The following is a 72089-nucleotide window of genomic DNA, read 5'->3' on the forward strand; positions in this document are numbered from 1 at the left end:
AAATCCAGTCATTTGTCATCAGCATTACCCTAGTAGAAGTACTGACTTGACTTTTACTTCAGTAAGTGTTACTAGTTGGGGTAGTGTTGTTGGCCACTGAACTGCCGAAGCTTCCCTGTTTTTTTCTTCTTTAAAAATCAAACTTGTGGATTCTTCTACTGTGTATCAGGCTCACAATTATTACTCTTTTCTAGAGACCACTGTAGAAATGTTCCCCTAAGTCATTAATATTACCCTAACTTTAGCATTGACTTTTTTATTTCACTGAGTAAGTGCTTCTTGTTGGGGTAGTTTGAAATGACGGACACATCTGGTTTAATTGTAATATTTAGAATGTATTTGAATCAATCTCAGATCACCTCAAATCGAAGCACTGATGACTGTTTTGTCCACAAGTGCTTCTCTTTGGGGTTGTCTTGGATGTGAGTTTTCATCACAAACAAGTACAACAGTTGGATTTACTGTATGTGTGTGTGACTTCACTGAATAGTCATGTTTGTGTAGTAATTCATCTGACACATGCTCCTGGTTGTTGTGGAAGACATACATGTGGGAGAAATCATTCCCAGATCACTTCAAATCGAAGCACTGATGATTCTTTCCTACATAAGTGCTTCTCTTTGGAGTTGTCTTGGATGTGAGTTTTCATCAAAAACAAGTACAACAATTGTATATATGTGTGTGATTTCTCACTTGAGGGGGAAGGACCATTTTCCAAATCCAGTCATTTGTCATCAGCATTACCCTAGTAGAAGTACTGACTTGACTTTTACTGCAGTAAGTGCTACTAGTTGGGGTAGTGTTGTTGGGCACCGATTTGCCAAACTTTTGAGAGCTTTTTATAACTTCTGGAATAGTCATGTTTGTTTAATAATTCATCTGAAAAACGCTCCTGGTTGTATTGGAAGACGTGCATGTGACTGAAATCATTCATGCATTGGAATCAATCTCAGATCACCTCAAATCGAAGCACTGATGACTGTTTCCTACACAAGTGCTTCTCTTTGGGGTTGTCTTGAACGTGAGTTTTCATCAAAAACAAGTACAACAGTTATATATATATGTGTGTGTGATTTTTCACTTGAGGAGGAAGGGCCATTTCCCAAATCCATTCATTTGTCATCAGCATTACCCTAGTAGAAGTACGGACTTGACTTTTACTGCAGTAAGTGCTACTAGTTGGGGTAGTGTTGTTGGCCACTGAACTGCCTAAGTTTCCCTGTTTTTTTCTTCTGTAAAAATCAAACTTGTGGATTCTTCTACTGTGTATCAGGCGCACGATTATCACTCTTTTCTAGAGACCACTGTAGAAATTTCCCCTAAGTCATTAATATTACCCTAACTTGAGCATTGACTTTTTTATTTCACTGAGTAAGTGCTTCTTGTTGGGGTAGTTTGAAATGATGGACACATCTGGTTTAATCGCAGTATTTAGAATGTATTTGAATCAATCTCAGATCACCTTAAATCGAAGCACTGATGACTGTTTCTACCATAAGTGCTTTTCTTTGGGGTTGTCTTGGATGTGAGTTTTCATCACACAAAACAAGTACCGCAGTTGTATATACTGTATGTGTGTGTGACTTCACTTGAGGAGGAAGGGTGGGTCATCATTCCCAGATCACCTCAAATCGAAGCACTGATGACTGTTTCCTACATAAGTGCTTGTCTTTGGGGTTGTTTTGGTCGTGAACTTTTCACCATGTCATGCTACAAGAGGTTAAAGAGTCATAAACTGGTGTGTGATTTTTGAACTTCAGTAATCTGGGCTATGTTTCGATTGAAATACAGGAATTTCTCATGAACCCTACCCTAGCAGAAGTATTAAGTTGGTAAGTGCGAGTGTTTGGGTAAATGTTGCTGGTGACTGAATGCCTAAAACCTCCCTATTTTCATCCTCTGGAAAAATCAAACTTGTGGATTCTTCTGTGTATCAGACGCACAACTATTACTCTTGTAGACTAACTGTAACACTGTAGATATATCCCCTAAGTCATTATTGTTACCCTAACCTGAGCATTGACTTTTTTTATTTCACTGAGTAAGTGCTTCTTGTTGGGGTAGTTTGAAATGACGGACACATCTGGTTTAATCACAATATTTAGAATGTATTTGAATCAATCTCAGATCACCTCAAATTGAAGCACTGATGACTGTTTCCTACACAAGTGCTTCCTTTTGGGGTTGTCTTGGATGTGAGTTTTCTTTTCAAACAGGTACAACAGTTGTATATATTTGTGATTTTTCACTTGAGAAAGAAGAGCCAAATCCAGTCATTTGTCATCAGCATTACCCTAGTAGAAGTACTGACTTTTCTTTTACTGCAGTAAGTGTTACTAGTTGGGGTAGTGTTGTTGGCCACTGAATTCCCAAACTTTTGAGAGCTTTTTATAACTTCTGGAATAGTCATGTTTGTTTAATAATTCATCTGAAAAACGCTCCTGGTTGTATTGGAAGACGTGCATGTGACTGAAATCATTCATGCATTGGAATCAATCTCAGATCACCTCAAATCGAAGCACTGATGACTTTTTCCTACATAAGTGCTTTCCTTCTGGGTTGTCTTGGATGTGAGTTTTAATCACACAGACAAGTACAACAATTGTATACATGTGTGTGACTTTATCACTTGAGGAGGAAGGGCCATTTTCCAAATCCCGACATTTGCTTTCAGTATTACCCTAGTAGAAGTACTGACTTGACTTTTACTGCAGTAAGTGCTACTAGTTGGGGTAGTGTTTTTGGCCACTGAACTTCCAAAGCTTCCTTTTTTTGGTCTCACGTAAAAATCAAACTTGTGGATTTTTCTTCTGTGTATGACATGCACAATTATTACTCTTTTATCGAGAACACTGTAGAAATATACCTGAAGTCATTAATATTACCCTAACCTGAGCATTGACTTGTTTATTTCACTGAGTAAGTGCTTCCTGTTGGGGTAGTTTGAAATGACGGACACATCTGATTTAATCGTAATATTTAGAATGTATTTGAATCAATCTCAGATCACCTTAAACCAAAGCACTGATGACTGTTCCCTATACAAGTGCTTCTCTTTGGGGTTGTTTTGGATGTGAACTTCTCACCATATCATGCTACAAGAGGTTAAAGAGTCATAAACTGGTGTGTGATTTTGAACTTCAGTAATTTGGGCTATGTTTCTATTAAAATACAGGAATTGCTCATGAACATTACCCTAGCAGAAGCATTACATTGAGTTTTACTGCAGTAAGTGCTAGTAGTTTGGGTAGTGATGTTGGTCACTGAAGTCCCAACCTTTTACACCTTTTTATATCCTCTGGAATAGTCATTTTTGTGTAATAATTCATCTGACAGATGCTACTGGTTTTACTGGAAGATGTACATGTGACTGAAATCATTCATGTATTGGAATCAATCTAAGATCACTTCAAATCGAAGCACTGATTATTCTTTTCTACATAAGTGCTTCTCTTTGGGGTTATCTTTGTCTTTAAAATTCCTCAACAGTTGGGGTGATTTCTCTCATCTATGCATGGTGTCCTGTGAGTCCTATGTCATGTAGAAACATTCACATCAGACAAAAAAGAGTACAACAGTTGTCTATACATTATGTTTGAGGAGGAAGGGCTATTTTCCAAATCCAGTCATTTGTCATCAGCATTACCCCAGTAGAAGTACTGACTTGACTTTTACTGTAGTAAGTGCTACTAGTTGGGGTAGTGTTGTTGGCCACTGAATTCCCAAACTTTTGAGATCTTTTTATATTTTCCTATAATAGTCATGTTTGTGTAGTAATTAATCTGACAGATGCTACGGTTTGTATTGGAAGATGTACATGTGACTGAAATCATTCATGTATTGGAATCAATCTAAGATCACTTCAAATCAAAGCACTGATGATTCTTTTCTACATAAGTGCTTCTCTTTGGGGTTTTTTTTTTTTTTTAATTTTTCAACGGTTAGGGTGATTTCTCTGACCTATGCATGGTGTCCTGTGTGTCCTATGTCATGTAGAAACATTCACATCAGACGGTCATTACATGGAATAGAGGTGAAAATATATTTTGTGACATAAATGTATTGCCCAACTTTTTTTACTGGCCTTATTTACAAAGAAATTAATTACAACTTGCTGAAGGAGTTACTCACAATGAAGAAATATTTCTGAGTCACATTCTGATGACCTCAAATAGATACTATAACAGCAATAGTTTTTCGTGTTATAACGCAAAACTATTGTGTTACAACACTATACTTTACCGTTAAAATGCAATAGTTGTTTTTTTTTTCTTCATGTCCCTTCCGTGGCTCCATACAATATGCTTCTATACTATCTTAACATGTTGTTTCTATGCAGTGTAGCCTATTTCAGTTTTTTTAATAAAATGAGTTATTTTGTGTCAATTCTATTGTCATATCAGTACTTGGACTCTTGTATGTTTTGTCTGTCTTGTGTGTCATTTCCTTTTTTATTTTGTTAATCCTCCTCTTGTGTCATGTCTGGTGTCTTTGCTTCCTCTCCCTGATTGTTTCACCTGTGTTGATTACCTGTCTCCGCCCTGATTTGTTCCACCTGTGTCTCATTGTCTTCCCTCCCTTCTGTGTATATAAGCCCTGTGTTTTCCCCTGTCCTGTGCCAGTTCGTATTCCTTCCTTGTGTTGTGTACACTTACCAGCGATTCTCTGAACCTGTTCGTCTGCCTGCCTGTCTGTTCGTTCCTGACCCGGTTTGTTCCTCGTCTTCTGAGCCTGCCTGATCCCTGTCTGTACCTCTGCCTGATTCTGCCTCACTGGTTTTCGACTTTTGCCTGGACTCACGGTTAGTGCTTTGCTTTATCCCCATGTACTGTTGCCTGTTTTCTGGATCCTCTGTGTATGACCTGGTCTGTCCCCTGACTCTCCTGTTTCCTCCTAGTCGGGTTACCCTCGTGTGCTCCCGACCCGGGCAGAGAGTTTCCCTTGCTGGTCTCGGACGCCGTGACGAATTCACACAGTCTGACCTGCGAAGACTCCTTAACGAAACCTTTTTGTGAACTGTTAATTTTGTCCGTGTTTAATAAACACTCTTTAACTTTATTCCTGTCTGTTGGTTGTGCATTTGGGCCCAAGTCTTGTGTCACTGGTTCTAACATCTATCTCAGGGACGAAGGCCTCATATAAATTACTGACCAGCGATAGTGCAAACAATGTGCACTTTTGTGTATATCAGGCTTTTTTTCTCATGAAAAGTGCATTTTTAACAAATTTTTCATTCAGTCACCAGCAAAAATCTAATTTTCCCTTATTAGTAAGTGAAGAAGTACGAAAGAAAAAACATTACTTAACATATTATCAAATTTATCATAGTAAATGACAAAAACCTGCACATTGCCTCAAGCAACACTGTATTATAATGGAATCACATAAGATCATATCATGCAAACTAGAGAGGAGTGCAAGTGTATTTTATTTGTAAGAAAAGTCATTAGAATTATCTAAATAATGTTTTCCATAACAAGCGTTTGAATAAGAATTTATAGGCCATTTAAAAGAATAATTCACAAATGTACGTATCTATGTCCACACGATATGATTCAGTGAAGATGAAACCTGATGTTATATAGTTGTGATCCAGCAGGGGGAGGGTGAGAGTGGACTTGAAGATGAGGATGACAGAAGTACCTCAGTGACAGAAAATCAGATTGTCAGTGCAGTACTTAAAATGTGATGCCTGCCTGTGTTTTTCTGTTGAAAGTAATTGAACTTCCTTGACTCATAATCAGTGAGGTGCATTCATGTGTGAAAGCCATTTTTTTAAGTGTTTCTGTACAAGCAAGTCCTTATGTGTATATGTACACACTTGGAAGAATCAGGAGCAGAGCTGGATGAGGTTATGGTGGTTTTTTAATGTTTTACCTTGAAATATAATTGTTTATGTTTTTTTATGATCACTTAATGATTTGGTTATATTTGTCTTCCATGACGGCACAATTTTGCTTAAGAGCAACATATGAAATTTTGTTTTTATAATTAAATATTAAATATGCCATACATCAAATTGTTTAAAATTTTGGTCAAACAAATGAACCTTTTAGATAAATGTGCTTCCTTTTTTTGCATGAAAATGTCAAATGTTTAAATATCTCTGTTAATAAATAAATATAAATATGGTTTCGGTATTTACATTGTTCGCAACATACCCGGACATGAACCCAGACAACATGTGGACCTGGGCATAATATAGACAAACATTCGACTAGAGACAAGGACAGCAATGGGTTGAGAAATACAGTGGATTTATAAAGTAATATGTACATAGTGCAAATTGGAGTTTTTATACAGTGAGTAGATGTGTGGATCCGGTCTATTTAAAGATATATGTTTATGTATATATTATTTACAGTGGGTTTTACATTGTGATATGTACAGAAAGTGCAAATTGAAGTGTCCGACTAAGTAGGAAAAACATCACAAATTTTTTTTCCTCATTAATATAACAATGCATATTATGGAGGGTTAATGTTTTACTGGTTTATAAACTGTACCTTTATATTATATCCTTGTACCAAATATATAGAATTTAAGAAAGAAAATAGTAATCTGAGGAATTGTGGCTATAATCTGTAGTGATGTAATTATCTATTGATAAATCTAATACTAATTATCATTTGCTGGGATAGGTATTTTTAGGCCTTAAACTTTGTTGTATCTGCTCCTCATACAGAAATACTGTGCGTAAGTAGCTCTCTCCTCCTCATATCTTTCTCTTACTTGCTTATCTTGGTCAAAACTTTCATTTCTCATTATAATTCTTTTTTTTTTTTTTTTTTTAATTCTTGGTTATTTAAGTATTTAACCTCCTAAGACTGAGGAAATGTTGGCAAAGTAAAAGCTTTTTTGTTTTTCTTAAATACGTGCCTATATTGGAAACATCATGATGCAACAGTTTTTTCAGATGCAGTTTTTAAATGTTTATGGAATGTCCTTTGTGGTGGACAGTTGTTTTTTTTTTTGTTTTTTTTTTGTATAAAGTTGTGACAGTGGGTCTTAGGAGGTTAATAAAAATAAATGCCTGCGCCTTGTGTTTACTGGTTCCTCCGGTTCAGCAGGTGGCGCTCTTCCGACAGCTCAATGCAGTTAAATAAGGGAAGGGTCTCTTTCCTATTTATTTCATTTCAGTATTATGAATGAAAGTGTGTTCTTAGATTTTAGCCCAGAGATTGATATTATTCAGCACTGTTAATAGTAGTTGCTAGGACGAGCTTTCCTAAGCTCGTATACATTAGTTCAAGATGTCAGCAAGTGCTGTTTATGTCTTGGATTTAAAAGGAAAGGTAAGATAACGGTACTGCTGCTGTGCTGCTAAGCTAACGTTAGCCTAGCTAGTAGCCTAGCTAGCGCATTCTTCATTGACAGATTATGATGTGGCTCGGCCCTCAGGAAGGTATTAACAGTAGCCTATCGAGGTTAATGTGTAGCATTGAGTTTTTGGCTCCAAATATACCCCGGTAACTCATCCTTAGTCGGGCCAAAAGTGGGTAAAATGATTAGAATGTTAGCAAACGCAACATTAAGAAAGAAATACGGGTTAACAGCTGTTTGTTCCCAGATCAGCAGGGATTAGAACCAACACCTGCTCAAATCACCGCTATTCTACGTGTCCTTTCTGACTGGCAAGAACTTTTACAGCTGAGATCAAACATCTATAACTTGTTTGAGTTGTATCTCCCGTGATACACTCGGCCCAAATATAATAGATTTAAGAAGGACTACTTCAACAGATGTTTTTGGGGTTTTTTTCCCCCATCTATCAGATATTAGATGATGGTGTCTGACACTACAGCATCAGTGACAAAGCACCTGTTATGCTTCATAGTACTATTAAAATATTTGTCAGCTATTGCAATAATTGGAAACGAAATAGATGGATACGTTAGATATGTTAACTCACATTCTAAACATACATGCATAACAGCTAAAATTTGCTTAGAAGTCGTATTTATGTCTTTGTGCATAAGAAATCAATATAAGTGAATCCCCAAAGGAACTTTGTGTTGGTAAATGCGAGTTATGCAAATTTACAGGATTTCAGTTCTGTTGCACAGTGTTGATGGTCACATGAACTGTGTCAAAAATGTCCAACTTCATCACAATTAATGCTAAATTTTCATATCACAAATGGCCAAGTTATATTTGAACTGGATTTACCTGAAAAACAAATATTCTATTCTTTTAGATTCCCCAGTTTTTCTTACAAGATTAAATACTACATATCACATGTTTTATTTTTACAGGTGGCAATATGGAGTATGGTGCTGATCCATCCTGTTTATGTTACGCCAGTACATACGTTAAGAATGTCACACGTCACTTTTTAAATCAACAGTTTTCTAATAATAAGCATTTTAATAAAGAAATAACAATTCTATAGTGTTATTTACTCTTTAGTATGATGATAAACTATACAATAAATAATTATGATCCTAGTTTTTGCACAGGCATCATTTGTGGAAACTGTGACATGGCTGCCGAGCATCAGTATGATGGGATCTGTAACAACCATGTCACATCCGTCCACTGCCACATTTAGTGTTTTTGTGTCAGCTGTTATTGTTTTAGATCCACAATACTAACATTTATGAATAAGATGCTAATTAGCAATAGTAAGTATATAAGTTTATTACTAATAAAGTACTGGTACTGACCAGATCATCATGGGTAATGTCACGTCCGTCCACCAGTTATTTATGCTCTTTCTAATGCTGTTTTAAGAGTTCTATTCTAATTTATTTTCTTCTATTCTGTGTTATTATTTTATACTCTATGCTATATTCTGTTCTATACTGAATTTATTAATTTCAATGCCCCCCCGCACCAGGGGTTAGGGTTATTATACCATGTTAACCCTAACCCTATTATACCATATTCAAAATCCAATATTTCTGAAAATATAGTTTCCACTGACAAATAATATCAGTAGTCTGTGCACAAATTTATTAGCATTATTTCAACACAGTTCTATGCATTTCTTACACCTTTTTTTTTTTTTTTTTTGACAAAAATGGCCACTCATTTGACCCCCTAACTAAATTCTAGCCGATAACATATTGGTGATCAAAACAAAATATATAATGTAATATGTAGAGAACTGGACAGTAAAATAGTAATGATAACATAATAAATATTTGATTTTACTCTATTGTTTTTGACAAATATAATAATAATTTAGAATATTCTACTTTAGATTTGTGACACGTTCCAATGTTTTGGTGAGTGTTTGATAAATCTGACCATGAAGAATAGCCTAAAACCACCATTTAGTCATCTGTTGGTTTTTTGTTTGTTTGTTTTTTGCATTTTATTCAGGATAGGAAAAACTTCCTTTTTTTTCACCATGTCACCCAGCCCTAACTAAAACCATAATTAAACCCATTTGTAAAGCGTTATTGCTCAATATCCAGTCCAATTTTGATGAACTCAACTGTGAAGTTAAAACAGATTTTATTTCTATTGGTTACTTGTTGACATAGCCATCATCACTTGAAAATGGTAGTAGTATTATTTATCCTCAAGGGTCTTCAGTGTTGCAGCACAACTGCAGTGATTAATAAAATGAAGTGGCACAGATCCAGCTGGCTGTTCATATTCACCAATTGTTTCTTTCAGGTGCTGGTGTGCCGAAATTACCGTGGAGATGTGGACATGTCAGAGATTGAGCATTTCATGACCCTTTTGATGGACAAGGAGGAGGAAGGGACACTGTCACCAATCCTTGCCCATGGGGGAGTTCGTTTTATGTGGATCAAACACAATAACCTTTACTGTATCCTTATTTGTCTTTGCTCAATATTCTTTTTCATAAGCAGGTCTAACAATTTGCTGTTATAGTTTTTTCTTGTTCTTTTTCACTTTGTGCATGTTTTTCTTAACATTTATCTGCCTCAGTGGTTGCAACATCTAAGAAAAATGCAAGCGTTTCTCTGGTCTTCTCCTTTTTGTACAAAATTGTTCAGGTAGGATTTTACTGTCACAAAGTCAATGCTGACAGATGTAGTTCCTAAGTCTGAAATTCTGTTTGTTAATTTTTCTTCCTAATTTTTCAGGTTTTCTCAGAGTATTTCAAAGAATTGGAGGAGGAGAGCATCAGGGACAACTTTGTCATCATATACGAGCTGATGGATGAGCTCATGGATTTTGGCTACCCCCAAACCACTGACAGCAAGATTTTGCAAGAGTGCGTAGTCACAGTCAGTCTCTAATTAAAGTAGTGAGGCCTTTACAGTTATTATTGACTCAGCTCAGATTGTTTGTCACTGCTGTCTCTTAGATATCACAAAAAAATGATGTAACAAACATTGCTAATCTGTTTTCTGGAAGCTCAGATTGGCACGCTGGGCCTCATGCGTAAATGGAAAATAAGAGTCTTGTGTAGGACACATGAATCATGCAGACCGCATAGTCTGGTTCTTACCCACATGAGTGTGTTTATGAATTTCGTTTGATTTTTAATTGAACACACATATTTGGCATTTATTAATGGATATAAAGAAATTCCTCAAAAACCAATACAAGGGCAAAAGCATTGCGTTAAAATATTAAAAGTCTGATTCAGTTGAAAGGTTTAGTTAGGGTTCTTACACCCAAGTGCTCTTAAACTTACCAGAGTTCCCTGATAGAAAATACACTTCTTTTCTTCACTTCTGCAGTTTTTTGCCAACTGACAAATGAACCTATTGAGGCAGTGATATTTATGATGTGTAATCGCCATCTTTAGGCTCAGAAATATTTTGAACAAGAAGGAGCAAGTTGAGCTGTTTTCACTCACAAAATGCAGACTTTTCGTATTAGATTATGTTTATACGCAGGATTACTAGCATTGATTTCATTACATTTCACTCATATGATTGTGTTTACAGCTCAAAAAACAGGTTTAGAGTTTAGTAACATTTCAATATCAATAGAATATTATAAAAACCTTTTTTTTTCATTTGAATTTTTATGAAGTAGCCTTTGTATGCACTGGCTTAAGCTTTGTAAGTAGAGTTAGTGGATATTGGACTTTTCACAGAGCAGGGTCATGAAGTTTTTTACAAGACAAGTTTGTTAATAACAGTTAAAAAAAATAGATTGTGAAAAATATGACTATGAGACAAAACAATGACAACAAAAATAGGCAAGTTGTTGATGTTAAATAGCAGGAGGCTTGTTTTAATTCTGATCTCGTTTGATGTCTAACAACAAACGGGAAGAACAAAAGCACTGATGAATGCCCTCAGTGGTAAAATGTTTCATGCACCAATTTAATTTATTTGGTGTACCATTTCTGAATTAAGCTATTTTTTGTTTGTCCAACAAAAAACAACAAAACATCTGTGTAGTGCACAGTGATGCTGTTGTAACATTTGTGTTATTTGTATCAAAACCTGATAAACTACAAAAAAAGGTAAAAATCATTATTTTTTCAGATAAGATTAAAGACTTTATTGTCATTGTATTTCTATACAATGAAATTTGGATACACCTCCAAAAAGACTCTTAAAAAGCCTACATATATACATACATACATATATACACACACAACATTTAACACAAAGCACAATTGATTTGAGAGTTATGTTAAAAAAAACTTGCATTTTTAAGTTAATGACTTAAAAGAAAACAGATAAATAAATATTATTGCACATTGTTGTAATTTCACCTTTTGGGCTTTCAGGGCAGAGTTCAGTGTGACTATAACTCTAGAAAAGAAACTGTTCAGTAGTTTTGTGATGTACAGGGTGATATAAGTCTTTTATGAAGATTTATGATTCACTTGAATGAATGAATAACTATTTGTTTCAGTGCTAAAACATTATCAGAGGAATCAGTGAATCAAACCTCACTGAAGCAGCTCCTTCCACATGTACAGGAATTGTTATGACTAACTAAATCAGTCTCTTCTGTTGTCTTATTTTCACACCTTTGTGCTATTGGCGTTTCATTTCCATATATCCGAGGTGTCAAAAACAGATTACTGTCCTCACCATCAACAACTGTAAGTGACCGTTTAACCTTACAGTGCTGTGGTTACAGCTAGACGTGTAGTAATCAAACTGTGGATTTCCCCTTGTGCTTCTTCGAGTACAGTAATAAGTCACACTACCCTCCTTTCAGTAATCATCAATCTGTGTTCTTCTGTCATGATTTTCTGGAAACTCTGAATTACAGACGGGTAATTTCCCCTTTCTCTTCCACTGTGTTTATGTTTTCATCACAGATACATCACCCAGGAGGGACACAAGCTCGACACCGGCGCCCCCCGTCCCCCTGCCACAGTCACCAACGCCGTCTCCTGGAGGTCAGAGGGCATCAAGTACAGGAAGAATGAGGTCTTCCTGGACGTCATTGAATCAGTCAACCTTTTGGTAGGAACTGCTTGTTTTAGATGTGTTTCTTAAGAAGCAGCAGTAAACTTCCTCCCTGCCTGCGTCACAACACACTCAGAGAGTAGCGCTAACTCATGCTGTGTTTGCTTTTAAAGGCTAACTTTCTCTGATGACTCTGTCGGTCCCTGTGTTTTTTTTTCCAGGTTAGTGCCAATGGTAATGTTCTTCGCAGTGAGATTGTTGGGTCCATTAAGATGCGTGTCTTCCTGTCTGGTATGCCCGAGTTACGACTGGGCCTCAACGACAAGGTTCTGTTTGAAAATACTGGACGTGAGTTTTTCTCCACGAACACACAACTGCACAAAGTCACAGGACAACCCTCTTGAGTTGGTCAATTTTTTTGTCATTTACGGCTATACTCTGAAGCTGGATTAAAGGGTTTGTGGTCACACTGGAAAAAAATCAAAATCTTAACAAGTGTATATTTCTCATTTCTAGTCAAAATATCTCATCACACTTAAAATAAGACATAATCACCTAAAGTGTAACTTTTCAGTGAGATATAAGAACTTATTTTTAGACAATAGATCTTGAAAATCTTATTTAAAGAAATCTTATCAGTGATTTTTGCAGTGCACATTTTCAGTGTCACAATGGTGGTTCAGTTTTTCAGAATCAAAATACTTTATTAATCCCAGGGGAAATTATTGTGTGTTACAGTTGCTCCAAGCAAGTAAAGTAGCAGGAAAATTATACATCGGCTAAAATTTATTAGAGATCTTCTTTATGTCTTTGTGCATAAGAAATCAATATAAGTGAATCCCTAAAGGAACTTTGTGTTGGTAAATGCAAGTTATGCAAATTGACAGGATTTCAGTTCTGTTGCAACATGTTGATGGTCATATGAACTATGTTTTCAGGTCAAAAATGTCCAATTTCATCACAATTAATTCTATATTTTCATGTCACAAATGGCCAAGTTATATTTTGACTGAATTTACCTGAAAAACAAATATTCTATTCTTTTAGATTCCCCAGTTTTTCTTACAAGACTATATACTACATATCACATGTTTTATTTTGTCAGGTTGCAATATGGAATATGGTGCTGATCCATCCTGCTTATGTTACGCCAATACATACATTAAGAATGTCACACGCCACTTCTCAAATCAGCAGTTTCCTAATAATAAGCATTTTTATGAAAGAATAGCATTTCTATATTGTTATTTACTCTTTAGTATGATGATAAACTGTCCAGTAAATAATTATACTAGTTTTTGCACAGGGATCATTTGTGGAAACGGTGACATGGCTGCCGAGCATCAGTATGATGGGATCCGTAACAACCATGTCACATCCGTCCACTGACACATTTAGTGTTTTTGTGAAGATGTTATTGTTTTAGATCCACAATACTAACATTTATGAATAAGAGGAGAATTAGCAATAGTAAGTATGTAAGTTTATTACTAATAAAGTACTGGTACTGACCAGATCATCATGGGTAATGTCACGTCCGTCCACCAGCAAAAGTTTTCACATACACGTGCTATTCAAAATCCAATATTTCTGAAAATATAGCTTCCACTGTCAAATAATATCAGTAGTCTGTGCACAAATGTATTAGCATTATTTCAACACAGTTCACAGTTCTATCCATTTGTTACAACTTTTTTTTTTTTTTACAAAAATGTCCACTCATTTGACCCCCTAAGTAAATTTTAACTGACATACATATATAGCTCTCTCTCTCTCTCTCTCTCTCTCTGTATTAAACACAGAGCAGTAATTTGTACAATATGTACTAGACAGATATTATATTATCTTATATCAATATGATATCAATATGATAATTAAAATATATGTAGATAAATAAGTGTGCAAAAATATTGTTGTGTGTAATTATAATTATGAGGTTTTAATGAGGAATTAAACAGTCTGATGGCCACAGGCAGGAATGATTTCCTGTGTGCTTCAGTGGTGCATTTGGGTGGCATCAGTCTGTCTCTGAACATGCTCCTGTGACTGACCAGTATGTCATGGAGTGGATGAGTGGAGTTGTCCAGTATTGTCCTGATCTTGGACAACACCCCCATCAGAGAGTCCAGCTCCATCCCCATAATGCTACTGGTGTTACAGATCAGCTTGTTGAGTCTTTTGGCATCGGCAAACCACAGCCTCCTTACGATGGTTGCCATGTCAACTTATGATGCACACATAACCTCCTCCAGAACAGGTCATGTTCAAGATAACTAATCAAAACCAGGAATTGACAGTGTCTCTTTTTATTTTAAGGACTAGTACCATCCTGACTTCCTGTTTTGTTCTTAGTGGCGCCTGGTAGCAGGAGTTGTCAGACATACCGGGGCCACAGCTCCCAATGGCTCAGTGTGAGCGGCATTCAGTGTACACATGAGAGGGTGCTACGTACAACATCCAGGACTGAACTCACTGACCAGTCACAACCAATTCAGTTAATACTTTAAAACTCTAATATGTATATATTAATACTTGAGTATTTGGTAGCAATTTTAAGTCAAAGAGACATGAAATAAACAGTTTGCAAGGAATGATCAAGTTCATCAATAATCATCAATATTAAGATCTAACTAGACGTCTACAGTGAGATGTCTGCCTCCGTGTTTAGAATCACTTGGAATGCATTTATTGATCATGAGAGTGGGAAGATCTCTCAGAGGTTTTGTAGAGCATCTAAACCAGGGGTGTCAAACTCATTTTAGTTCAGTGTCCACATACAGCCCAATTTAATCTGAAACAGGCCAGACCATTAAAATAATATCATAATAACCTATAAATAATAACTAAATATTTTTGTTTTTGTGGAAAAAGTCAAAGTGCACTTTTAACAATATGTCTCAGCTTCTCATTTACACATGTGCATTACAACTTTGTAGATCATTTCGGATCTACAAATGCACAAAACTATTAGTACCAGTCATAGTATTGTTAAAAATTCACTTATTTTTTAAGGAAATTTAAGGTTGTTCATGGTTGTGTAGATTATTTGCATTTTTTTTAAAAGATTCATCCCATGGGCCATCCCATGATTGGACCCTTTACGGGCTGGCTTTGGTCCACATCCCGCATGTTTGACACCCTTGATCTAAGCTGTTTTTCATCCATATGAGAAATCTCAGCTGAGGGAACTATCTCTCACCTCATCATAATCCTAAAAAATAGACTGATAAAAGCATTAAAACCTTGGCTCGTGTTATGTGTTTGTTCTCTTGCTTCCAGGCTTTTTGTCAGTGTTGAAGTTTCAGGTTATTAAAATAGCTTTGTACTTCATAAGAATACGTCAATGCAAACCATTAATTGAATCAGAGTAAACAATAATAATCAAAGTCAGATGTATTACTACACATTCACACAGTCTGCAGTTGGTTTTCCGTCTTGGTTCAGTAGCGGTGTTGCTTTTGGCCTGTGTTATAGTCTTAAATTCCTCACATACGTTTAGGATTACAGTTTGTTCTTATGGTGAGAAATGTGTGGCTCTAGTCCAGTCCATGGTTGTGATCAGTAATACCTACTCATAACTGGAGTCTGATCACTTTGACAAAAGGAGGTGACGGCTACAGTCGTGACACCTCTTATGCACAGTTGTGGTTGTCAGTCTCATTAAACCTGTTGACAGAACCATATATTGGCTGTGTCGACTTTGACTCATAGTATTGGCAACTGTCTGCATCTCACACACTGTCTGGAAATGTGTTTCACAGTATTCTTTTTCATGTCATGCATTTGATCTAAACGTTCTCTATTGTGTGTTTTTATGCAGGTGGAAAGAGTAAATCTGTAGAGCTGGAGGATGTCAAGTTTCACCAGTGTGTGCGTTTATCTCGCTTCGAGAACGATCGCACAATCTCCTTCATCCCTCCTGATGGAGAGTTTGAACTCATGTCATACCGCCTCAACACTCATGTGAGTACTGTGCACAGGAACCACCAGAACTGCACAACCTCCCTAATGGGACTGACCCCCGATCAGAGGCTTAGCCTGGATGTGCACTCAGTCTCTTCTGATATCTCATATTCTTTTACTCAATTACAGATACTCAAACAAGTCAGTCAGCAATAAATTAGTCAGTAAAAACCAATAGCCAGTTATTTGGCACTTAGAGAGAAGGAAAAATAAACAAAACGCTGCACTTGACTTGTAGTTTGCGCAGTAGCAAGAAGAACCTGTATGCTCAGGAGCGCCCTCTGCCATGAGGCAGGAGTACTGGCTGCCTCCCCCAGTGCCTCTTTTATGTGATTTTATAATTGATCTGCGAGACTGAACAAGTTACACATACATATACATTATCCAGACTATGGAAAGTCAGGGCATACAATCAAAGTATTTGAAACCATTTTATTGGAGAGATACAGAGAGACAGAAATACAGGGGTTGGACAAAATAATGGAAACACCTTAAAAAATCAACAAAATATAATTTAATATGGTGTAGGTCCGCCTTTTGCGGCAATTACAGCCTCACTTCTCTGAGGTATTGATTCATACAACTTGTGAATTGTTTCCAAAGGAATTTTAAGCCATTCTTCAGTTAGAATACCCTCCAACTCTTTTAGAGACGATGGCGGTGGAAATTGACGTCTTACTTGAATCTCTAAAACTGACCATAAATGCTCAATAATGTTGAGGTCTGGGGACTGTGTCGGCCATACCAGATGCTCAACTTCATTAGAATGTTCCTCATGCCATTCTTTAACAATTCTAGCTGTATGGATTGGGGCATTATCATCTTGAGGTGAAGGTGTTTCCATTATTTTGTCCAACCCCTGTACACTATAATTGCATGGGATGGAGCACAGTTTGTGAAGAATAACACGATCCAAGGTGAGGCTCAGCTCGCTGCTGCCGCACCATATTTGAACGGGTAATGCAGAAATTCTGCAATTTTAAATAATTTAAATCATCATATTATTGGAATCACATGGAAAATAAGTTTATAGTACAGATCAGCAGACAAATATCAACATTTATTTTATTTGATCATTATTTGTTTTGTTTTTCTTTACATGATGACAGTTAGGCTCCACCTCCTCTGACCGCACGTCACTAGAGCGTAGGTGTGGACAGATGACAAAGTGGAGTTACTGTTTAACACCAACATGTTGGGCTCAACACGTATGAGTTAGTGAAAAACAGCAGTGGTTTCACACTCTTTTTTACACAACCACATATATGCATATAACATAGTTTTTAAAAATGCTGTGTTTGAGACACGTGAAATACATTTCCAATGTGGATGAAAGGACATATTTTTTACAAAATATCTGTATTAATGTGGACCACGGCTTAAAAATGGAAAAATCACCCACTGCATGATTTTTGAAAAGTGCTACACAGTGGGGAAGAGGATAGAGGGGGTCTAAAGGGGAGGTGGGGATGTGTGAGACAGGAGTAGTTCAGGGACAGAGGACCACAACCACCTGAGGATTCTGCACCGTTTGGGTTGTTTTGCTGCTGCACTGCCAAAATGCTCTTATACATAAATCATTGTCACTAAGTGTGGACTCTGTTGAGAATGTTTTCCCTGCTTTACTTCGTCATCATACAGTCATTTCCCACAGGGAAATGGAGCACTGAAGCTCTTCAAACCGGCCAGACTTGACAGACAGACAGTGATTCTGTAGCTGCCTCCGTTAATTTGTTACTGTGTTATGTGTTTGTTGCCTTTTATACATTAGTTCAGTTACAAAGAATCAAACAGCAAACTGAGGCAGTGGTAAAAGGTGTGAATTGCATTGTCAGTGGTTCAGGAAAGGATAGAGCAACATATAGGCTTTAGTTTCCTATTGGAAAATTACCATAGTTTTACAGATTGAAGTGCGAGTGAACACCTGTGATTACGCTAATAACTGTTTGTTTTATAATCTGATAATGTAGAGTTGATTTCATGTCAGAATGGGTCGGCTCAGAAGGACTTTAAAACAGGAAATGGTTGGTTGAGCCATTTTCACCTCTAAAATTCTAAAATCCTTTTTTTCCCCCTATATGAAGGTGTGTTCAGTAGCCTTGCTGAGTTTCATCATGTACTTCAGTTTGCAACTCAAAAAAACTCTTAGTGTTTAGTACTTCTTTAAACCCCAAACACCTCCATTACTGCTGATTCCAGTTACGTTTTCTGACGTAGTTCACCAGATAAACAACTGGACAATCACTTTCCCTAGAGAGACCTTATATACTGCCCTTTTCAAAAGGTTACATTTAACAACAACATTAATAATGACAGCTTTACAAGGCACTGTTGGTATCGTTTATCCATAATTATACACAAATATTAAAATATTTCGGTGCTTATGTTCTATGAACCCATAAATTCAGGCTGAGAAACAGCTTATAGTAACACCAGGAAGTCCATCCATCCGAGATTTTTGTCCATCCCATTCCTAGCACACTATTCACCTGACTTTTCAAATTGGACACACATGTTCTTCACCACTAGGAGAGGTGCAGTGCACAGTTTGATGGCTGAATTTCAATTTTGGCTTTTTTCAAATTACTTTTTAAAAAATTTCCGCTCAGTCAATTTGTCCAACCAATTTTTTTGGACAATCATTCACTCAGTTTTTTTTTCTAATTTCACACATGTTTTTTTTACATGTCCCCTTCTTGAAATTTTAATTTTTTTTTTTTACACATTTTTGAAAAGTTTTTAAAAAGATTGAAAGTTAAGACTCAAAATTAATCCCTGGGTAGGAGGGTATTGGTAAACAGGAGGGGCAAAGTGTTGTTCGACCAGGAGGGGGTATGTTTATTCACTTGTCCCATAAAGTGTTTAAGTAAACTCTTCAGTGTGCCTGGTGTATAATACCTATGCACAGAATGTCACTATTATTCTTTTGTTTTGTTGTCTTCATAAGATTGAACTGGGAACACTTGCCCTGCTTTGGCACAGTCCAATTTTTTGTACACTTTTTTGCTATTTTAATCAAAACTGTTAGTTTTTAGTTTAGTTTTTAAATGCTGATTAAAGATTTGGATAGTTTGGAGTGGGGAAAAAGATGAGAAACTATTTTGTCAGGGAAAAAAAAGTGACGCTGCCAGGAAAGGAAAGGACTATTTTTATTAGCTGTTAAATTAAACATCTGAATCAAAGTAATGAATATGTAAATAAACTGACTTGCATTGTTGAACATCCAAGTCAAAGCAGTTAAACAATAAATCTGAGACAGAGCATCAATCATCAGGTGACAGTTTATGAAATTCCCATCTGTGGCTTCTGCCTCTACTATGCACTAATATGATGATAGTTTGTTCATGTCTCAACAAGGACTGTTAAGATACCAAAAACATAATGAAACAATGTGGAAAATCTGGAGGAATGAGTAATTTGGGGAGCTTCAAAGCAAAGATAAAAAAAAAATACAAAAATCTTACACACCAGCAAACTGTAGGAAACTAGCAGCAAGTACATTAGGTTAAGAAAGTTTAAACTTGGATTAAATTCCCAATAGCTGTTGCACAACAAGGTTGCCAGTAAGTCTAAGAGAAAGGAAGTGTGTAGTACTACCCTAAAATTCACTCACTACATTCACATGTCCTCCTACTTGAAGTTATGAGCAACCAGTACACAAATGTTTATTGAGAAAAGTCTCTTTTCAATTTAATTGTGACAGTTGCCTTATTTTTAAGCTTAAAAACTAGAAAATTGGAGAATTAAGTTTTAAATGGGAAAACACCAAGGTAATAAATGTAAATATTGTAGATTATGGCTAAATTAGGCTAAATGACATGGTTGCGGCTGGTGCATTTTCTGTATCTTTGTTGGAAAGTCCCTCTGAAACTCTCAGGATCTGTTTAACTGCATGTTGTAGGCACTCTTCAGATCTGGCATTAACATGTACAGTGTGATTCCAGTAAGACAGCTGTAATACAAGGTTTGGAGATGGACTTGGCTGCATCTGATCCCATTCTTTAAACCAGTGTTTTTCAACCTTGGGGTCAGGACCTCACTTGGGGTCACCTGAAATTTCTAGTAATTGATAAAAATGTAGAAAAAAAAAGAATAATAAACATATGGTGAGTTGAGAAAGACAATCCCAATATATTAAAGACATGACAAACTCTGAAGCTGAAACTGCAGCACTGTGGTTCCGTTTATCTTTCAAATGTTCATTGTAGTTGGTTTCAGATGCTGCAGCTCTTTCACAATTCATAGTTTGAGTTCTTGTTTGTTCAGTATTAATTGTCAGCCTTGTAAATCCAAGCTGGACTGACTGTACATATCCTGACCAAGGAAAATAAAAATTCTCCCTTTGTGCAGTAATCTACACCTAGCTTTTCTGCCTCCGTCCACAATAATATACATTATATAGACTAAATGTGTCTAAAATTAATATTTATTTGCAACATAGTACAGCAAACTATTACATGATCAAAAACTAATTAATTTTTGCCAAAAAATTGTCTCCGTTTTGAATGTCTGGGTTCGCCAGAAATTTGCTTTGTTAAAATGGGGTCGCAAGCCAAAAAAGGTTGGAAACCACTGCTTTAAACAGTATGAATACAAACATTTAAAGGAGAATATCAAATGGAACTCAGATGAAATTAAAAATGAGTCAAATTAACAACATACCAACATCAGACACACATCTGTTAATACAGGACATAGTGCACCATAAATGATGATGCCAGGATGTGGTGACCTGCATCTCCAACTGGAGTGGAAAACAAAACTACCCAGAATAAATGTGCATAACAGGGGAAAAACATGTACCTTGGTATAGACTTTGAGGTGTGAAAATACCTATAGGCTATAGGTGAAGTCATTTTAGATGAAGATATGTTTTATTTTCCCAATTGGGGTATTTGTCTTAGGTGATCGTACTGAACAGCCGCGACTGTAAATGCAAGTTGTTAGCCTCATAGCATAATTGCCTAAGTTACACACTATATGGACAAAAGTATTAGGACGTGTTGAATTCAGGTATTTCTTTTCTAACAGGGGTCTGGGATATAAAACAATAATTTATAAATGTCATAATATAGTTTTTATTGTGATAAATATCATATTTATTATTAATATTGCTGTTTATATGTCAAATCAGCATGAACAGGACATCTGACTGCTGTAGCCACGATGTGTTCCAATATTTTTGTCCATATAGTTTATAAACATCAATATTTCCTTTTTAGATTTAATAGGAGATTTTTTTCTTCCTCAGTGAGATGTGAAGAAAATAGATGGCTAGTTGTGGTAGAAAATTATTATTTATACTCGGAGCACAAAAAATATGTTTAGAAATTTAGAGGTAGGACATTTAAAATGATAGTCATGGATAAAAATGTTGTCGAATTAATATTGAGAGGAATTGAGTAAAAATCATCTCTGAGGCATTTTGGAAGCAAAGATAACAATTTAAACCAAACTAACCAATGCAATGATATTTATCACAATATAAAACTATTTTGTGACATTTGTCATTATTGTTTTGTATCCCAGACCCCTGTTAGAAAAGAAACACCTAAATTTAACGTGTCAATATAGTTATGAGACTAACGATATGTAATTATGATACACCACTGGAATCTAATCTCAGTGTCAACGGAGAGTAAACACAGATGACACCGATGTAAGTGGGGAAAAAGTAAAAGCTAAACCAATTGTTTTTGGATTTACTTGCTCTGAAACACTTCCCTGAGAATGAAAGTTTATATTCACGGTGTAAGACGTGTGAAAGGACCTTTAGGACTCTTAGCCTATAGAGCAGAAGAATGACATCAGACCTTCAGTTTTCACATGTGGAGGCTCTTTCTAATACCAGGTATGAATGTCTGCTCTTACAGCTGTCGTATCAGATTAGATCACAAAAACACATGTAAATGCCAGGTCTGAACAGCATGGAAACCCATCCCTTACTCATCAACTCCCATTATGATGATGTTGTTGTAGTAACATGTACTGTCCACTAGGTGGTGACTGTCTCATGTCTAATACAAACTTGTGCGTAATACAGTTTTGTTTCTGTTTCAGGTAAAGCCCTTGATCTGGATTGAATCAGTCATTGAGAAACATTCCCACAGCCGCATTGAGTACATGATCAAGGTTGGTCACTCCTCCGTTTGGTGCATCACTGTTATTGTCATAACTGCGCACATAGTTGTTTTATGAGGTACATTAACAAAGAGAGTACGGTATGTTCATGATGGTAACTCTGTAATAGTTTTAGTAACGTTCTTATTCAGTTATAAAACCGCACCCTACACCCCGCTTATTTGACACATGTACTAAGCTTTATTTGTTTTTTATATTCTTGTTTTGGCTGAATATCACGCTAAACTTGACATACTTGTTTCCCGTCTCAGGCGAAGAGTCAGTTCAAAAGGCGTTCTACAGCCAACAACGTGGAGATTCACATTCCTGTGCCAACGGATGCTGACTCACCCAAATTCAAGACCACAGTGGGCAGCGTGAAGTGGGTGCCTGAGAACAGTGAGATCGTCTGGTCAATCAAGTCTTTCCCCGTGAGCACAATTCATCACTCATGAGGATGTATAGGCTGTTTTTTTAAGTAATATCTTAGGATTATTCAGGCCAACAGTGTGGATTGCGCTGCTCTTTGACATTGCACAGACATAGTTTTGCATTTTTGTTTGTTATTAATGGGTGAAAACGCATCAAAATCACACATATTTACTCCTAAGATGCATCTATAGAATGTTAAACCTGCTATTAGGAAATTATGTAATTAAAATAGAGGTGATATATTTTTTTGATGCGCATTTTACACAAACTGAAAGTGATTGTTTAAGGCAATGTCAACAAAAACTGAAGTTAGAATGACTGAGCAGTTGTGGCTGTACATTTCATCAGAATACTGTGTACAATGAATCAGCACTATGAACATAAATATCTAAGAACTTTAAGAAAAGCTAGTGGAAAAAGACATTAGAAATGTTCAATGAATAGAGAGAATTCATTTTAGATTGAAAACTATTATGTAATGTATTCTGAAATAAGTGAAATTAGAAATATATGTGTTAAAAGATGAAAGGTTCCCTTTGCAGTTGAGGTAAATAGGATGTACTATTTGAAAACTAGCAGTAAACACTACTACATGTTGTGTTTTCAGCTTCATGTCAGTGTCCTGTATGTTCTCATTGAGATTTGTTTTATCGTAATAACTCACAACATGTACATTATCCCATTTAATACATCAAAAAAATCAAATGTGTTTAAGCTGAAATTAAATTAAAACAAATAACTGGTAACAAGTATAATGTAGAACTACACGGTGTAAATTAAAAGTTACAGCACTGTTTAGTCTGTTGTGGAATATATCGGATTAACCACTAGATGTTTTTAACTCTTTAAGTGCCAGACAGTTAAGGGGATAATAAGCCTTAAAAGTGCCACAGAATTTGGCCGTTTTTCAGTATTTCGCGTCGTTTTCATAATATTTGAAGAATCCTGCAGGAAACCGCTCGGTAACATCCGACCGATTGCTGATTAGATCCAAAACGCACCGGACGCAGCCGATTCATTATTGATCGTAATTTGCATAATTTATAATAATAATAATAATAATAATAATATAATAATAATAATAATAATAATAATCTTTATTTATATAGCACTTTTCATACATTAAAAACTGTAGCACAAAGTGCTTTACATATCAGTTTAAAAATCAGTACCGCCCCCCACCCACACCCACCCACTCACCCGCACACACATATACATGCAAACCCACATATACATGCAAACCCACAAGCTCACACATACTTAAGAAGACTGACTGAGCACGGGTAGACCAGAACAAAAATGTACAAGTAAAAGTAAAACATCAATTTAGGAGGCGCTGTCTCTGGGAGCCATCCGCACCAGGATGCAGCCGCCGACCCCGGCGACCAGGCACCAGCAACACAGCCCCGCATCCCAACTAGTGGGAGAGGGCCAACTGGGACCCCCACCCACCAGAAAGGAGCGGACCCCAGTGAGAGAGGCGCCGCCACAGCCCCCGGAGTCCACAGCCGCCCCCCGGCATGGAGGGCTCCCTCTGATGAAACACCGGAGAATAAGAAACATTAAAAAGATATAAAAATATTATTCGGTCGCGTGACCTCAAATTCCCGTCTGCTTGGTCTCAAAAGGGGGACACAGAAAGAACGTCATCGAAATGTGAGAAAGAAATGGGGGTGGATTGTTTGTTTGTACACAAATGTGGCGTGTTCTCCAAAGCCGATCTGATCGGCCCGTGGCACTTTACAGGTTGTTTTCGTAGAGCCGATTTAATCGGCCCATGGCACTGAAAGTGTTAAATCATGTTTCTGAATAAGACAAATACAAGCTCTTCAATCATCTCTGCTCAGCAAAATACACATTGAAAATACTTAAAACCAATTAAAGGGGTCATGTTTTGCTAAACCCACTTTTATTGGTCTTTGGTTCATTTATTTGTGTATTTGGACCCTAATAGTTCATATAGTTTGAATTTGAACCCTCCAGGTGCTGCAAAAGCTATCTTTATATTTATTTTGGTGAAAATCAAGTGGATTTCTACAACCCTTTTGTTAATTTGTTACGTCTATAACTAGTTACGTCACGACATTTGCACTTATAAGGTCAAGACTTCCGACGAACATTTCTCAGAGTACGACATAATTGTTTGTCAGCAGCAGCGGTTGCAGTCCATACTGAAAATATGTCCAGACTTTGAGCCAGTTACCTAAAATGTTCAGCTGTTGGTTGAATGGGACAGAGCAGCACAGCCAACAACCTGGAGGGGGTGGGGCAAGAAGTGGATCATTTGCATTTAAAGGGTCAGTGCTCAAAATGACCTTTCTGGTGTCATTACTCAGAAATAGGGTTGAAGATGGACCTGTGGAGTTGAATTAATGAAGTATTCAGACCCAAACATAGCATTGGATCACAGGGGAATATTTTAAAATGCATAATTCCATTTATAAAAGCAAAATATCACTCATTTAAAAAGTTTTTAAAATATATTTAATACAAATACAGTTGATTTCTGTTACGGCCATTTAAAAATTTGCAGTTTTTTTTTTTCTCTGAAGCCACTAACTTCTTAGAATATCAGAGATTTGTTACTATAGCTGATGAAGTTCTGCTTTCAAACTCATGTTTTTCATTGTGTCCTGACTCGTTACAGGGGGGTAAAGAGTATTTGATGCGAGCTCACTTTGGCCTGCCCAGCGTAGAAGCCGAAGACAAGGAGGGGAAGCCGCCAATCAGTGTCAAGTTTGAAATCCCGTACTTTACCACCTCAGGCATTCAGGTACATCCCACACACTTCCACACACAACCTGCATGTGTACATAATGTGTTTGTTACTTGCAGGAGCAAAGGAAAAATGAGATAAAACTCAAGTGCAGCTGTGGGGAGAAGAGTCAAGCTGGGGTTGTCTGAATAGTCTAAATAGTTTGTGGTGTTTAGTTATTTCCCTGCCATCCTGGATTTAGTGCAGTGTTTATGGTGCAGGGTTGCTCATCTGTCCGCTCTCCACAGCAGGAATTTAAACAATTCATAGTCATACGGTTTTGGCCGGAGGGGGCAGTAAGGCAGCAGCGTTTACTGTAAAAACGATCAGAGGGAAAACAGGATTATTGAGCGTCCTTTTGCGGTGCAGAAAATTCCTACTGTTTGAACAAACAAGTAAGCAACTGCTCATCAGACTGCCCTTGGCGCTCTGCCTCCAAGTTAATCACAGTAATTCTTAGTTGCAGGTATCGTAAGTATACTACTGCTGGGAGATTCACTGGCTTTAATTCCTATGACAGCGAGAGACAAGCTAATGTTTTTCCCCCCATGTGACTGAATGAAACTTGCTGACCACAAACTTACACAGATGTGTAGCGCGCGCTGTATAATCACAGTTGTCCTGTGATTATATGTGCACCACCAGCGCACCACAGCAACATGAAATGAAGTTTTCCCATGTCTTAATGTGAGGAAACAATGGCAAGTTGACAAACCGGTTAGAAAATATCCTATTTTTGGTGAAAACACAGTGTTTCACACAGGTACAGTTACATAATTACATCTCAGTCTTACATTAACCAGAGCGCCTTTGACAGTGTGTGGCTCAGCTGTCTTACGTGAGGAAAGAACTTATAAATGAGCATTTTCTTTGAGGATGTGTCATTACACCACAGCTTGTAAAATACAGGCCCTTCCATTTAAGTTCTAGTGAAGAGGAGATTAAGATGAAGATTGAACAAACACCACCTATTGCACTGTTTGTTCATCATTGAAGAAGGAGCAGTGGCTCTTCCTGAGGTTTCCACTCTGTTTTATGTTTTTTTCCTCGCTAAAACAGGGGTATCAAACATGCAGCCCGGGGGCCAAAACCGGTCTGCCAAAGAGTCCAGTCTGGCCCATGGGATGAATTTGTGAAATGTGCAAATTACCGTAATTTCCGGACTATTGAGCGCACCTGAATATAAGCCGCACCCACTGAATTTAAAAAGAAAATACATTTTGTACACATATAGGCCACACTTGTCTATAAGCCGCAGGTGTCCACATTGTAACATAAGATATTTATACAGAAAGATGTTACACAGAAAGATTTTTTTAAACTTTTAATTAAATAAATGCTTTTATCCAAACAGTGCCTGTAACACGGCTGGTTAAGAAAATAAAAAATACAGTAGCCTACCAGAAAAGTCATTGATTGCTATCTTCATCTTCCTCCTGTGCACCAAAACCTCTCAAGTCATCTTCTTCAGTGTCTAGAGTCGGAATTGAACAGCCTCAGAATTACTTCGTCACACAGTTTTAACAAATTCGGAGCTTGTGCTGTCCTCTTCATCATGCAGCAATCCATCCTTTCGAAACCCAATGATGATAGTCCCATACGGAGGCATAAACATGAATTAGCTGCATCATCGTTTAAGCCGCAGGGTTCAAAGAGTGAAAAAAGTAGCAGCTTATAGTCCGAAAATTACGGTACACTGAAAATATGAACAATCAGTCATTTTCGTTTAGGGGCCACATAATGCTCTACTTTTGTATTAAGTGGGTTGGACTAGTAACAGATGATCATACTAACCTCCTAATAATTATAACCCCAAATCTTTCCTCTTTGTTTTAGTGTAAAGGTATAATATTGGAGGCATAATGATGTTAAAATTGCACCTGTTTTTCTCAAGAACTTTGAGGATGTTTATGTTATTCACATTTTTTAAAGGATAGTTTGTAGATGCACACATTTTCATCATGTAGTTTTACTTTTTTCACTGTTATTTTATTGGTCTGACCCGCATGAGATTGTATTGGACTGTATGTAGCCCCTGAATTAAAATGACTTTGACTGCTCTAAAAGATTTGTTTTATGGGGTTTTAAGGACAGCTGATGGTGTATATTTGTACAGATTGTAAAACCCTTTGAGATGAATCTGTTTTTTTGTGATATTGTGCTGTAGAAATTTGATTGAATTGAAAGTCTAAGAAAACAGTCTTCTGAATTAGTCAGCCTGGTATTGAGAAAGTCGAAGTGAAATCCACACATTCAGTACTCCAGCAGAAGTCCAGACTGATCAATGTGAATACTTGTTTTTTATGTGTGTACAATAAGAATATAAAGTACATAAAAGGCAGTTTCTTTACCCTAATTGCCCTACTTTGGACTTTGCATCTAATCTTACTTTAAATCTCTCACTGAAAGAGCTTTTTTACTTTTGTTTTTCAGCAGGCATGTCTGTAAATACAGTAATAACAAAGTGAACTGTTGCACATGATAAGTTTAGGAAAATAGCAGCAAAATATAAGGGTTATTCACAGTAGATTCGCCTCATCTTTAAGGCTGAAGTTAAAACCCAACTGTAATGACGGATGACATGGTTTAACAGCAGGCTGTTGGATTCAGACTGTATGACTTTAAGAGTTGCAGTCATATTTTCCAGCATTTCCACATTTCCTTTGATAGTCAATAAAGCATCATTAAGTCGTATGGACATTACGCTGCCCACTCGGAAACAACAAGCTCAAACCCAAGTTAATTGAAATATATGATACATATAATTGGGGCGGTTTTGGGAGTGTAAGAATGCTTGCCATTTTCGAAGGTTAATTTGGCAGCTGAATCATATAATCTTTTCCTTCCTTCCTTTTGTGTTTTTGCCATAAATGAACAGATGCTCAAATTAGAGCGAGGGCATTAAGTCATAGTCAAAGACAAAGGCAGGTGTGGAGTCACTTTGCATAGTGAGGTCATACGCTAAAAGATAAAAATATGTACAAACTGTCAGGTTTTGTAACCTCTGAAGGACATTTGGAACTGAATATTCACGCACTTTTGTGAAGTTTAACATAATGGAAATAAAGTTTTGCAAGTCAGGAAGAAGTCACTACAGTTTAGTATGAAATTTAAGTATCTACCTGAAAATGCAGTTGTCAACAAGAGAAAGTACTGATTACCTATTGATTGTACTTATTAGTTTGATCCTTAATTGATTCTCTTTGGGATCAGTTTTTATTGATATGATGAAATAACAGAGGATAGATGCCCTTGAATAGAAACCCTGCTCCTGGAATTCAAACCCATGTCGTGTAGAAAGATATTTTCACTCCCATGATAATTTTCCAGACAGTCTATGCATCTCTACATGGTTTTTCACTTGATCTGTTCATTAGTCAGTTGGTTTATGTATTCACAGTGGATGTACATGGTTCAAGGCTTAATGGAACAGAGTTTTTTGGCCAAAGAACAAAGGTTAAGGTTGCTGTGACTTCACGAATTCCGATTTTGCCTTTTTTTGCTGATTGAACTTGCAGTTTGTGTTTTTTAGTTAGTCGATGTAACAGGAAAAAATTGAGATAATGTCACAAAATACACAGATATATCTTAAGGAGTTCCACATGTTATTCAGGTTGAGATTAAAGGGTGTCTGCAGATTCTTAAAAAGTCTTAAATTAAGGCCTTAATCATCCTTAAAATTGATGATTAGTCCTTAAATCTGACACAATGGTCTTAAAAATCCCACAGACATAATAGATGATATTACTATATTATCCTTAGAAAATGTGTAATTAGTGTTTAGCATTTAAACATAACAGAGACAGGAATGAGTGGAGCCTCCAACGGTCATTCATGGGTGGAGGAGTTCAGGTACGAGCTTTAGCAGCTTGAACGTCAGTAGCAGAAACATGAGTCACGGAGAAATGGGCACAGCGTTATCTGGATTGAATGTGGTTAAGACCGGTTCAATAACTGAGACCCGTTGTATTGGTATTTTCGTAAATGTAGGGTCTTAAATTTGACCAAACACGCCTTGAAAAATACCTTTAAAACTCATAAATTTGGTTTCCTCAAACCCATAGATACCCGGGTTACCTGATGTTTCGTACAGAACCAGCAAAACTTAAAATTACAAAATTCTGAGTCCAGGAAAGCCCTAGTAACAAACAGGTTGTTGCTAGTGTTTCCATTCCTACATGAAAATGATCATTTTATACCAATTTAAATCAGCACTGTCATTTTTTTGTATACTTTGTCATACTTTGGATTTTCATTATATCATGGCTCCATTTTTGCAAATTTCCTGTGGCACAGATCGATGATTTTAAACTCATTGTTTTGCAGTGAACACAGTATACCCAGTCCCAGCATACATCAGTGCTGTCTTAGATGTGTGGGCATTTTAGTTAAAACTATGTCAAACTTCATCTGCTGTTTCAAAACAACAGTAAACGTGGGAGCAGGCGGATGTTTTTTGGTGGGGTCATGTCATAACTGTTAAGACAACCTGAAAAAGACGAGAAAGGATTTAAATAATAGGATTAGCTCTATATTGTTAGCCTTATAGCATAATTACCTAAGTGATATTTTTGGCCAAATTGTGATATATTTGTGCATAACTTTACTTTTTTAACACGGCTGATTCATTTTACGCATTTTATCACAGTTTGGCCAAAAATATGACTTAGGCGATTATGCAATGAGGCTAACGATATGTAACTTTTATCTGTTGTTGTCCACTAATCCGCTTATTATTGTAGCCTTTCATTTGAACATATGTATTGAAGCACTCAGAAACACACATTTGCTGTTGGCCTGTGGTGCAACTATCCCTCCACCCTGTGAGAGGCATTCTAAAGAACGATGTTCCCATTAAAAATATTGCGTCAGAACAGTAACCTTTCCTCTTATTACAGGACATGAGCAGACTGGGTCTCATACTCTTAATGCAGTCAGTAACACCCTCTGAATGTGTGAGAAGAGGCCATGAAGTTTAATTAGACACATGTAAATATCAAAGCATGAGAAAGTTCCTCTTTACTCCACCACTAAGTGTAGGGGTGCATGCATGTGAAGCGTGCATGATGCAAGTAACTACACCTTTTAGATTTAACTAGAGACGGAGGAACCCCACACTTTGGCCCAGTCGCAGTCAGAGCTTCACTTCCTATCGCTTTTATTTAATTTTCTTTTCTTTTTAGGTTTAGATAAATGAAATAAAGGGTGAAGTTGAAGGATCCTGGACTAAGTTGGCAGATGTAGCCAGAGTCTGATAAACCCAGACCACACATGAAGTCTGTACTTACCAAAAAAGATACAACAAACATCCTCCTTTCCCCTTCTCATCTTACAAGCCATAATGATATTTTGCGGAGACTCGCTATTGATGGCGTTTTGCTGACTGCGTACCCACGGTCAGGCCGACTGCATGTTTAGCCGCTGGGTTCAAGGAGAAGTGCTGCGCCGGCAGACTTCGGTGATCCCGCGTCTGTGCGTTTGTCGTCATGTGTCTGGTGGCCACGGCGCTCTGACCTCACTGTGTAGAGGAAGGTAATAACAAGGCTGACATGTCTTAGGCCGTACTCAAAAACCCGCCGCCACTTCTGCCCACAAAAATCCTTCCCCCCCCTTGAGACTGGCCTGCTTTCAGCTGGGAACCAGGACGACGGAGAGACATGGCACGGTGTCCTCGGTCAGAAAGAGGGGTCACGTCAGCCTTAAAACGGCTCCGCTTTCATCCTCACTAATTGCGAGCACACATTATAGTTCACTTTTTTTTTCTTTTTACCTACAGGGTGTGAAAGTTATTACAGGTTTCACTTCACTTTCACACATTTCAATACCATGTCTACTTGAAAAAGACATATCACACCATGTGCATGTGCAACCACAATGTAAATACTTAAATAGTATTTCATTTTTAGTTCTAATTCTATATTTATATAAATACCAAATTTCTTATTTTTTTCTCTGTACTTCATATTTCACTTGTTTGTGGTTTTTCTACCTGTCTTTTTTTCTGCACTTTCTTGCTGTATGTTGCAGCTGTTTACCGTCAAATTTCTCCACAGTGGGATAAATAAAGTCATATCTTATCTTATATATTATCGCTGTTGGGCAGAAGTCCATTTTTGTTTTTTGTCATAATACGATTCTATTGGTGAATCTTCACATTGGCCTGACAGTTTTAGAAATATTTAACCAATGAAAAGTGTTGAAAACAGCTTGTGACTACATTTCTTATCTCCATTCATTTATTTACAATATACATCATTTTTCCAGTTTCCGGAAAAATAACGGTTTTGGACGCAAGAGGTTTTCACCTGACAGTGACAATGTTCAGGACATCAATAGACTGTGTGAACTATAAGCTGTTTACATGATGTAAAATCCAATTAGCACAAATGCCTCCGTCACAGTTTAGCACCAGGAGAAATCTGTACAATTAGAGCAAACGCACTCTCACACAACGTACAGCTCAAAGACATGGATCACTGGATCTGCTGCAGAGGATTCAGATTTTAGCTTCAAGCTTATGCTGGTTTTCAGCCTTGATACCATCTATTCACAAGTGGTAATTTGTAAAAGTGCAAATATATACAGTAGGTAAAACACACTTGTAGTTGATGGTATTTTACTGACAGGAAAGACAGCACATCCTAAGATAAGATAAGATAAGGTAGTTTTGTTTACCATTTGTACACATTCAAGTACATAGGAATTATTATGCAGAGGTCTCTCAGAGTACAAGTATAAAAAATACAATCAGAATAAAAGTCATGAGATGTAAGCAGTTTAAAAGCAGTGTAAAACAATTAAAGACAATATCACAGTGACTTGTAATAAATAAAGATTCTTTAGATGTTTGGTTTAAAATGTGCATGTTTGAAAGGGTGTAAAACTCACTAAAGATGAATGGATAACAAAGGAGAATTCCTATTAATATTGTCCAAAATGCTGTGGATAGGATGGATCATTTGTTGTTTTCTCAGTCAACGAAGCTAAAAATGACACTTCTGTTGTTGTTGTAAACCACATACCATGTAGTCCTAGAGTAGAACATCCGATTTACTGCATGTTTATCATTAGAGTATGTATCCCACTATGAGAGCGTTACAGTCCACGCACCTAATACAGACATTTTATTGACCTCACAAACATGTACATGAACAGATTATGACTCAGGATAATGGATGCAGCGAACTGAATTTACGGTTATTTATTTACAACTGTTTTCACACTTCTCTCAATATTACATCCACTTTTCGGAAAGTCTTCACAAATGTACTGCAACCATCAAAACACGCTCTCTGCTATAAGACTGTATAATGAACTATGATATGTAGGGGTGTAACGGTGGACTCGTTTGTACTGTACGAATACATGTAGCCTATTTGAAGAACACAAACACTCGCTTTAAGTTTCCACATGAACCATGAACTGGAATGCACACAGTATGAGCATGGTGGCCGCAAGCAGAATCCATGTGCAGGGTTTTATTCTGCAGCGGCGCCACCAAAAAAAAAGAAAAAAAAAACACTTTATTCTGAAGCTGGGGTGCCAATAAGGGGGGTAAACATGACAATGGAGAGTATAAGACACAGACGCCAGGTCAGACGTTTGAAGTGTGTTAAGTTTAACTTTTGGTTTTCAGTAGTTACGGAGCGCACCCCCCCTTCACTGGTCTCCGTCACTGTATCAAAAATGTACCGAAAATAATAACTAGAAAAGCACTCAGAGAGCGCAGATGTCCACCAAGGCAGATCAGCCCCCCCCCCAATCACCACCAAAATTTAATCATTTGTTCCTTGTGTCAGTATCAACATTTCTTGAAAATTTCATGAAAATCCATCTATAACTTTTTGAGTTATCTTGCTAACAGACAAACAAACAAACAAACAGGCAAACCCTGATGAAAACATAACCTCCTTGGTGGAAGTAATAATAACTTTATTTATATAGCACTTTTAAAAATTGAGTTTACAAAGTGCTTTGACAGACAAAGCAGAAGGGCACAACAGCAGAATACAACTGAAAAAAAAAAGAAAGATGCAAGCAAAGATAATAAAACATAAAAAACAACACACAGGGCTCAAAATTAACTTTTTGACCTAGGAGCACTGTGCTCCTAACCCTAAAAAGTTAGGAGCACAGGCTAAAATCTAGGCGCACCACTATTATATAAAAAATTTGGAGAACAAGCAAAACTCTTGGCCATACCAAGTAATATTCCTATATGTATTTAAGCAATGTTAACAACCTAGAATAAAGTATTTGAATAGAGTATGAAAGAAAAAGCTTACATTGACACAGGTGCAAAACAATTGTCAATGTGTGGTATATACTTTAGTTGGTTCTTGGAGAAGAAAGACGAATCACACCATTATTTGCAACAACCAACTTTTTTATTTCATGGCCTAAAGGCCCTTAGTCACTGTGGTCTACACCACGCCTGAAGTCAAGTCTCCTTGACCTGGTGCCAGAGTGTAGGTACTTCCTGACCGCTGGCAGTGCATCGAAGTCATGCAGTGTTGGACCATCCGCAGAGATGCGCACGCGAGGGGGCGGGGACTAGATTTTCCGCTTCAGTCAGCGGGGCGTGGAGCTTGTTTATTTTCAGCTGACGAGTTACTTCTGCAGCCATTATTCTAGGCGCACGTATTAATTTTCGCTCATTTTTTTATTGGCGCACCGTGTGATCGTAATCTCAAAAACAGTCGCACAACCGAAATTCTCAGGCACATGCGACCGTAATTCAGTCGCAGTCACGAGCCCTGACACAATAAAAGAGATATGTACAACAAACACAAAAACGTGACACTCTAAATAAATTTTAATATATCGTTGTAGAGAGGGCAGAAATAACATAACATGATGCTGTCAAATCAATGCAAAAATGACGGAAAATGTATCGAACCGAAGACCCCTGTATCAAAAACGTACCGAACCGAAATTTTTGCTGTACCGTAACCCCCCTAATGATATATAATACATATATAATGAACACCCACAATTTGAAGCAAAAACCTCAGATCTGTTGTTCAGCCCGTTACAGTAAATACTTTCAGTGCTACTATAGAATGTGACAAATATCACTTACAGCCCGCACACACTGCACATATTTTCCTAGATCTATATGTGTATTTGCATTTTTGTGCAAATATGATCAGTTTTATACAGATCAATTAACTTTCTGCTAATGTGAGAATATGCATCTTCATATTTCTATGGCTTTTGTCCAGTTGTGTGGCATATCTACAGTCATCTGCATTTTGTTTAGAAGGAATAAATTGTTGTTTTTTATTGTGAAAGAAAAATCATTCGTGATCGAATGCATTTGTGTGTTTATTTTTGATTTTGAATTTAAAGCCAGAAACAACAAAGTAAACTAAGAAAAAAAAACATATTTTAAAAGGAGCGGGATGAAGTACAACTTGTATACTCCCATCCTCTTACTACATCTTTTTCTACTGGCCATGAAGTCCCATGGTAGCTCCACAAAAAAATATCACACATATCAGAAATAAACTCAAAAATTAACTAAACAAATTTTGTATCTTGTAGAAAACATGTTTCTTTTTAATAGTAAAAATGACTAATTAATTCGATCCGCACTGACAGTTCCTCTACCTCTCACATGAGCAGAAATAAGGTTGTGTGAATTTCGCCTTGGTCTGCTTCACTGCCTGGCATTGGCAGGTATTTTAGAGCAGTTTCTCAAAATTCAGCTGTGTGTTAACACGGTTCTGGCGAAATATCAGTTAATGGCTTGTGAAAGTTGTATCTTGATTATGCTGATGTGCAATTTTTTTTTGGGCTCTCACAAGCCTCGAAAAACACAGTTATGTAAATTAATTTAATGCCTTGAAAGATGTTCTGTAGCTGCTTCCTCTTTCTCAGTGTGACTCATACTACTGTGTCCTCGTAAACACCGCTGCTCCACTACCAACTTAAAGGAGAATTGCATTGAAGAATCTCTTTTTAAACTTGGAGAATTCAGCACCTGCAGGTTCAAAAAGTTGCTCTAAAAACTTACAAAGTCAGTCAGCTGGGATTCACAGAAGTTACAGTGGATTCCAGAAGTGGGAAAAAACGACATCAAGAATTTCGTAGAAACTTCTCAGACTCAACTGTGGTCGGCTGCACACACACACAAAGGCAAAATAAAAACCGCACAAAAAATGCACAGCAGTACTGTAAAAAATAGATGTAATTTAGTATACTGTGATGAAACAGTGAATGTTGGGTAGTCCGACACATCCTGTACCTCAGTGCAACGTGCATAATTTACCAGCATCACCATCATTTACCATCAGCTAATGCAAATGAAGACACACACTTATGCTACAACATTTACTGCTCGGGAAAAAAAGGAAAACCTGCGCAGTTCTCATTTTTCAAGAGATTTCTGCGTGATAGAACATGATTTACTCAGATTTTAAAAGGTACACAGAGTTTGTTGACTCAGCATTCACATCAAAGCTCCAATCGCAAGTCGTCAACGAGTAAAAGGATAAAAACTCAGAAGAGGGGGATGAGGATCTAAAGCTGGTTCTTTGTTGCCTTACAGTTAAACAAAGCCTAAACACAGGACAACATGACCAATGCGTCTGAATCCAACTTAGAAAACAGTTTTAATTGCCTTGGCTTGTGTTACAGCTAGAGCTTCAACAATCTGATTATTTGTTGACTGTTAAATTAATTGACAACTATATTGACAATCAACTGAGCCTTAAATACGAATATTTTCTTTCAAATGCAGCTATTAAATTAATAAATTGTATTTAAATAATTGCAATGTAATTTTCTTGGTCATTATCATACAGCCCTGATAGGTGAGATGGATAAGTGATAGTATTTAATATTCAAAGATCTTTATTTTGTCAATTCACTAGATGCACCAGACATACAGAGAAGTGAGATATCGTTTCTCCCTCACCTGGTAAATAAAAAAGCCATGCAGATTAAAAAAAAAAAAAAGAGGTAAAAATAGAATAAGAATAAATAGGTGATATAAAGAATAAGCTATAATAGAATATGAAGTGTATATGTAAGTCTATTTACAATAGCAGCGGTAGTGCCCCCACCCCCGTCTAATGGACAGTGCAAAACTAGCTCTCCCTCAGTGCAATAACCACAACACATGCACCATGTTTTCCTTAATCTTACCTGTATATATCCTGTATTGTCTGTATATATCCTTATTTGTTGTACATATTTCTAATCTGTGGTATAGAGTTTGCTTTTGTATATTTCAGTAGTTTTAGTAGTATTTTAGTACCATATGTATATTTAATATTTTATTCTGTAGCTTTTTACACATGCCTACTAGAGGTAGACGATATATCGGACCAATATGTAGATTTTTTTCAATATCGCCCATTGGTCTTAATTTTTTTTTTTTTTTAAAGCCAATGTTTGATCAGTAGTAAAAATATCAAAAGGTATTTGATCAGACCCCTGTGTAGGCAGCACTTGGCTGTAGATAAAATCGGCTGTAGATATCGGCCATCAGCTGACCAAATTTTTAAAAATCGGCATCAGCCTTAGAAAAACCCATATCAGTCGACCTCTAATGTCTACATTTTTGTCTTTTTTCCACTAAGTGTTTTTGCTGCTAAACCGAACAGAGCTGCTTAACTTACTTTCATTGTTCCTGTGACAGGGACAATATTCTATTCTATTCTATTCTATTCTATTCTATTCTATTCTATTCTATTCTATTCTATTCTATTCTATTCTATTCTATTTTTGTAATTAAGACTAAGGTTCTGTTGTTATTCCATCAGTTTAGTAAACTGCATATTCAGCCCATTAAAAATGTACAATCATTATGTACAAATGTAAGTGACTGAGTCAGGTTTCATTTCTGCTTATGGTTTTCTTTCTCAGTGATTGTGAGTCGACTCATGTCTTTGTGTTCCTCTCCTCCTGGGCAGGTGCGTTACCTGAAGATCATCGAGAAGAGCGGCTATCAGGCCTTGCCGTGGGTGCGCTACATCACTCAAAATGGAGGTAGGTTGCAGAGTTCACAGATGACTTGCATACGTGCAGAGTATGCCCATATGTGCAGGCATTAGGCAACAGTTGGGCAATGAGGTGCAATGTGGTGGGAACTAACCCTTTACAGAGGCAGCTTTCAGAAAAAGGATCCGCTGAACAACATGAGGCAATGTGGCAACGTCCTGCGAAATAGAAGAAAGTGAACTTTGTTTTTTTTTTTTTTTTTTTTTCTCAAGCATCCCTGATCTTTCTACCAAGATTACCAAGGTTGCACATGTTGGTCTTCTTGCTAATGTTGCCACTAATTGCCAAACATCCTCATCTCATTTCCTTTGTATTCCATTCATTCTGGGTGGAAAGCATCAGCTGCCTCCACTTGATTTCTCTCTGATTCTCTTTTTCTTCATACATTTGATTAAGTCTTCGTCCATTTCCTCCTCAGATTACCAGCTCCGGACCCAGTAGGCAGCAGCGCCTCAGCAGGCGGTGGGCAGGTGGAAATCTGAGGGGGCGGAGTCGAACCGCTAATGCGCTAGCAAAGGCAGGTGTCAGTCACAAGACCAGAGGACTGTCAGTATCAGCATTTATTTTATTATTTTTTTTTTTTTTGTTATTTTTAATTTCTGATCAATGCAAGTATTAGATAGGGCCTTTGATTAAGCGGCGTTAGAAAGACATGATGTACTGTTGTGTGGCCAACAAAAGAGGAGTAATGTTTACATCCAAGCGATACACTGAGTTGTACACAATCAGTGAGTTAAATGGGTTAAAAACACATGTTACAATTCTCTCAAGTTACTGTAAGTGCTCCACACACTCACCCGTCAATCTAAATCGACGTATTTTTTTATATGAAGCTGCTTTGTTCTGCCACCGCTTCTATTCGCTGATTATCTGTATATATTTGTTACATGTAATGAACTTGAATTCAGTGTTAGGCCCATCTCATATCTGCCGTTATTGAATGTTTTTTAATTTTTTCTCATGATCCGGTCAGAAGGGGACAGCTCTAAGTACATCTATTCACACCTGTTTTTTCTCCGTATAATACAACATAATCGCGTAACATTTAGCCGAAGCGTTCGTCTCCTGCAGGCGTTTTGGAAGCAGAACAAGCTGTCAAGGTTAAGACCGGCTTTGTAACGTTTATATGTAAATGCATTAGGAATAAAGAAACTGTCAAAGGAGCGATGATGATACATGACACGTTTTGGGGATTTTTCATGTATATATATAAAAAACTGATTGTGCAGATTTTAAGGTGGAATGGTTTCTTTCCTGTTATATGAATATCAGTATGACAACTTAAAGCTTCTCTCACACAACAGACGGTTTAGTGATCCCCAAGTGGTTAAATACATGTATGAATTTCAACTGGATTATGTGACCTGTGAAGATTTCAATATCTTCAGTTGGAGGAAAAAGTGTGAGGAAGCAGTTCATATATAAAGCACTTACACATACGTCTGTAGGCTTTGAACATTTACACATCTGCAAAACATTGCCAGATTAGAATTTCTAATAAAAAAATCTGCACATTCTTACAGTAGTCGCTTTTCCAATGACCCTCAAATTGCGCAAATATAACTTGCTCATAAAAATTTACCCAATGGAAAAATGACAATTTCACCAAAACTGTTGTTTTTCGATTAAAGGTTTTTGCACGGGCAAGAGGTGGTTTTTCAGACTTAGCGCAAATGGTATATCACGCAAAACTGCAATGGAAAGACATTTTTCCACAACTAGAGTCACAGGAATAAAAAAAAAAAAACAAAAAAAATGGATGTTGACAGACGTTACAACAAGCAAAGAAAAAGAGTTTTAAAAGAAACATGGTATGTGTGGACGCATCAGGAAACCGAATAATTTTTTAATTTAGCACAGGGTAGAGGGGTAATATATAATAATATTGAATATATCAGTAAATCAACACAATATTTACATTCATCGCCATGTTTATGGAATGACTTCACCTGTCATCTAGCGATAATAAATAAACAAGTCATCGCATTTGTGATTTAATGGATAAACCGACATTGCACACTTCTGTTTTTTCGACATTTAGTAAATATCGGTACAGTTTTGCGCATATGTTTAACTGAAAAGTGAGAGTACTGGCAGTCCTTAAACTCGATTAACAGTGCCAAGTTGTCCATTTCTAATCCGGTTCTTTCTTGTACTTGGAGCTGTCCACTTGTGTTTCAGATGCTGAAAAGAACATGTTAATGCCACGTCTGAACATGGCCTTAGTTACATAAAAGCAAAGTTGTGTTTTTGTAGTATCACCTCTGTCTCATGCCATCGATAACATGCCATAGCGAAGCCCTCCCGTGGCTGTTGTACTTGTGACTTTGATATTCAGCTTGGCAGAGAAACGTAAAACGGTCGGTGAGTTTCAGTTGCACAGTAAACAACACACCCGTTGTTTAGAATCCCTCTTTTCCACCCGACACCTGTTTCCCTTCCCCTGTCTGTAACCACACTGTTTTAAATCATTAAATTTCTATTTAGGAAAATACTCTGGTCGCCTTCTTGCGTCATTTCATGTGTGATGTCAGTGCAATTTGTGGGTGGGTCACAATGACGGTGTCACCAGTTCGAGTGGAGGGAAATCTCTGGGGGAGGGGGAGGGGGAGGGGGAGGGGGAGGGGGAGGGGGAGGGGGAGGGGGAGGGGTTTCCTGTATCAGGCTTGTGTTTTTTTTGTTTTGTGTTTTTTATTTAACCGAAAAAATCCCATTGAGATTAAGAACCAAGGTTCTAATAGTTTTGGATTTTTCATTATAGTTTAGTTTTATTTAGTTTTGACTTTTTTATCTGTAATTCAGTTCGTTTTAATTAGCTTTTAGAGCAGGTTTACTAGTTTTTATTAGTTTTCGTTATTTTCTCAATGCTTAGTTTTAGTTTCTTTATATCTTTTATCTTCTTCACCGTCGAATTCAAATAAATCCCAGACAAAACTGCTGCTTTCTCCCAACTTTAGTCTCCATGTTTCCAGGTAGAGTGGGGACCAGAAGACGTCTGGAAACCACAAGTAACGACAAGCGACGGACCGTTAAATATCATATGGTGCCAGCAGCTAAAATTGCTTGAGGGAAATAAATCGCTTTCGTATCAATCCGACATTGACAAAGACGAAAACGAAGGGAATTTTATCCAGAATTTTTATACGTTTTAGTTAGTTTTGTAAGCACACAATACAGTTTGTTATCTTTTTTTCTTTTAATTATAGTTTTCATTTATTTCAGTTAACGAAAATGTTTTTACAATTCTAGTTTTCGTCATTTCATTAGTTTCGTTAACGATAATAACCTTGTTAACAACCTCTTTTACAAGGGAGTCCTGGCCAAGATAGACAGCAGCAAATACAACACACAGTACTAGATTACACACTTACACACACATATACACACATAGAACACACACATCTGACAATAAATACTTAGTAAAAATAACATTTACAAGCAGATTAAGAAAAACAAGTGCAATTTACAGAGTCGATGTCAACAACTGTCAGTTTGGACATGGTTGGAGCTCCCCCTCCATGGATCTTTCCACGCCGTCCCGTAGGTCTGTTCAACAGTACGACTCTTAATACCCCAGGTCTATGATGTCATGTGCAGTTAAGCGCCAGCACTCCGTAAACACGCAGGAGACTCGGGAAGGATGTGACTCAAGCTGTGGTCAACGGTCTCAGACATTCTAGAGAGCAACTCAGGATGGACCGGCACAGACTTACTATTGTTCCTGCCAAACCAGACTGCAGTGGTCCTGCATGAGGTCACTGGTGTAGTTCACCCTGAGAGCAGACTGTGATACTGTGAATTCATGTGACTCATGTCAAACAGGTGCTGAAGGTTGTGAGTGTGTATCACCATGACCTGAGGTACCAAACTGGTTCTCAGCACCTGTGGCATAGTTGGGGTTCTAGTGAGGTTTTTTTTTTATTTTTATTTCTTCATACTTTCCTTTAAGCACCTGTTTTTGAGGAGCAGGTGTGAATCGTCTGGGAATAGAATATGATTCACTCTGTAGCCTTCCAGAAAGTGAAGGCTGTTCAGGTGTTATTCATCTGTTAACCCATCAATGTCTGACAGCTGTACTGAGGGTGTTAAAGGTCTGATGTGTGAGCTTATGTTTGTACAGTTTTTGTTGGACTTTATTTAGTGCTGAGTAGTTGTACACAGTCAGTGAGTTAAATGGGTTAAATACATCTTACAATTCCCTCGTAACTGTAATAAACAACTATAAACCACAACTTCCCTTAACCCTCCGGTATCCCGTCCAGCAAGGCCCTTACTAAGCACCAAGTGTGTCTTTTTGGCACACTTGTGGAATAATGTCAAAAAATGTTTTCATATAGTTTGTTTTTAATTATTTTACATTTTTTTCTATTTCATCAACTTGAGCCGTAAATAAAAATACCAAATACTCAATAATTGTCACATTTTTTAACCCTTTAAATGCCGTGTTTATAATGTAAACAAACCATTTTTTTGGACGCAAAAAACACAAAAAATTATTTTTTTCAATATGCTACATAAAAAGTGGATCACATATTATTTGATTTTTGCAGCCTGGCATATGTCAATGATTAACAGCAACATTGGTTAATTTGCATTATTATTTTTGGCGCTAGGTCAAATGTTCAAAAATACTAGCATCTGTCACCAAGTGTGCCAAAATGGCACACCTATAAATCCAACTATTCAATATTTTATATTGATTTATTTTTCTGCTCTAATTTGATTTTATTTTTGTAAATCAAGGTCAGCCCTAATCATATATATCAAATGGAAGAAATAGTGCATTTTAGGCACACTTGGGAGACAGATGCTAGTCTTGTAATTTTGTTTCGTTTACAATGTGCAAATTTTAGTTGGTGGCCAGAATTTTAAAGATCATGCAAAAATGAACAACTTTTGAGTTCTAACCTTATTTAAATTGTGAAAATAATTTAAAGTTTTTTAAAACGAAGTGCAAAGTGTGCCTAAAAGGCGCACCCGGATACCGGAGTGTTAAACTTTTCAGAAAATGTGCTCTGAGGAAAAACACAAAAATAAAGTTAACGGTGATTTGTCATTCATATCAGGTTTAAATTGAACCAAAAAAAATGATGATTAACTTATAGGCCTTTCTATATCATAGTATTTGTTGTAAGTAGTTGTAAGTGATTACTCTAATATAAATACAGATTCACATTATCATGCACTTAATGACTAGATAAATTATTTCTTTAATTAATTTAACTAATGACCTGTGTCCTGACAATAGTACTGATGCAAAAAGAAACACAGATCATTAATCAGATTAGTCACACCAGAAATTTGATACAAATGCATGGAAAGTTTTGCCCATCATTTCTTCCTAAAAGTACATTAATTATTAGTATTATTTATTTTATTTATTTATTTTACAGAATTCTTAACTTGACACAATCTGTTTAGTTACATACTTTCTTTGAACATGTGATCAAATGAGTCTGTATTTCTATAACTGTTTTTTGCTTAATTTCAGTGGATTTGTATAAAGTCTTTTTCTGTGTTGTAAATTAAATAATAGTCCTACTGTGGATGTTAATGGGTTAATTTCCACACCCACCAAAACTTAGAGATCTAACTGTTTTTTCCTCGACACAAACATGTTTTTCTCAGATAACTTCAAGAGAAAAAATAATAAACAGTTTAAGCTGTCGCAGTTAAAAATGCTCCATAGATAACATCATACATGACATGTTTTTGTGTTTAATACTATACTGAGAGTTTCCAATGTTTCCGTCTGATTTTCCGATCTTATCTAGGTCTGCAGTTTACAGTGCACATGTGTGTGCGACACCTCGTCCTGTGGAGCAGTGATAGTGATAATAGCACATACTAAGGTCAGATTACTGTTGTCTCATCTACATCAGTCTCTTAAACTGTCTGGTTGCAGGAATGCTCTGTTTTGAAAGTCAGATGTCAACACATTTTTGACAGGATTACGCTTCCAGAGACATTCATGAGATTCTAATATAAAGTTGTGTAACTGTGAGTCATAAAAAGGCCGCAGAGCAGCCATTGGTCCGCTCCTTGGCGCACATTCTGTAATACTTGGCGGAGGATGGGAATCTAATATCTGGCACATGATGAGAAGGTTGCATTCATGGACAAACTCGGCCTCTGTGGAGTGGACGTATTCCTCATGTAGTGGGATTATTTACAGACGACTTCTTAGTTCACCAGACCCAACATGTGTATCCTCTCTTATGTTCACAAATATTGAACATAAACACTGTACATGCTCTCTTATCTAATATTACCAGAAGGGATGTCAAAACTAATTTCTCACTCACTGAATGGGTATAGCAGGAGATTTTGGTTATGGTAATACTCAGTGGTGGGCCGTCAGGGCCTGCAAGGCCTTCTCTGCTGGCCTAAAAAAATATCTGAATCACAGACTGATGTTAATTATATTTTGTCCATGAACACTTATTAAATAATTCCAAATGGTTGTCAGCTTCCTTTCATAGTTTTTCCCCTGGTTGTGCTGCTTCCAGACCTGTGTTTTCATATTAAAGCATTTAACCAATCACATTTCAGCCATCATTTGTTGCCAGGCAGGGTCAAAGTCAAAGAAATCTACCTGGAGGCCTTCACAATCAGTTCTGCAGGCCCTCTAGCAAAACATAAGTGCCAATGAAACTTCTACTTCAACCAATCAGATTTTGAGTTGGTGACACCAGGGCCCTCTAGCAGGCGTACGGTCACGTCAGCGTATTCACACCCTGTGATTGGATAGTCAGAGAGCGTATTAGCCAAAGCTAGCAAACTGCATCTGTAGCGAGTTGCACCGACAGAAATACAGTTGTGTTGGTTTAACAGCTGTTTTGTCAAAACACAACGGCTGAAGGAGGAGAAGAAATGGATTCGGTTGCAGATTTATTGTCAAAGCCATTTTCAAGACGGACTTTTCAAGAAAAGCTGGACATCGTTAAGAAAGGTCGGGCAATTCCGAAGCTAGCAAGCCGGTCACAACCAGGAAAAGGATTTGTCCATCACTTTCAGTCCACTAACTATGACTGGTACCCCCGGTACCCACACAAATAATCTGTACAAAAGAGTAGTTGAACTCTTTTTGAGGAAAGAAAGGAGGATGGATTTTGTGCACAAATAGTCAGAATTTTTGGAAGTGTAAAATGTTGCTATTTTCCTAAGTTGTACTGCAAGTTTATGAGGTTATTATTGATGCTTTTGTCTGTGTGTCGCAGCTGTAGCTGCAGTAGAAGGAGACTTGTGCACCCCGGGTTTGTTTATTCACTAAAAGCATTTATTGTGGCTTCACAAGTTCTCTATCTGCGATGCAACGGCTCTTTATACTGCATTTCTGCATAATAAGATGGATTTTATGATCATAAAATAGTTATTGAGGGGTGGATTGATTCAGACAGAGCACTACTGAAGGCCTAGGCATGAAATACACGGTCCGCCACTGGTAATAATTGATATTAATTTATTCACATTTACCATTAACTGCTTGCTTATTAACATACATGTTTGTTACATATGGGCTCATTGGAAGTCATAAAACTCTTCTTAACCCATAAAGACCCAAACAGCCCCTAGTGACCTAAAGCATCTACTGATCTAACATGTTTAATATCTGTTGATCCACTAACCTTATCACTAGATGTACATAATTCTTTTAAAATGCAGTTTTTCAGCTTTTCAACAGCATCACATGTGTCTTTTTTGGACGTTCAGAGGCTCTGTACTGAATGAGGAGTTGGATCAATGACAGTGGATGGAGACACTTGGTTTATGTTCAGTTCATGGTAGATTTTACTGAAAAAGTCACATTTTCCTCAGTTTTCTCTGTTTTTGATATAATAACCTTCATCTTTAATCTGAGCTTTTATGAACATCTACATGATCAGTAAATTAAATAGGGGAAAATACATGATTTTCACTGGAAAAACAACAAAATATAGAGGAAAATATTATAATAAATGGTGATAAATCATTTAAAAAGATTAACTCTACAGACAAATTTGGGAACAGTCACAAAAGTAGTACTGTGTCTTTATGGGTTTATCCTGTTTTTATTCACAACCATATTCTACATCTAGTTCAAAACTCTTGCGTTCTGATATTAACTTATGTAGTGATTTTCATACTGTATGTGTCGCTCAGTGTGGGCTTTATAGGACTACAATTGGTTTTGATATGTAACAGATTACATACTACTAGTTGTTCTGTTGTGTAACTTTTATAGAGTTTTTCTTACAAATGTTTTCAGTTGGAAAATTCAGGTAGTTGTCATTAACACTGTTTCCATAAGATATCAAGTGGGTTTGAAGTAAACTTTTGTAAATTGAATTACATGCATTAAAAGGATCTAAGCTGTTCCTATGACTGTGCTCTTTTGGACAGAGATTCTAGATGTCAAAGTCTTGGACTTAAAACTATGCAGTAGCATTAGTTATTAACTATTATCATGCAATGTTAACATTTTATTATTTAAGAGTATTTTTACAGATCATTTCTATGTGACGTAGTACTTGGTATCTTTTCAATAACATGCTATTTATAAAGTTACTCTAGTTTTATTTCATCTATTTCTTACATACTATTACTACTAGTAATAACTTTTTATTGTTATATTGTTGTTAACTGTCATAAATATGACATGGCACAAGATAAAGCTATATCTTATCATGCTTTCCTAAGATTAATTTACATTAATTAATTTATCTTACTAGCTACTATCTACTGGCAAAATGTCCAGGGTGTACCCCGCCTTTGCCCGTAAGTAGCTAGGATAGGCTCCGAGCCACCCCCGTGACTCTAGTGAGGATAAAGCAGGTTCAGATAATGAATGAATGAATGAATAATTTATCTTATTTAGAGACTATTAACACCAGCAGTTTTGTGTTTTTTGTTACATAAGCATAAGTTACTATTATGGCTGAATAACTCTTTTAGTAATATGACCCATTTAGTAAGCAAAAGATATTTAGTCTGAATTCATGCACAACTTCACAGTGGATTTTGCTTATTGACAGAAGTGATTACTGAAGGCAAAATGTAAGGTTAGGGGTTAAAGTTAATTCAGTTAAGTTTTATTTATAGAGCCCAATATCACAACAAAGTGTCCTCAGAGGGCTTAAGGTTGAGTTAAGGTGATGTTGGCCCAGCAGTTACATATATCATCATTCAAGTGCTTAATATTAACTCTTATGTATGTTTATATGTAAATACTTGTTGGAGAATGGCCTAATATAAAGTGTTACACTAAATGTTTTTGTTCTTTTGAAAAGTCTTGTAGCATAAAATAATTGGAAACCACAAGTCTGTGTATGAAAAATAATTGCTCATGACACACTTTGAGCTTCCACTTTGTGCCAAATTAAATAAATAACACATTCTGATAAACAGGTGGATACAACAAAAGCTTTACCTTTCCCTCAGTGAGCTATTTTGTTGGCATGCCAACGTTACATATTGCTCACAGATTTTATGGCAGATAGTTATTGTCAATGGAAAATAACTATGGTTACTCAACAATATGATGACTTAAGATATCGTCTGACAGCGTGGCAGTGTCAACTTCAAGCATAGGTGTGCCATGAGGAACCCCGTGTTTACCTACACATGGAACCCTGCTGCCTAGCAACCAGGGGAATCCTCTGCTGTCGCCTTAGGACTCTGATCCTCGTGTGACGTCAAAGCCAGGTCGTTCCCCTCTCAGGCACGCACAGTGCCCCTATAATCATCTGCGTGTAGCCTCTCACTCTCAGTTGTGAAATACAAATAGCTGATGAGTCACTTTGAGACAGTAACCGTAGAAAAGGTATTTCACTAGAGGTGAAGCTGCGGAATGAGAGGTACTTCCTCCCACAAAAACCTGAAATAGTTGTCACGCTGGTTTGAAAAAAACACTGGGAGCTCAGTGGGTGGTCCGGGCTGGTTTTACAAGAGGGTATTCCTCCAGTGTGGGTAAATTTCCGTCCTCTTGTGTAGACTGTAGAACAATATTAGTTTAAAGACTAGCTGAGTGTTCAACCTGACTGGCCTTGAGACGCTGCTGTAATCTGGAAGAGTGTCCAGGCCTCATGTCGCTGCTCACATGGCCCAGTGCAGTACGTGACAAGAGCTCATACAGCCTCAGTAGACTTGGGTCAGCAACTTGCTGAGTCACTGGGTCAAAGTGCACATCACAGTAAACGTTTGGCACCATTGCTATATTTACTTCCTATGAACAGATCTCATGTTGGTGTTTTGCGACGCTTTTACCTTGGAAACTAACTCATCAGCAGTCGAAGTCTAACAGATCAGCAACTGGAGCACACTGACCTCATCATTTCAACAAGTTCTCATCATTTTATTATACGTGTTGTGTAATTAAGGTGACTGGTTATTGATTTACTTGTTAATATTTTCACTGTTAAATTGGTTTGTGTTACAACTCTATGTATTTCACATTTGTACCTGGCTCAATTGTACATAAAGTTTCAGTAAAATCATTGAAGTCACAGTATATTTTACACATCCATGCACAAAATATAGGCTGCACCCCCAACCTGGGGTCACAAGGTGCATGAGACAGAACAAATAGTAATTCATTCATTTTCACTTTAGTCTGTTTTTTTTTTTTTTTTTTTTTTTAAACTTAATTTTTATTTGGTTTTGCTCATCCAAATATAAGACATTTTACATACATTGACATATAATCATACATCCCCATATGGCACACATGAAAAAAAAAATCTATATCTACGGTAGATATTGATTACAGTTAATCACAAATGAAACATGAATGACAAAAATAAATAATAATAATAATTACATATATGTATATATATATATATATATGTATAGGGTGGGGAAGCAAAATTTACAATATTTTGAGGCAGGGATTGAAAGACAGTGTATGACCAATGAATTTATTGAAAGTCATGAGAATTTATTTGCCACAAGAAAATTTACATAATAGAAAATTTTTTTTTTCTATGTGTCCTCTGTCCTATGTGTTCTCTATAACTGCCTTCACATGCTTCCTGAAACTTGCGCAAGTGTTCCTCAAATATTCGGGTGACAACTTCTCCCATTCTTCTTTAATAGTATCTTCCAGACTTTCTCGTAATAGTTTTGCTCATAGTCATTCTCTTCTTTCCATTATAAACAGTCTTTATGGACACTCCAACTATTTTTGAAATCTACTTTGGTGTGACGAGTGCATTCAGCAAATCACACACTCTTCGACGTTTGCTTTCCTGATTACTCATATGGGCAAAAGTTTCTGAAAAGGTATGGATAATAGTGTTAGGTATGATTATGACATCAATATATGTTTGGTTTCAAAACAATTGATGTAGTGCCTGCTGAGAAAAAACAACTAAATGTTCATTGTAAATTTTGCTTCCCCACCCTGTATATATATATACATATATACATATATATATATATATATATATATATATATATATGTATATATATATATATATATATATATATATATAAAACATACATGTATACAACCACTTCTGAATGCTTATTGCATTAAAAGCTTAATCATGGGACTCCATCTCTTTGTAAATAGCTCTCCCTGAATTCTAAGTACATATGTAATTTGCTCCATCTGATGGATTTCCCTCACTTTCTCAATACAAATGTTATATGCTGGAGGTTCAGGTTTCAACCACTTGATACTGATGCATTTAATGGCTGCCATTAGTAAAATTTGCAAGAGGTATTTTTGGTTATTTCCCTCTAAACTTTCTGGGATTACACCTAAAATAGCAAACTTTAAATCTTTAGAAAATGTTTGGTTGAAAACTGTGTTCACAGCGACAAATGTATCATCCCAGAAAGGTCTGATCTTAGGACATGTCCAGAATATGTACTTTAGTCCGTTTTTACTCTTCTTGTGAAACACTGGACACTTACATCCCCTCTATTATAATAGTCGAGTTCCCCTGACTAGATTAGGCCTAGTCCAAGAAAAAAAAACTAAACAAAGGTCTTTGACAGAAATGTGCTTTTTCAGTCCGGGTGTAACATGGTTCAGTCTAGCACTGCATTTACTAAGCTGATCTCCTGAAAAAAGATCAGAGCTGCGACTTCAGAACTAAACTGAGGTGTAAAAGCCTCCTATGAGTCAGGTTTAACTCCAGACTAAAGTCATTATTTAGAGTAGATTGATACTTCTGTATGCTTTAGTGTGTTTTTAAGTGAAGCTTTTCTGCATTATCTTCTCTTAAATCCTTCTGCTCTGATCAGTTTCACATGTAACGACCGTATTATTATACTTGTCTTATTGAATCATGATCAGTTTAATGGGTGGGTGTCTAACATATAATATACTGTCAATTGATGATAATTTGGTGAAATGACCTGGTTTGGGAATCAAACCCACAAGACTGCAGTAGGACATGAGCCTATGTGGCCTTAGAGTCACCAAAGGGTCACCACACTGCTTTGATCATGATTATTTTTCTTCTGCCATTGTTTTCCTTGGATTTATTTATCCAGTTTCAGACCGTTTTAAGTGTCTCTGGTTCCATTCCATGTTGCACAGAGAACCTCAGTCCACTTCAGACCAGCTTGGCTCAGGACTGGATACTCTGCATACGACTCCTGGCTTCAACTGAATTGTTCCATGATCATTTATGATACTGTATCGATTCCCAAAAATGCTATATATTCTTAATCAATAGTTTCCATGCAACGATTTGTGATCGATCCCTTTGTGTTGTATTGAAACTCCAAACTGCTACACAGGTGTTCCTCTAATTAACTGTAAACATATGACTCCCCATCATAGTTAAAGAGTACAGAAGCAAAGAGGTGAAACTGACCCCTGCTTGACCTCAGCTTTTGAGTCCAACATAATGTTACCATGAAACAAACTATTAGCTTTTCATATTCACGTCTATATCCCAGACCAACCATGTTCTACTCATGTCTGCTTGGATTATTTCTATGTACTGTGGTTTCTTCCCACCATCCATCCTCCTTAGGTTAACTGGTCAATCTAAATCACCATTTTTACTCAGATTTTTACCTCCGCCAAGCATAACGGCTGTCTGTTTGTTTGTTTGTCTTTTAGCAAGATAACTCAAAAAGTTATGTACGGATTTTGATGAAATTTTCAGGAAATGTTGATACTGGCACAAGGAACAAAAGATTAAATTTTGGTGGTGATGGGGGGGTCTTCGGTTCGATACATTTTCCATCATTTTTGCATTGATTTGACAGCATCACATTATGTTATTTCTGCCCTCTCTGCTACGATACATTCAAATTTATTTATGTTTTCGCGTTTGCTGAACATACCTCTTTTATTGTGTTGTGCTGTTTTCTATGTTTTATGACCTCTGCCAAGTGAAACAGCAGAGGTTATGTTTTCATTGGTTTGCCTGTCTGTCTGTTTGTCTGATTGCAAGATAACTCAAAAAGTTATGATAATAATAATAATAATAATAATAATAATAATAATAATGGATTAGATTTATATAGCGCTTTTCTATGAACGCATACCCAAAGTGCGCACAGTGGATCCATTATTCATTCGCTCTCACATTCTCACTCTGGTGGTGGTAAACTACATCTGTAGCCACAGCTGTCCTGGGGCAGACCGACAGAAGTGTGGCTGCTAATTTACCACCGAACATTCATACACCAGTGTGAGTAGCAGCACTGGAGGCAAGGAGGGTAAAGTGTCTTGCCCAAGGACACAACAGCACATGATGGAGACAGAACGGGATTCGAACTGCCAACCCTTCAGTTATTGGACGACCCGCTCTACCATCTGAGCCATAGCTGCCCCTGAAAAAAAAGTTATAGACGGATTTGGATGAAATTTTCCAAAAATGTAAGGATTTGGGCGCAAGGAATGAACAAGAAAAGCACTCGAAGAGCACAGACCTCCACCAAGACAGATCTGCCCCCCCCCACCCCGATCACCACCAAAATTCAATCCTTTCTTCCTTGTGCCAAAATCAACATTTCCTGAAAATTTCCTGAAAATCCATCCATTACTTTTTGAGTTATCTTGCTAACAAACAAACACGCACACAAAGCAAAGTGATCAGAATAGGCAATGATTAAATTTTGGTGGTGATCGGAGGGGAGTGCAGATTTTGGTTAAATTTTCAGGAAATGTTGATTCTGGCACAAGGAACAAATGCTTAAATTTTGGTGGTGATGGGGGGGGACAACTGATCTGCCTTGGCAGAGGTCTGCGCTGTATGAGTGCTTTTTTAGTTATCTTTGCTTGCATCTCTTTTTTTTTTTTTTTTTTTTTTCAGTTGTATTCTGCTGTTGTGCCCCTCTGCTTTGTCTGTCAAAGCACTTTGTAAAGTCAGGTTTAAAAGGTGCTATATAAATAAAGTTATTATTACTTCCACCGAGGAGGTTATGTTTTCATCGGGGTTTGTCTGTTTGTCTGTTAGCAAGATAACTCAAAAAGTTATGGATGGATTTGGATGAAATTTTCAGGAAATGTTGACACTGGCACAAAGAACAAATGATTGAATTTGGGTGGTGAATGGGGGGGGTCACTGATCTGCCTTGGCAGAGGTCTGTGCTCTCCGAGTGCTTTTCTAGTTTATTTATTTAACAGGGACAATACAGTCAAACATAGTTGCAGCTGATGTGAGACATATAGAGCAGGGGTCTCAAACTCACAGCCCGGGGGCCAATTGCGGCCCGCAGGATGATATTTTGTGGCCCCCTACTTGACATCAAAGTTCAGTGTTAGTGTGGCCCTCACATAGCTCTTAAACGCACCTTTTTGCTAAGTCTTGCCATGCTTTTATTTTATTTATTTTTATCGTTTATGGGCTACCGTAGATAGTCTTGTGATAGCTTCGGGTGGCATTTGTTGTCAACGGTTGTCAAGCTAGCCAACCACAAAGTTCCTGGGGAAGTATGAACATTAGTCACTTAGTTGAAACATATTATGGAGTAACACCAAGCGGACGGAAAATATATGCCATCACCCGGTTCCAGTCATGTCCCTCAAAATGTGCCACTGTCTGACGTCATTACTCAACTAGACATGCTGAGGAGTTTGCAAAATACCAGAGAGAAGAGAGAAAGAACCGGGTCGCCAGTGTTAAAAAATGTCTATTGAGGCAACAAGATTTATTCAAGAGCAAGCAAAGAGAATGAAGCAGCAGTCGAAGCTAACTACGTGATGGGTGAGATGACTGCTAGGGCCGGAAAGACATTTAAAGAGGGCGAGTTCATCAGAAAGTGCATGTTACAACACTGAACAAAAATATAAACGCACCACTTTTGTTTTTGCTCCCATTTTTCATGAGCTGAACTCAAAGATCTAAAACTTTTTCTATGTACACAAAAGGCCTATTTCTCTCAAATATTGTTCATAAATTTGTCTAAATCTGTGTTAGTGAGCACTTCTCCTTTGTCCTTTGCTGAGATAATCCATCCACCTCACAGGTGTGGCATATCAAGATGCTGATTAGACAGCAGGATTATTGCACAGGTGTGACTTAGGCTGGCCACAATAAAAGGCCACTCTAAAATGTGCAGTTTTACTGTATTGGGTGGTCCAGGGGGGTCAGAAAACCAGTCAGTATTTGGTGTGACCACCATTTTCCTCGCACAGTCTTCTTCATGAATTCTGTGAAACAGCTTTGGAGATGGCTTATGGTAGAGAAATGAACATTCAATTCACAGGCAAAAGCTCTGGTGGAGATTCCTGAAGTCAGCATGCCAATTGCATATTCCCTCAAAACTTGTGACATCTGTGGTATTGTGCTGTGTGATAAAACTGCACATTTTAGAGTGGCCTTTTATTGTGGCCAGCCTAAGTCACACCTGTGCAAAAATCCTGCTGTCTAATCAGCATCTTGATATGCCACACCTGTGAGGTGGATGGATTATCTCAGCAAAGAAGAAGTGTTCACTAACACAAATTTAGACAGATTTGTGAACAATATTTGAGAGAAATAAACCTTGTGTGTACACAGAAAAAGTTTTAGATCTTTGAGTTCAGCTCATGAAAAATGGGAGCAAAAACAAAAGTGGTGCGTTTATATTTTTGTTCAGTGTAGCTGCGAGTAAAGTAAAGCCCTTATTTTGTGGAATACTTAATGCGGCCCAGTCAGACTATACCTCCAGTGGCCCCCATGTAAGTTGAGTTTGAGACCCCTCATATAGAGTTTATAGTTAGTGTTAATTCTCAATTCCAGTCCCTGGTTGGGCTCTTCCACAACACTACAGTACAGATGTTATGCACATGTTAGTGTGTGCTATGTACAATAACAATGACAATAAAAAATATCCCAATACCTCATCCTGTTTAAAATGTAATAATATATTGTGTCATGATTTGTACCATACTGTGAAATTCTTGCGAACATTCAGACTTACTTTAAATAAGACAAATGTTGCATATTAACGTATTGATCCACTCACAATTCATGTCCATGAAGCCAAAACCTGCATTAGAACATGTCTTGTATTTAGAGGTAATTGACTCAATCATATTTCATCTGGTTTACATTTGCTCACAATCGTTTAACAAACACAGCTGCAGAAGTTGTATGAGTCACTCATAGATATGTCTGTTGGGACAAACGTCTTCTAATAGAAGCAGAAACTCTAACCTCAGACACGACTAAAATATATGTATTACAGAGTCTGACTTTTTTCTTTTTCTTTTTTTCTAGCGCTGCTTTTTCAGAGTTCAGCTTGCTTATATTCCTGGAAAACCACCATGGATACTGTCATGGCAAATCCAAAACAAAAAAGGCTCTCAGCGCTCTCTGTCAGTGGATCTGTGTGTTTTGTCAGTTCGTAAACCTGCTTTCCTTGTGTTTTTTATCCAACGTCAGTGTCAGGACAGGAGTCATGTCCTCGGTAGTCCTCCAGCAGCCTATATGAACATGTTTGTCTTTCCTCTAAGTTGAGGGTTTACAATGCCATGGCATGTCCTGCACTGCTGAAGGATTATGTGAAAATATCTATAATTATGGTTCTTTACAACCTAAGGCAAAATCTACAGGGCTGTTTCAGTAATGCTTTTCTTAAATGACTGTATGCAAAGGCCAAAGAGAGTAAACAAAGCCCCCCGAAAAGCAAACTGTGGATGTATCCGCTTGTAAGAGAAGGAAGTCCTGCTGAAAAAAAAAACATGTCCTTCTTTATTAAACGTATAAAAGAGAAGAAACATTTAATGTGTTCATGTAGTATTAAGAACAATTTACGTTCAATAGCAAAGAAGGAAGTCTTTCACTCCTTTCTGTCCCTGAACAAAACTGTCAAAATAAATGTTGCTCAAGGCAGCGAGGAAACTGAGAGGTCTTTTCTTGTAAGCACAATAGAGAGTCAAATCCTCGCTTGTCTTCTTTGGGGCACCTGGCTGTTAGATGTGAGCTTCAAAGGCTTTGAAAGGGCTTTTTGGTAAACTGCAGTTCACGTTTTATATTCGGATAAAGAAAGACAAGTGCACAGGGAAACACCTTGCACTCTGGGTAATGACAATCGCAGATCTACAGCAGCGCCAGGGAGAGGGAAAAACGTCTTCACGGTTGCTATTTTAACCATCTACGAGTTGACCGAATCTACATCTGGAGATTATCTGGACAGTAACAGCTGTAATAAACATTGACGTGCTCATCAGAAACCCCCTAATTCACTTTGATTGTCCACCAGAGTGCCTTTTTGGTTTTGCTCCCTGCTACTGAAAATATTTGTGTTTTTCCTGCCTCTCGCTCCTCTGGACATTTGATAGGCCTTGGACACGGTCCGACATACTTTCTGCTGTCTTAATGCCAGCTCATTGCACCAAACGATATTTTAGCACAAGTGCATGGCAACAGCAAAACAAAGAGGCACAAGATGAATTCTTTGGCCGACCACTTTTTGAATTACTGATCATGTAAAAACCCGCTGTGGCTCGCAGATTGCAAACATCAGTCCTTGGAGCCTGCATGCAAACCAGTCCTCTAAATAGGTTTGTCTATTTCTGTTGGGCTGTGGGGGGAAACATGTGTTTGACATCAGTGTCACTCTCGAGACATTTTGCAGCGGGGCTTCATTGTCCTATTACTGCAACTCCACTTTCTTTGCAGATGCATGACAATAGCTGAATTCAAAGTGCACCAACAATTACCATACGCTCAACGGGCTTTACTGAGGTTAAATGGTTTTGGATCCGACATTGTGTCTCATTGGGACTCTGTTTGGGCTTCTGTTTATTCTACGCCTTTGAGACAAGCTCTGGATAGACAGCAGCAAAGTAAACACGCGCACAAAGTACAGCATGTCCTGCGCCACAACAAACTCTCCCAGACTATCAAGCCGTGTATGACATGTGGAACATCAAAGAACGCAGTCATAAGCAACGTTAAATTACTCTGAAACCTGATGCACGCTGGCAATCTGAGCAGGGAAACGTGAATGAAGTGCTCCGTCCTGCCATAACAACTACCGTTAAGGAGCTCATAATTTAAACACAACGCCCCGGCTGTGCTCCTGAAACCCACAGGGAAAAAAATATTTAGCAGCTCGCAGGTGGACAACTTCAGTGTCGGGGTTTCAGCCAGTTTAAAAATGTTGGATCTCATGAAACTTTGTCTTATGAAATTTTATGAAATATGGATGATAAAACAGTGCAATCCACTACAAAAGGATAGTGAGAGGCACGGAAAAGATCAGAGTCAAAACAACCGAGTCCATGAGGATTTGCCTTTAAAGCTGTAAGAATGTGAAGTGAAGTTTGTCTTTCATAATTTTAACCCCAAATATTAGGAACTGACTGACTACCTCTTTACAAAGCACCCTAAATTGAACACAATTCAAGCTTTAAGCACTTCAACCATAAAGACCCAGTGCTACTTATGTGGCAGCTCTGAAATAGTTTTTATCTCTGTATTTAACTTTTCTGGTAACACTTATAATAAGTACACACTATGAACCATTAGTTGAGCATTAACAAATACTGAATTCATCATTTATAAAGCATATTTATGACATGAATACTCATTAGTAGATACTTTACAAACATTTATGAATGTTTTACTCTTCATTAATAAGATCATCTACAGTGTGCTTAATGACTGTATTTTCATAAATTATGGATTCAGCATTTAAAAATTTAGTTTTGCATCACTTACAAACCAGTTCTGATGTGCATTTCTGCTTGCACATACACTATTCAGACATGTACTAATGGTTAGGGAATATGTTAGTGGGCATTTTATACTAACTCACACTTTCCTTTTCCAATCGATGTCCTATAAACAGTTATTAATATAGGAATTCATTATTTCAGGTAGTTATAAAGCACTTACTACTCATTAATTAAGTACACAGTGTGAGCTCATCTAAAGTAAAAACTAAACTAATGAGTATTCATGTCATTAATATGCTTTATAGATAATGGATTCAGTATTTGTTCATGCTTAACTAATGCTTCATAGTGTGTACTTACAAAGTGTTACCACCTTTCTTAAGTGATTTATACCACTACTACTACTACTACTACTACTACTACTACTACTACTACTACTATTACTAGTACTACTACTACTACTACTATTACTACTACTAATATTATTACTACTACTACTACTACTATTATTACTACTCGTACTACTACTAATATTATTACTACTAGTACTATTACTGTTACTACTACTACTACTATTACTACTACTACTATTATTACTACTAGTACTAGTACTATTACTACTACTACTCCTACTATTACTACTACTATTACTACCACTACTACTACTAGTATGACTACTACTATTACTACTACTACTACTAGTAGTAGTACTACTACTACTACTACTACTATTACTACTACCACTACTACTACTACTACTAGTACTACTAGTACTGCTACTACTACTACTATTACTACTACCACCACAACTATTACTACTACTACTACTACTACTACTACTAGTACTACTTGTACTGCTACTACTACTACTATTACTACTACTAGTACTACTAGTACTGCTACTACTACAACTATTATTACTACTACTACTACTACTACTATTATTACTACCACTACCATTACTACTACTAGTACTACTACTACTACTACTTACTACCACTACTACTACTAGTATGACTACTACTATTACTACTACTACTACTACTAGTAGTAGTAGTACTACTACTGCTACTACTACTACTATTACTACTACCACAACTATTACTACTACTACTACTACTACTACTACTACTAGTACTACTAGTACTGCCACTACTACTACTATTATTATTACTACTACTACTACTACTACTACTACTACTACTACTACTACTAATAATAATGGATTGGATTTCTATAGCCCTTTTCAAGGCCCCCACAGCTCTTTACATTATTGATCCATTATCCATTCGCTCTCACATTCACTCTGGTGGTGGTAAACTACGTTTGTATCCACAGCTGTCCTGGGGCAGACTGACAGAAGCATGGCTGCTTATTCGCACCTACGGCCCCTCCGACCACCACCAAACATTCATACGTATTCATACACCAGTGTGAGTGACACTGGAGGCAAGGAGGATGAAGTGTCTTGCCCAAGGACACAACGGACTGACTAGGACAGAGCGGGATTCGAACTGCCAACCCTTTGGTTATTGGACAACCCGATGGATGGCCATGGATCACCATTCATTGTAATATTATCCTCTGTATTTTTACAGTAAAAATCAGGTATTTTCCAATATTTAATTCACTGATCATGTAGATGTGAATAAAACTCAGAATAAACTTGAGGGTTATTACATCACAAACAGAGAAAACTGAAGAAAATGTGACTTTTTCAGTAGAATATATCATTAACTGAACATAAACCCAGTGTGTCCATCCACTGTCATTGATCCAACTCCATGGGTTTTACTGGTGAATCAATGTTGTAGAAGATGACGGTGTTTCCACGTTCACTACAGAGCCTCTGAACGTCCAAATGGGTCATATCTGATGACCATGAAAAGATGACGAACTGTATTTTAAACCAATTATTTGTATGTATTGATAGGATTAGTGGATCAACAGGTATTAAATACTTTAGATCAGTAGATGGTTTTGGTCTGTTTGGGTCTTTATGGGTTCAATCAGCCATTTTCTCCCTGTAGCTGTCTTAAACTTTTAACGTCCACCCTAACTCTGAGCAAAGATTAATGATACTTTGCATTAGGAGAGAGTTAGGCTTGTAACAGTAGACATGTATGGTCAAAATGAATGCTTGCATTAGACTTAGACTCTAGTTTTTGTGTTTAACATGTGACTACAAACCCTAAACACTGGGGACGTTTTTTTTTGTTTTGTTTTGTTTTTTGATGCAATTAATTTTTACATCAATATTTCTTTCTGAACAGCTGTTAAAGTCATGCTTTCTCACAGGATGCAAATACTTCAACAAAAAACATATAAAGTTGATGTTGCTGAGCTCTTTCATCACAAAGACATCAACCAGTAATTTGTATGAACTGGATTCATGTAACAACAATAATGGACCTGTTGATTTTTATCCATGTTTATTTTAGTATGAAAGAGAAAAATAATAAAGACAATAAAGTGAATGTTGATGTGTGGAGCAACATGGACAAATATCTAGACTATAAGGATTTTTTTCTGAAAATGTTCTGTTCCCCACTCCCACTAACGACCTACAGAAGGAGATCAAACTGAAGGAACTGGTCTGTAAATACATTCAGTCATTTGAAATGAACGGGAAAAGGATAAATCTAGAGGTAGTTTTTCTAACTGATTGATTAACTGGCTTGAGATGCTTTAAAGTGTAAATGGACTGCACTTATACAAAATCTCACATTCACACAGGCAGCTGCAGTCATGCAGGGCGCTACCAGGTGCAATTTAGGGCAGTGTTTTTCAACCTTGGGGTCGGGACCCCATGTGGGGTCGCCTGGAATTCAAATGGGGTCGCCTGAAATTTCAGGTAATTCATAAAAATAAAAACTCACTAATAAAAAATATATGGTGAGTTGACAGAGACAGTCACATACATAAAAGACATGACAAACTGAAGCTGAAACTGAAGCACTGTGGTTCTGTTTATCTGTCAAATGTTCATTGTGGTCAGTTTCAGATGCTGCAGCTCTTTCATAATTCATAGTTTGAGTTCTTGTTTGTTCAGTATTAATTGTCAGGCTTGTAAATACAAACTGGACTGACTGTACATATCCTGACCAAGGAAAATCAAATTCTCACTTTGTGCAGTAATCTACACCTGGCTTTTCTGCCTCTGTCCATAATAATATACATTAACCTGTTAAACCCTGAACATATTTTCAGGGGAAAAACGCCTAAAAAGACATACCCAAGTAAATGAAGAATTACTTCACAATAATAAGGTTCATATGGATGTTCTTGGTGTCTATGGACATTTAGAGACCTCACAGAATCTATTCCCATTGTCTAAAATATTGTATCTATTACTATGCCTGAGTAAACTGTAACAAACTAAAAGAGAAATTGGAATTTTTTATCCTTGCCTGTTTTTTTCGGCTGGATTGACGATGATATGCATAAATTAATTGTTCATGTCGGAGACTTTTAATAGCGTATATTTCACCCCACAAAGATTAAAAATCATGTTTGAACATTAAAGTTTGCACTAAAATACACTTTTGATGTACTTTTATTAACATTAGGGTCTAAACTTTGAGCAAAAGTTGAAAAAAACATTCATTGTCCTGATTTCTTATATTTTTATAGTAGATGAATATTAATATAATTTTTTCGGCCCGCAGGCGGGCTGATAGGGCTAAAGGGGTTAAAATAGACTAAATGTCATCTAAAATTAACGTTTATTTGCAACATAGTATAGCAAACTATTACATGATCAAAAACAAATTAATTTTTTTGCCAAAAAAAAAAAAGAAAAGTCTCTGTTTTGAATGTCTGGGGTCGCCACAAATTTGTAATGTTAAAATGGGGTCACGAGACAAAAAAGTTTGGGAACCACTGATGTAGGGTTCAGTGTTTTGCCCAAGTACACTACAACATGTGGGCAGTCAGAGCCAGGATTTGAACTACTGATTTTTCAGTCATTGTACGACCCACTCTACTAACTGAACTACAGGACCACTGTTGTTATACTTAATACCTTTTGAATTATTGATGGTGTTTTATATGTATGTTCTTAGTTTAGTGATTTACGTACGGTTTTAGAACTGACTGTTATTGTGTTTTATGTATATTTTTAGTGTGGATGTATGGCTGTGATCTCTATTTTGTGTAACTTCTGCTGCTGCTGTCTTGACCAGGACCCTCCTGAAAGAGATTTTTAATCTCAATGAGCTTTTCTTCTGCTCAAATAAAGGTTAAATTTTTTTTCTTTTTTAAAAGGATAGCAGGAGTTTCTGTTACATGACCATCTTATTAGTGGAATTAAGTTTACACTGGGTGTGTCTTTTACCTGGACACTGGACATAGACTCAGAGAAACAGAGGACAGGCTGGAAATGAGGCTCCAGATGATGTTGTATCTATTATTATTTCTGTCAATGGGCCTGGCTTGAATATATTCACACCTTATACTGAACAAGTGTCACAACTGTCACAAAATCACATTGTTCCAGGCGTGAGTAATTTTGACAGGAAATAATCACCCACAAATATTTTGTATGTTTGCATTTTTTGTGTGTGCAAAGGTCCTCAGGGTATTAACAGGAAAAGACGTGTCAAAAATGTATACATCAGAATTCATTTGTAAAGGAACATCTGGTAGTTTTGGTGTAAAACATGTGACTAAAATCAACCTAAATGACAAAAAAATGGACCCAGTGGACCTTAACCCTTTCATGCATTTATTCTGAAAAAAAAAAGCATCTAGATTTTTTTTAGATTGATTTTATTACCCAAAATTTGGCTAAAGTTGAAATGTATTTTGAATGTTTTTTTTTGGTTTTTTTTTAAAATATATGGTTTTATTAAGAAGATATTTAACCTCCTGAGACCCAGGAAAGTACAAGATTTAGCTTTTTTTAATTAAATAATTTCCTATATTGGAAACATCATGATGCAACGGTTTTTTCAGATACATTTTTTAAATTTTTTATAGAATGTCCTTTATGATGGACAGTTTTTTTTTTTTTGTTTGTTTGTTTTGTATAAAGCTGTGAAACTCTTTATAGCTGGGTCTTATGAGGTTAACTTTATGACATTAGAGCGTTCCACATTCTAAAACTAAGATGATCCTTTTTTCACTGTATTGCTGAGGGTCTATAGAGACTGCTCCCATGTGGTCTGGAGAATATTGCCTTTATAACCCTTTGGAAAATGAGTTAAACCATGTGTCCACAAATATGGGCATCATGCATGAAAGGGTTAAAATGGAATTTTTTCATCTTATATGTTATACATCATCATTGTGATTTAAATATGGCCGTTAGATGTAGTATCTCTACATGAGCTGGTGACTAAAGAGATGTTTGGACAAAAAACCTGAGACTGCTTTACTTTTTACCCTTGAACTTTTATATGTCGTTTATTTCTGCAGCTCCTCATACATGGTGTGAAGTTTTACTTTTATTGATACTCTTTCTATTCTTCTCTATTCTTTTTCAACACTTTCAAATTTTGGAAAGTTTCAAGTGTTCCCGCTGCTTTTTTAATGTGAAAATGTGAATAAAAGCAGGTGGATGGAAGCACACCTGTAGATCACTATTAATATCATATAAGAAAATCCCATGTGTAAACCCTTTAGTTGACTCCCTTGCATTCACCTTTCTGTTTTTTACCACGTCAGCTGCATTTTTTACATTGACAAGGCCTGTAAAAAAGAACATATAAATAATAAATGCCTTCTGTCACAACGTCATGAGAGAAATGGGGTGAAAAATAGCTGATGCAATGTAATGTTTCATTGCTGCTGATCGGAGCCGGAGCCATAAATATCCATAAATACTGCAGAGTCATTTGACCTGGATATAAATGTCGATTGTTGCTGATTGTACGCTGAAGATAAGAGTTTTTTTTTGCCCACTATGAGAAGGGGATCGTTTACAGTTAATGTACTGGTTTGTGTTTTCGCTGTAAAAAAAGAAAATCCCATGAGGAACCTTGTACTGCTGTATGATATCTAATCCTTTTGAGGTAAAAGACTGAAATCTTCACATCACATCCACCAGAGGTTGCGCAAGACATTTTTATTGTCCGTCATTTTGACAGACAGGGTTGTAAAAATTCCGTCATAACATATTATCCGTCATTTCAAATTTTTATTTTTTAATGATAATGAGATATATTTATTCATATTTATTCGCTTTATCCTCACAAGGGTCATGGTGGTCGCTCGGAGCCTATCCCAGCTACTTACAGGCGAAGGCGGGGTACACCCTGGACATTTCGCCAGTTCATCGCAGGGCTGAACATATAGAGACAAACAATCACTCTCACATTCACACCTATGGGCAATTTTAGATTAACCAATTAACCTATCAGTGCATGTCTTTGGATGGTGGGAGGAGTCAGAGCACCTGTAGAGAACCCACGCAGACACGGGAGAACATGCAAACTCCACACAGAAAGGTCCCACCCCCCGTCGACTGGTGTTGGAATCGAACCCAAGACCTTCTTGCTGTGAGGCACGAGTGCTAACCACTGCACCACCGTGTCGCCCGAGATATATGTAGTCGTATTTAATGCAGCAGCTGTAGTTGCTGCTGGCTGATAAACCAACGTGATATCACGACTCGCATAATTACAGGATGGGGAAGCAAAATTTACAATGAACATTTAGTTGTTTTTTCTCAGCAGGCACTACGTCAATTGTTTTGAAACCAAACATATATCGATGTCATAATCATACCTAACACTATTATCCATACCTTTTCACAAACTTTTGCCCATATGAGTAATCAGGAAAGCAGACGTCAAAGAGTGTGTGATTTGCTGAATGCACTCGTCACACCAAAGGAGATTTCAAACATAGTTGGAGTGTCCATAAAGACTGTTTATAATGGAAAGAAGAGAATGACTATGAGCAAAACTATTACGAGAAAGTCTGGAAGTGGAGGAAGCAACAAAAAACATACCAAAGCTTTTATTAAAGCTCTCAAATCCAAAATCCTAAAGGATCCAACCAAATCCATGAGAAAAATGGCAATTGAACTTGAGGTAGACAACAAGACCGTTAGAAATGCAGTAAAATATGATTTGAAGATTTAAATTCTCATGACTTTCAATAAACTAATTGGTCATACACTGTCTTTCAATCCCTGCCTCAAAATATTGTAAATTTTGCTTCCCCACCCTGTATATACACCACTTTTAATTGGTGTGTTATCTGTAGACATTATAAGCTTTCCATGTGTATGTTCACGCAGTGTCATATACCATGCACTGAGGGTTCGGGTTATGTAAACCAGAGATCGTGGCACAAATTGACATCCCATCAAATAACACATGAAAGGTAGAAAATGCGTTCATATAGCACACCAAATGCCATCAGAACTAGTGTATTCCTTGCTTGTCCTTCATCATCCACCGCATCAGTACCTCTTTTTTCACCACGTTTATCAAAGCCATCCAATTTCTTGGTCTTTTTAAAATAACTAAAGAGACTTGGCTGTCTTCACATTTTGCACTAGCAAAGTAGCATCTAATTTTGGCTAAAGTCAGCAAAACAATGAGACAAGACTTGACACTGACTGATTAATATGCACACTGGCATCAACTGGACAGGGGGTCTACTACAGGTGGACTAACAGTGAGTCATTTGACAGAAGTACGGCTGTTGTATTCAGCGTAGTTGTGAACAGTGGCGCTGTTGGTTCTATACAGGTAGGATGCTGTTGCAGAATGTTTGATGACTTGTTAAGAGACAGACAGACCAGCGATCCAGCGAGCAGGTTCTGTTCACAGTGTTGTGTGAAAACTTTCTTTGGTAGATTACCCTCAGTATTTTAATCTGTCAAAATGACGGACGGCCTTTAGAATTTTCCATCATTTAAAAAAAAAAAAATCCGTCAATGATGGAATATTTTCGGTTAACGCGACCTCTGACATCCACAGCATGAACCCCGTTTTTTCTGTGTCATGAAATGTGTAGAGCTGTCAAAGCCTAGTAAAAGGTGTTGTTTTGTAAAGCCAGGTGATGCTTGTGACCAGTATCCTCACAAACCCAACCAGTTACTTTTTCCCAGTCCCGGAGAAACCTAGTGTATTTATCCCATCAGTTGTGGAGAGGAAGAGGAATGAGAGGCCTGTGTGACACCAGTTCTCGTCCTCTATAATTTCCGTCCCCATTTTCCACCAAGACCACTCAATCTTACAGCCATATGGCGGTTTGCTGCCATAACCATTCACAGCTGAGTAAAAATAAACCTTTGGGATGCATCCTTGGGACAGGGGTTTGAAGACGCATACACCACTGGTTCTGCCTGACTTTGTGCTGGTTACGATAACCTACTGTGATTCATCCTATCTCCAGATGATTCCCCCCTCATATAATTTGCAAAGGGAGTACGGTCAGGGTTGCGTTGTGAGGGTATACAGTATCATTCAGTTTAAATTCAAGGGTGAGGCAAAAATAGAAATTCAACCACATGAAGAAGCTAAGACCAGAAATAGCTTGTTTGATGGGTATATGTTTCAGCGGTGCAATGATGGGGTCTCTCCAGAGGGCTTTAAAAGCGCCCCCCATTTATGATTTTGGGTAGAGTGGTTGCACACGTGGTTAGCTTACTATGTGCTCCTGCAGGAGACACAGAGGGTTTTATATTTCAAACATCTGTCTGCTTTTAGGTTTTAAAAGGAAAAAAAAAAGACGTTAAAATGAGAATTACACACATTCACACAACCAAAATAACTGCACACATCTCCACTTGTTTCTTATTGCAGATGTGATTAATGAGATTAGCTCTTGCTCCAGTCTTTCAGCAAACACAGCATGTCTTCATATCGCAGGCGGATGGAGTAACTACTGTATATTAGGAGGTGTGGCGGCTTCCTGCTGCCTCCCACGTAGATTAACTTCCGCAGAATGTGGTGGTGTGAGGTGCGCAGACAGGGAGACAACCTTCGCCCACCTCAGAGCAATTAAAGAGATTAGTGTCTCTGTAATTATTGTGACTGATTTATTGCCTAGTGTGTATTGTAACAATTAGGATTTCACAATGGAATGAAAATGTTGGCACACAAGTTCACGAGCAGTTTGAATGCTTTTGTGTAGACGTGAGATTTTAGTTCATTAACTAAAGCCCGTAGTAGAGTGGTGCTATAGGGATGAGTCTGAAAACTGCAAATGTTACGGCTAAAATTAATTTAGGGGGTCAAATGAGTGGCCATTTCTGTCAAAAAAAAAAAAAAAGTTGTAAGAAATGCATAGAACTGTGTTGAAATAATGCTAATCCATTTGTGCTCAGACTACTGATATTATTTGACAGTGGAAGCTATATTTTCAGAAATATTGGATTTTGAATAGCACGTGTATGTGAAAACTTTTGCTGGTGGACGGACGTGACATTACCCATGATGATCTGGTCAGTACCAGTACTTTATTAGTAATAAACTTATAGACTTACTATTGCTAATTCTCCTCTTCTTCATAAATGTTAGTATTGTGGATCTAAAACAATAACAGCTGACACAAAAACACAAAATGTGGCAGTGGACGGATGTGACATGGTTGTTACAGATCCCATCATACTGATGCTCAGCAGCCATGTCACCGTTTCCACAAATGATCCCTGTGCAAAAACTAGGATCAGAATTATTTATTGTATAGTTTATCATCATACTAAAGAGTAAATAACAATATAGAATTGTTATTTCTTTATAAAAATGCTTATTATTAGAAAACTGTTGATTTAAAAAGTGACATGTCCTTCTTGTCTGACATGTTCTTAATGTATGTATCGGCGTAACATAAACAGGATGGATCAGCACCATACTCCATATTGCAACCTGTAAAACAAAACGTGATATGTAGTATATAATCTTGTAAGAAAAATTGGGGAATCTAAAAGAATAGAATATTTGTTTTTCAGGTAAATTCAGTTCAAATATAACTTGGCCATTTGTGACATGAAAATATAGCATTAATTGTGATGAAATTGGACATTTTTGACCTGAAAACATAGTTCATATGAGCATCAACATGTTGCAACAGAACTGAAATCCTGTCAATTTGCATAACTTGCATTCACCAACACAAAGTTCCTTTAGGGATTCACTTATATTGATTTCTTATGCACAAAGACATAAATAAGACCTCTAAGCAAATTTTAGCCAATTTAAAAAGGCATTTTGTTGCTTATATCCATTTATGTTTTTCATCAGTGACCAGACTGCACCAAAAAAGATTAATTTCGCAAAAAAAAAAAAAAAAAAAGATATATATATATATATATATATATATATATATATATATAGTTTAATAAATATGGAGACAGTAACTTAATCAAGTTAAAATAAATTAATAACTAAAGACAAAATATAACTGATGGGAAACTCCGATCATTTTAACCCTTTCATGCATAATGGTCACTACAGTGGACAGTTACTCTACAGCTGTTCTTTTGTATATTCATGGGTTTTGTTGTTTTAGTTCCATATCAGCCAACACAGTGGACACTTATGCATCATCCCATACACTGTAATTCATACCATTATTGTAAATTTGCTGTTCTTCATACACCTAATCTGCAGTGATATATTAAAGAGTAAAAATTTGCTTTATATCCTTATTAGACTGTAATTAACTTTTTTTTTTCTTTACAAAAAGGTGTTTGTTTTACATATTATCTCCATGAAGTGAGTAATAACTAGTATTAGAGTATGTTAAAATGTAAGAAAACATCAGATTAGCTGCATTAAACATGTTTTTATTACATAGTTTTCACACAGTTTATCAGTAAATAAATGTTTCTTTGCTTCAAAAATGAAATGCATGGTGTCCAGCTGAGTGGACATTTTTGCAACTCCATGAAAAATAAGTTCATGCATTTTTTTTTCAGTTGCATTGTTTTTTTTTTTAATGCCTGAAGAGGAATAAAAACACTCAGGAACAAAAATCATAAGGTTCTCAGAATTCATGCATGAAAGGGTTAAGGATCTGGATCATTCTGAATCACTTACTGATAGGATCTGGGTTGTATGAATCACTTGAGTCACTTGTCCAGTCACACCTGACAGGATGAATCTGAATCAGAAGACTCACAGAGTGAATCTGAGGTAAAAGATCTAAGAAGGGATTCACTCGACCGTCTCTCTCTAGTTCAGACTTGTTGGGCTCACAGATGGATTTGGCTCAATCAGACTCTTTCCTCCCTATAAATCAACTCCTTACTGTAATTTATTTGACTTTTGGCAGCCTCTACAGGCGTATGTGTTGTTATTAGGCTGTAAAAGTTGCAAGAGGTTTGTGCATGACGCCATTTGGAATTTAAATGTGGTCAGACTCAATTGAACCGAGTTAACGAACCTAAAGATCCATGAGTCATGAGCCATTGTAGGGATTCAGATAAAAGATCTGCGTAGGTGTTCACTCAACCGTCTCCACAAAATATATCTTTGTCTCCGTTTGGTCCAAAGTATAACCCATAAGCTCTGGCTTCCATCCAGTGGCGGCACCAGGATTTTAAAAGTGGGGGGGCAACTGGAGGGCAAAGAAAATGTTGGGTGGGGGGCGGACAAAACAAAAACAAAACAAAAAACAAAAAAACAAAACAAAACAAAAAAAAAAAAAAAAAAAAAAAAAAAAAAAAAAAATATATATATATATATATATATATATATATATATATATATATACATATATGTATATATATATATATATATATATATATATATATATATGTATATATAGCCTATCTGTTATGCTTTTATAGAGGGCAATTTTAGGTAAAATCAGGTAATACTTAATGTATTCAAGGTATTTGTTAAAAACTACAGCATGAACAACTCAGACTGTCTGTTATGATTATTTAATAGGTACAATCTACTTTCATATATTTCTATAAACACATCAGAAAAACATGCAGCAAACAAACAGCAATGCCAATCTATGCAAGTTAATAAATGTTGAAAACAAAATAAAACTAATAGCCTAACCAACTAGTCAAACAAAACGTATGTATACAATGGCTTCCACTACAGTGGGGCTTTGGACAGTGACCAGCTGGCCTTTGAGATAAACCTCTATAGATGCATGCATGGGGGGGGGGACTGTCTACCTGGCTGTATTATAAGTGTATCAAAATGTGTTATGTACACTTTCATTGACGGATTTTTCATATTTCTTCGTTGCCCAAATTTTTCAAAGATTTGCTGGTTCACTTCACAAAAGGTATGTTGTTTAGTAACAAACTAAAAAGTTGGCTGGATAGTCTCCTCCTATGGATTTCTCCTTTGACAAAAACTTGCCAAATGAATTAATACAGTTGAATAAGATTGAATAAAATTTTAAAAGTACAACAGCACCACAGCACAGTAAAGTAGTAAAAAAAAAAAAAAAAAACTAAGAGAAAACAGACTGTTTCAGACATGTTCAGTTTAGCTTCAGAACAGGTTCCTTGCTGAATTAATACATAAAGTAAAATGTAAACTTCATGTATATTAACCTCAAAGGAATATTCCACCTCTGCATTAAAACCTTACTAGTAAATCCACAAACAGAGTGGCCAGAGACAAACTCCAGATCTAAACCACCTTGGTTAAGAACACTGACAGGAGAATTAACTAAACATTTTCTCACCAGGAGAAGGTGGAGGACTTACAGGGAACCTGCTCTGCACAGGGAGAACATCCAAACTCCCCACAGAAATACCCCAGTGCAGAACTGGAGACAAATTCAACAGCATTCAACATCAAATTCAAAAACATTTACTTTCCCTCTTACATTTTTTTGAGGAAATCAAAAGTTTTGCTTATTTCAATAAATAAAATGTTAATGCATTACCTTGTTTTAATAAGATTTCCGCCTAACTCACATACATAAACGGTAATAAATGAAATGAAAGGAGTTACCATGACGTTCCCCACTGGGTGTTAAACTGCCATTCTGAAGCCAAGAGTTTTAGTCAGTGCAATCTTTAGTCTTTAGTGAAACTTTTACAATTACAGTCAATCTGTTTCTGAGAAAAGAAAAAGACTCAGTTAAACAGAAGCTTTAAAGTCCAAACCTGAGAGCTGTCAATCAAAATCACACACTGCAAATTCACCCAAAATTCTTAAATTCCTAAATGTGGAGCCGAACTTTACAAGAACCACCAGCGCACTTACTTGAAATAAAAGTTATTGATGTTTAATGTAAGTCTGGAGCCAGCATCTAGTGGCCATCAGTGGTATTACACTGTTAAGACACGTTACTATTGACTTCACTCTCAGTTTTTTTTCTTTAAGATTTATTTTTCGGCTTTTGTCCCAGGAAAGTGGGAAGTCAAGTGTGGGAATGACATGCAGTAGTTGTCTTTTGATAAGGTCTCAGCCTACGGTATGTGCTCCACCAGGTGAACCACTGAGGAACCCGTTTTTCTTCAATTTGAGTTGGCTATAAAGTTTGGGAAATTTAAAGTCAAACTGTGACTTAACCCTTTCATGCATGAATTATGAGAACCTTAATCAAGATTTTTTTTTTCCAGAGTGTTTTTATTCCTATTTAGGCATAAAAAAAAAAAAAAAAAAAGCAATTGAATTTTTTTATGAATCTATTTTTTATGGAGTTACAAAAATGTCCACTCAGCTGGACACCATGCACTAAATTTTTGAAGCAAAGACACATATTTAAAACCCATCATCATAAAGTGATAGACTGTGTGAAAACTATGAAATAAAAACATTAATGCAGCTAATCTGATGTTTTCTCACATTTTGTCATACTCTAATACTAGTTTTTACTCATTTCATGGGGATAATACATAAAAAAAAAACAAAAAACTTTTTGTTTGAGAAAATTAGCTGTTGATTTACACTCAAACATGTTAGTGCAGATCAGGTTTATCAAGAACAGCAAAGTTAAAGTAATGGTCTGAATGTCAGTGTAGATGATGCATGAGCGTCCACTGTGTTGGTTGATATCCTCTTGAGTTCCAGTAAAGTAAAAATCTTTAGCTTTTTTACATTAAACAGTCATCTTGATCGGAAACTGCAAAATGCAAGTTTTTTCAGATACATTTTAAAATTATTTTCATTTATTTATTTTTTAATGGAATGTCCTTTGCAATAAGCAGCATTTTTTTTTTTATTTTTTATTAAAACTGTCAAACTTTAGTCCCCTACAGAGGACAAAAATGCATTGCTGGGTCTCTGTAGGACATGGAATTAAAACAACTAAACCCATGAACATACAAGAGAACAGCTGGAGAATATCTGTCCACTATAGTGACCACTATGCATGAAAGGGTTAATTTGGCTTAAAAATGAATCATTTTTAAGTCAAACTGTGACTTAATTTGACTTAAAAATGAATCATTTTTGGTGCAGCCTTGCCAGTGAGGGCTTCTGTAATCTTGTATTTCAGATAAATAAACAAAAATCTAAACCAGGAGTGAGTTTTCAGCTCAGTAATGTTTCCTGATAAAGTTTGTGAAAGTTGCTGTGCTGTATGAAGAGGATGAAAGAAAGCAGTTGCTTGAATGTCTGAGGTGACAGATCCTCTTAAACTGACCTTTTCAACCCTGGTTAATTGACATCTTGCCTCTCAGCACCTACGAATGTCTGAAAGTTTCATCTGCCATCTGTCAGCACACCAAAGCTGAGCCTGATCTGCTCTGATCACTATCTCTCCAACTACACAGAGGGGCAATTTACTCCAATGCCCACAGGAGATCATAAGGCAGTGGAGCAATAAATTACAAGTGTAAATCAAAGACTGTGCGTTACTTCTGAGTGTGTGAACAGGAAATATTTACAAAAATATTCTTTTCTGGTGAGAATGAGAGTAGGGCTTTTAACAGCTTTACTGCCATAACTACAGCTTATTACTCTTATTTTTTCTGCTTGAATTATTACCTCCGCCAAGGAGGTTATGTTTTTGCCAGGGTTTGTTTGTTTGTTTGTCTGTCTGTTTGTCTGTCCGTTAGTGTGCAACATAACTCAAAAAGTTATGGACAGATTTGGATGAAATTTTCAGGGTTTGTTGGAAATGGGATAAGGAAGAAATGATTAAATTTTGGTGGTGATCGGGGGTGGGGGGGCCCACGGGGGGGCCCACTGATCAGCCTTGGCGGAGGTCTGCGCTCTCCGAGTGCTTCTAGTTGTCTTATAAATTCACTGGAATCAGAGCATCAGTTGTATCCAAAACAACTGTAGAGGAAACACTTTTGTTGTGTTTCTAAAACACATCTCATGCCAAGAAAACATCTGCTTAACCCTCAAACGGAGCACAACAACTTAAGTATCATGACATTTCACAGCTGTTACTGAAAACATATGTAGCTGTTCATAACACAGTGGAAGGAAATGGAATGTGATTAACATAAGAGGACAACGTGACTGAATTCATATCCAATAATCTGAGAACGCCAAAGGAGTTGATAGAAGAGGGTTCATCCATTAGGACTCTGTTAAAACACTGCTGCTGT

At 36.9% G+C, this 72089-nt stretch overlaps 1 protein-coding gene across 1 annotated transcript; it reads left to right on the plus strand.

The window, feature by feature from the left end:
- The first annotated feature begins 7092 nt into the window (after positions 1–7092).
- Positions 7093–40074, plus strand: ap1m1 (adaptor related protein complex 1 subunit mu 1). The gene is made up of 13 exons (XM_030159468.1): positions 7093–7295; positions 9628–9784; positions 9907–9974; positions 10065–10195; positions 12218–12365; positions 12530–12656; positions 16129–16271; positions 22332–22403; positions 22664–22822; positions 25471–25596; positions 37500–37575; positions 38006–39109; positions 39674–40074. Exons 1-12 carry the CDS (start codon positions 7254–7256, stop codon positions 38026–38028), a joined length of 1272 nt encoding a protein of 423 aa, XP_030015328.1. The 5' UTR covers positions 7093–7253; the 3' UTR covers positions 38029–39109; positions 39674–40074.
- The last annotated feature ends 32015 nt before the right edge of the window (positions 40075–72089 follow it).

Source organism: Sphaeramia orbicularis, chromosome 17 (assembly GCF_902148855.1).
Source record: "Sphaeramia orbicularis chromosome 17, fSphaOr1.1, whole genome shotgun sequence".
Classification (NCBI taxonomy): Eukaryota; Metazoa; Chordata; class Actinopteri; order Kurtiformes; family Apogonidae; genus Sphaeramia; species Sphaeramia orbicularis.

Coding starts and splice junctions, on each gene's coding strand:
- ap1m1 (XM_030159468.1), top strand. CDS start 7,254: ATGTCAGCAAGTGCTGTTTATGTCTTGGATTTAAAAGGAAAG. Junction 9,785..9,906: donor CAAACACAATAACCTTTACT/GTATCCTTATTT, acceptor TATCTGCCTCAG/TGGTTGCAACATCTAAGAAA. Junction 22,404..22,663: donor GCATTGAGTACATGATCAAG/GTTGGTCACTCC, acceptor TTCCCGTCTCAG/GCGAAGAGTCAGTTCAAAAG.